The sequence below is a fragment of the Hoplias malabaricus genome, chromosome 2, assembly GCF_029633855.1.
Source record: "Hoplias malabaricus isolate fHopMal1 chromosome 2, fHopMal1.hap1, whole genome shotgun sequence".
Taxonomy (NCBI): domain Eukaryota; kingdom Metazoa; phylum Chordata; class Actinopteri; order Characiformes; family Erythrinidae; genus Hoplias; species Hoplias malabaricus.
Window position 1 is genome coordinate 35747437 of NC_089801.1, and position 60948 is coordinate 35808384.

Below are 60948 nucleotides of genomic sequence, written 5' to 3' on the forward strand. Positions count from 1 at the left end.
GTGACTCATTACATGACTTAATCGTGCCAGATGAACACAAACTAACTACTGAAGATGAACGATTTGCTGAAATATTATTCCCAATGTATGGAGTGGGAGCCTTACGCAGGGATCTTAACAGGGTCCACTATAAGCTGGCTACATTCGTGAACCAAACCATTAAAGGACTAGAAGGAGTAAGATCTGAACTAACAGCATTAAGATTAATGACCAAACAGGACCGTATGGCACTTGATTTACTCTTGGAAAAGGAAGGAGGAGTCTGTAGCATGATTGGTGAACATTGTTGTACTTATATTCCTCCTAACGATGCCCTGGAAGGTAACATCAGCACGGTTCTGCGCCAAATGCGTACTGTGGCTGCTCAACTCAGGGTTGAAGAGCGGGGGGTTAGTTCATGGCCTGGGGTTTTGGGGCTCCATGTTCGCTAGTTTACGCAGCATATTCTTCATGATCTTGCCTATTCTCATACTGCTGGTGCTTTTGCTTTGCTGCGGACCATTGCTGTGTAACTGTATTGTCAAAACATTGTCTCATCATGTTCAAGCGAGATACCAGCTCCTGCAGATCACAAAGGACTCTAAACCTGATGAAGTAGATAAAGACCTGGGGCTGGAACATTTGTTTGATGAAGATAATCTGTAAAAATGATTGATTAAGAATCAAAGGAGGGAAATGTGATGGAAATTTGTTTATAGAAATGATTCATAATCAATAGAGATATTTTTAATCAGCAATGACCACGCATGCTTGTGTAACTGAAATTGTTTAATTCCTAATTCTCTGTGTGTAACAGTAGACTTATGTGTGTGTGTTTCAAATAACAGCATATCGACACCTTCCGTTCAATCAACTCCTTTTGTCTCCAGACCACAGAGGGGAGATAACTGAGACCAAAGGGGTAGAGGGGGATGCACAGAGCACGTCTGGAAAGGTGTTAGAAATACAAAAGAGAGTAAAAAACAAATGGTAAAAGACTTGGAGTCATGGGAGCAGGATACATTGAAAGGTGATTGAAATGTAAATGAGCAAACAGATAGTAAACTTCAAAAGGAGTTCCAGGTATAAGAGACGCTAGTTGAGAAATGGTCAGGCGAGAGGAACAGTGTTGCACACAGCGTCCTCTCTGTTAATAAATTGTTCTTTTATTTGAAGCCGACTCAGAGACTCTGCTTTCTTATTTCTGTCATATTTTTCCACCACACCACATTTAATCTATATAGGGGCTCCTGTTTTTTTTTTTTTTTTTTCAGAAATTACTTGCTCACCTGTTCAGGAGAAAATTCACCAACTCTGAATCTGTCGTGTAATGTTGCTGATTCTAAGCTGCCTCCAAACACATGGCCAGTATTTTCTCTTGTTTTACTCCTTCTCCGGTCTAAATTTCTAAAAGGGCACAGAGGCTTTATAGATCCTGAAAGTTTCTGAAAATAATGCTCTCTCTCCTTTCTCAGTGAAGTTTCGTAAACACCATTAAAAACCTTTCAAAGAAACAAAAAGTACTGATTGTAAATATTTCATTAATTAACAGAGAGTGTAATTACAACGTTTAGTACTATAATGTTGCTGCACTTTAAACAGTGTTTAATCTGCTCTAAAGTGTCATCACTGTTTCAGCTCTGCAGAAGTCCTCCTATTCATGAAACAGTAATATTTGTCTTATTATTGAAACAGATCTTTAAATTATTTACAGAGTGCTTTAGACCTTCAGGAGTTCTTTATATTTCCTCACAGTGGCACAGTGTCTCAAACTAACGGCCTGCTAATACTGCTGCTAAAGTCAACTGATGGAGCTCGTCAGTGTTTAGCTGGGCCTGCTACCCAGCAAGCACTTGCAGGTCTATTGGGTTAAGAAGGTTTTTACTCAGCTGACTACAGGCCTCTGCTGGACCACTCTGATTACTGTCCTCTGGAGAACATCTAACTAGTTCATTATGTCCTCTAAATTATTTTACATTTTAAACAAGTTTATTCAGGAAAATAAACTAATTCAAATATTACCATCAACTGTGAGAGATACAATAATTAGTAAGCCTCATGTCACGCCCTCGTCTCGTCGTGTCTGTTTTCCCCAGTCATGTGCTCTTTCTCAGCACATGGCTATGTTTGTTTACGTTCTAGTCCCGCCTTTGTCCCGCCTCCTCGTCTGTCATTTGTTAACCCGTCCTCCTCGTTATCTGTCCAGGTGTGTCTCATTTGTGTCAGCATTTAAGCCCTCTTGTCTCACGTCCTGTTTGTCGAACATTTCTCATTTCTCCGTTGTCTTCAGTCCTGTCGGTCATGTTATCTGTCTATCTCCGTAGTTTTCCCCGTCGTCGTTTCGCTTTGTTTTCCGTCTGTCCCGTTTACCCTGTTTATTTCGTAGTGTCTAGTTTAACCTGTTTTCCTTATGTCAAAAGTCTCTGTTTTGTTATTGTTCCGTGAATAAACGTTTACTGTGTTTTAGCGAATGCGTCCGCCCTCAGTCAGTCCGCTCCGTGTTCCTGACAGAATGTTCGACCCTTACATGGACGCAGCTAGCACGGACTATTATCTCAAAGGGTGTGCCATTCGCCGGACTCCATTCCGCACAGGCCCCAAAGATCCTGTGGGGGAGGTTTTGAAAGCGGCCTCGGAATGGAGTCGCCGGCTCCAGCTCCTGCCTGGCGCTGTTCCGAATCCAATACCGGAGGAGTCGACTCGTGAATCGAGGAGTTGCGCCAGCGGGAGTCGAAAGAGTCGGCGGAAGAAGCGTGCTGGAGTCCCCCCCTCGACGGTGGATTACCCCCTTAGGTCCGGGGAAATTTTTTGGGGGGGGTTAAGGGTAGGGGCTGTTAGCCTCCAACCTCAGGACGACGGAGGTGGGGCTAACAGGGGCGCACCTCTGAGGGATCTAATGGGTGCACCTGTGAAACCCCCTAAACCCTCTACAGCTCCAGCGCGAGCCCGGCGAGCAGCACAAACCCCTGTCCTCGTAAAAGCGGCATCTCCAGCCGCTCCTGTCTTCATGAACGCGGCGCCAACGGCAGCTCCTGTCCTCGTAAAAGCGGTGCCTCTAGCCGCTCCTGTCTTCATGAACGCGGCGCCAACGGCCGCTCCTGTCTTCGTGAACGCGGCGTCTCCAGCCGCGCCTGTCCTCGAGAGCGCGGCGCCTCCAGCCGCACCTATCTTCGTGAACGCGGCGCCAACGGCCGCCCTTGTCCTTGTGAACGCGGCGCCTCCTGCCGCGCCTATCTTCGTGAATGCGGCGCCTCCTGCCGCGCCTGTCTTTGTGAGCACGGCGCGCGCCTCTCCTGTCTTTGTGAGCACGACGCCCGCCTCTCATGTCTCCGTGGACGACGTCGCAGATTCCTCTGCCTCCGTGGACGTCGTCGCAGTTTCTCCTGTCTCCATGGACGACGCCGCAGATTCCTCTGCCTCCGTGGACGTCGTCGCAGTTTCTCCTGTCTCCATGGACATCGTCGCAGGTCCCCCTGCCTCCTTGGACGTCGTCGCAGGTCCCCCTGCCTCCTTGGACGACGGCGCAGGTCCCCCTGCCTCCGTGGACGTCGTCGCAGGTCCCCCTGCCTCCGTGGACGTCGTCGCAGGTCGCCCTGCCTCCGTGGACGACGTCGCAGGTCCCCCTGCCTCCGTGGATGTCGTCGCAGGGCACCCTGCCTCCGTGGACGTCGTCGCAGGACCCCCTGCCTCCGTGGACGTCGTCGCAGGACCCCCTGCCTCCGTGGACGTCGTCGCAGGACCCCCTGCCTCCGTGGACGTCGTCGCAGGACCCCCTGCCTCCGTGGACGTCGTCGCAGGTTCCCCTGCCTCCGTGGGCGACGTCGCAGGTTCACCTGCTTCCGTGGGCGACGTCGCAGGTTCCCCTGCCTCCGTGGACGACGTCGCAGGGCTCCCTGTCTCCGTGGACGTCGCTGCAGGGCCTCCTGTCCCCGTGATGGCGGCACCCGCCGCTCCTGTCCCTGTGATGGCGGCACCTGCCGCTCCTGTCCCCGTGATGGCGGCTCCCTCAGCCGCTCCTGTCCCCGTGATGGCGGCTCCCTCAGCCGCTCCTGTCCCCGTGATGGCGGCTCCCTCAGCCGCTCCTGTCCCCGTGATGGCAGCTCCCTCAGCCGCTCCTGTCCCCGTGACTGTGGCTACGGCCTCTCCTGTCCCCGTGACTGTGGCTACGGCCGCTCCTGTCCCCGTCACTGTGGCTACGGCCGCTTCTGTCCCCGTAGCTATGGCCGTTTCTGCCCCAGTGACTATGGCTTCGGCCGTTTCGCCACCTGTGACTGTGGCTCCGGCCGCTCCTGGTCGTGTCCGAGGGACGGTCCCTAGGACTACGGGGCCAATCCCCAGAACTGTGCCCAGGCTGGTTCCTTAGACTGCCCCACAGACATTTGCCAGTCCTGGGCACCCCCCTGTTATATTGGTTCCCTTGTCTGTCCCTGTCCTGGTTCCTGTCTCTGTCCTTGTCCCTGTACCTATGTCTGCCTTCGTCTCTGTCCCAGTCCCGGTCACTGTGTTTGTGTCGGTCCCTGTAAATGTTCTTGTCCCTGTTCCCCTGCCTAGTCCAGTCCAGTCCCTTGTTAGTCCAGTCCAGTACCCTGTTAGTCCAGTCCAGTCCCTGTTTCAACCTTCTGTCCCCTCTCCAGTCCAGTCCCCGTTGCAGTCTAGTGTCTTGTCACCTGTCCTGTCTTCTGTCCAGTCCCAGCATCCAGCCCCTGTCCAGTCACATATCCCTGTCCAGTCTAACGTTTCTGTCCGGTCCAGTGCCTTGTCCCCTGTCTCGTCACCAGTCTCTGCTCCCGTCCATTCCCAGCAACCAGTCCTGTCATCTGTCCTGCCTCATGTCCAGTCCCTGTTTCAACCCTCTGTCCTGTCTCAAGTCCCGTCTCCTGTCCAGTCCCCGTTTCAACCCTCTGTCCTGACTCATGTTCAGTCCCGTTAGTCATGTCCAGTCTCCGTATCCGTCCAGTGTTCAGTCACCTGTCTTGTCTCCATTCCAGTCCCCTGTCCTGTCACCTGCCCGTGTCCAGTCTCCGTATCCGTCCAGCGTTCAGTCACCTGTCTTGTCTCCAGTCCAGTCTCCCTTTCCAACCTCTGTCTTGTCTCAAGTCCTGTCACCTGTCCCGTCTTCTGTCCAGTCCCTGTTCCCATCCAGTGTCAAGTCCAATGTCAAAAACCCTGTCCAGTCTCCCGTCAAGTCTCATGTGTCCACTCCCATCCTGTCCAGTCCGTTCTCGTCTCTTTTTCAGTCTCTTGTTGCCCCGCTTTGTCAGTCTCCTGTCATGTCCCATGTCCCGTCTCAGATATTCGGTCCTGTCGTGTCCCCAGCTCCTGTGTCTGTTCCCGTCCTGTCCTGAGTCCTGTCTCCCTTAGTTCCTTGTCTTGTATTAGTCTGTCTTGTTTTCCGTGCCCTCTCCTGTGCCAACTCCTGGGGGGTTTAGGTGTACGCGCCCCGGGAGTTGCGCATTCATAGGGGGGGGCATCTGTCACGCCCTCGTCTCGTCGTGTCTGTTTTCCCCGGTCATGTGCTCTTTCTCAGCACATGGCTGTTTGTTTACGTTCTAGTCCCGCCTCCTCGTCTGTCATTTGTTAACCCGTCCTCCTCGTTATCTGTCCAGGTGTGTCTCATTTGTGTCAGCATTTAAGCCCTCTTGTCTCACGTCCTGTTTGTCGAACATTTCTCATTTCTCCGTTGTCTTCAGTCCTGTCGGTCATGTTATCTGTCTATCTCCGTAGTTTTCCCCGTCGTGGTTTCCCTTTTTTGTCCGTCTGTCCCGTTTACCCTGTTTATTTCGTAGTGTCTAGTTTAACCTGTTTTCCTTATGTCAAAAGTCTCTGTTTTGTTATTGTTGCGTGAATAAACGTTTATTGTGTTTTAGCGAATGCGTCTGCCCTCAGTCAGTCCGCTCCGTGTCCCTGACACCTCATATGAAATAATTATGCTGAAAATGTTCACATTGCGCTGGATTAAAATTATTTATTATCTTATTTACAAAGAATAACAAAAGAATATAATAAGGAAAGATCTGTAAAGCTGTATTTAACAACCGGTGGTCTGGCCAGAAAATGCTTTCTTAAACACCAGTGGACCTCCAACTTGGACCCAGAGGACCAACTGTTGTTCACTGTTTTTGCAATAATGTTAGGCTCACATTGTCAGAATTTCTAGACACAGTCTGATACTTTTCACCAATTAACTGCCTACCACTGCAGGAAAGGAAATTTGACTGATTTCACACTAATGGACCAATCAAAAGTCAGATATTTTGTCATATTGTGTGGGAGGAGGCAGATGAGAAAGTGACAATATAATTTAAAAGATGACAATAATAATAATGACAGGAAAAACATGGTTTTCACCATCTCAAAGAGGTGAGCTAAGGTTTGGCAGCCCATCTTGGTTGCAAGCCACCACAGTGCAACTGCTATGCACTTCCCAGTAGGAACAGATTATTTTAAATGTGTGTCACAAAAACCTCAAGAGTGAAGAAAAAATTATGTAAAGTAGCATGACACCGGGACCAAATGTTTCCACCAATCACTAATTATGTGACAGGTCCAGATCCATTGGCTAACTGTATGACATGCAGTGACTGCAACAGAAATCACTACCTTCCTATTCTGTGGTTGTTGGTTTTTTCCCAGTAGAAAAGAATGGTGACTGTGAATAAAAAAATCCACAGACAGTTGTCTATGTTGGTAGTGTGCTCAGTTCTCCCCACACCAACAACACACCTGCCTCATTGCCATAGCATCTAATATAGCTACGCTAGCACATGTGATTATGTTTGAACATTGGTTCTGTTCACTTTTCACACTCAGTTTCAAGAAAGAATCCGATTTCCCCTGCAGTGTGAACAAAGCCTGTAACAAAAATGTGACCCCCACAACTTTCTTTATAAAATGTCAATAAGTAATAAAAGTTATAATCAGCTTTTGTACGGTCTGCAGTTATACTGAAGTGGATATGTCAGTAAACAAGTCAGTAACTTACAATATTACATTAATTTTATTGATTGGTCAGTGGGTCTGTACTTGTCATGTGCATTGTGGCAAGAAACAACACATCCATCCACCCCTGCTCCGGGAGGGCTGTGCATTAGCTTCTGTAGCTGGAGTCTTTCTAAGCTCTGAGTAATGCTCTCTCAGTTTCTCCAGCTCCATGTTCTTCTCCTCCATCTGTCTGCTGAACTCCTCCTGCATCTTTGTCTTTGAAGCCAAAATGTTCCTCTGGAGTTCTGGCAGCAGGATCTTCATTAAGTTTCTCTCTGCCTCAGCTCTGGCTTCTCCTTCATACGTCTCCATGATCTCCTCCATCTCCCATCTGTGTCTCTCTTCTATCTCACACCTGTCCCTCTCTCTCTTCTCTTTCAGTCTCTTCACCTTTTCCTCCATTTCTGTGCTTCGCTCTAACTCTCTCTCCAGCTCTCGTTCCAGTCCTCTCCTTTTCTCTTCATCCCTCTCTTCTTTCATTCTTCTCTCTAGGTCAGTTGTTCGGTCGTTAAGTTGTTTTATCTCTCCTTCGTGCTCTTGTACTGCTCCCTCTATCTTTCTCAGAAAGTTCTGAAGTTCTTGTTCATGTTTTTCCTTAAGTTCTCTCTTATTTTTTTCTCTTAATTTCCCTTCCTTCACCCTCATTTTTTCAATTTCTTTGATGATCTTTGTCTCCATTGCTCTGATCTGAGCTTCTGTCTCCAGGTAGGTCTCACTGCTGTAGAACTTCTCTCTGTTTCCTTCCACCATCTTCTCGATCTCCTCCAGCAGCTCTGAGACCTGAGACCCCTCTCCCCTCTCCTTAATGTTGAGACAGTGAAACCTGTTCCCACATTTCTCCACAAGGCTCTGGACCTCCTGGTTTCCTGACTGGACAAACTCTTCAAGCTTCTTCTCTTGGTCTTCATCAGTGATGGTGAAGAGAATCATTGTGTTCCTCCAGCATCTCTCTCCAAACATCTCCTCCATTTTCTGCAGCATGTCTCTCTCCTCTCCTGAGGTCTGCTTCACTGGTATGACTAGGAGGAAGGCGTGGGGTCCTGGGGCCGACAGACGGACACAGAGTCCCACGTCCTGTCTCAGCTCGTCCAGAGAGAGTCCAGGACTGAAATAGTCAGGAGTGTCCACCACAGTCACCTGCCTCCCAGCCACCTGGCCCTGTCTGCTCTCACTCTGCTGCCTCACTGTAGACGCTCCAGCCCTGCTCCTCTCCTCTCGGCCCAGGAGCCTGTTTCCTGCTGCACTCTTCCCACTTCCAGTCCTCCCCAGCAGAACCAGCCTCAGCTCTGATACACCACCAGACTCTGGAGGAGACCCTCCACTCACTGCAGATCAACAAGAATGAAGGGGTTCATTTATTACTGAGTGTGAGAGAATGGTCTGTCTAGAGAAATATTTCAGAAACTATATGAATGTGTGATTATTTACTGTCTGGAGGAAGGTCTTTTTTACTGTTTCTCCTCCTGAGTGGAGCTGGGTCTGGAGTCTCTTCACTGACTGAGAAACCACAGAACCAGAATAAACACATGTTCTTAAGGACAGTTTGGGCAAAGTTAATCAGAATCAGAATCACTTAATTCGCAGCTAATAATATAAAAAAAAATTCAATATTCTGAAAATATGTTTACTGCAGAAAGTATTTGAAGCGACCTGTTCAGTTTCTTACAGTGTGGAGGAATCCACTCCTTGCTGTGTCTCCTCCTGACTGGAACTGATGATGGAGGATGTGTTCTTTCCTGCAGCCGCTTGTTTCTCTCCTCTAGAAGTCTCTCTTTCTCTTTAACCTGCTCCTCTCTCTCCATTAGCTGTGTGTGTATCTCACTTACAATCCTCTCCTTCTCTTCAAGCTGTTTGTCTTTTTCACTCACTTCAGTTTTCTGTTCTTCCAGTTGGATCTTAAACCTAGGAAATACTTAAAAACCAAGCATGATATATATTGTAAAATATTAACTACAGTATTATTTTAATCATAAATCAAATCCTTCATTACATTAAATACAAACAGTGTGTGATAAAACATTCACAGTAATAAAAATATTCTGAAAACTTATTTGAGTTGGTGTGTTCTCCCCGTGTCCACGTGGGTTTCCTCCGGGTGCTCCGGTTTCCTCCCACAGTCCAACACACGTTGCAGGTGGATTGGCGACTCAAAAAAGTGTCCGTAGGTGTGAGTGTGTGAGTGAATGTGTGTGTCTGTGTTGCCCTGTGAAGGACTGGCGCCCCCTCCAGGGTGTATTCCCGCCTTGCGCCCAATGATTCCAGGTAGGATCTGGACCCACCGCGACCCTGGATTGGATAAGCGGTTACAGATAATGAATGAATGAATGAATGAATGAATGAATGAAAACGTATTTATTGCAGAAGTATTTGAAGTGACCTGATCAGTTACTTACAGTCTGTAAGAATCCACTCCTTGCTGTATGTACTCCAGACTGGAGCTGATGATGGACGATGTGTTGTTTTCTGCAGCTGCTTGTTTCTCTCCTTTAAATGTCTGTCTTTCTCTTTAACCTGCTCCTCTCTCTCCATTGTGTTTATCTCAATTAAAATCCTCTCCTTCTCTTCAAGCTGTTTGTCTTTTTCACTCACTTCAGTTTTCTGTTCTTCCAGTTGGATCTTCATCTTCTGGAGTGTGCTGCTCTTTTCCTGAATCTCCTTTCTCTGTGTCTCCAGTTGATTTTTACAGCTGTCCACCTCTTTCACTGTGTCCTCCAGTAGAGACTCTTTCTCTCTCAGCAGTTTCCTCACATTCTCCAGCTCTGTGTCTTTCTCCTGAAGCTGTAGCTGAGTCTCTTTGGTCATTTTTTCTAATTGTTCTTTAGTTTCTTTAAGAAGTTTGTCTGTCATTTGCAATTTTCTGTCTTTTTCCAGCCTTTCTTCATTTATCTGCTTTAAAATACTCTCTTTATCTTTAAAAAGTTTGGCTTCTGTGAAAAATATGTCAACAAACACATGAAAAAGCACAAAACTTTCACCCTATTACCTTACTTTCAACATACACAGAAATTTAAATATATTATTATGATTAAAGTGTTAAAGTGTTTATTGAATTTACAGTACATTATTCAGTTATTCTTTAAATAAAATTAGCATCATACACTAATTATTAATCAAATTATACAGTGCTAAAAACAACAACGACAACAAAAAACATAATTAGGATTAAATGTCTTGTGCATGAGTTTAGCCACATTGTATATGTTTTGTTTTGTTTATTATGTTCCATTTTAATCAATGGTTCTCAGTCCTGCTCGTGGTGGGCCAACATCTTGCATTTTGTAGTTTTTTTATCTCTCAAACACACCCACTTTTAAAGTTTATTAATGAGCTCTGGAGTTGCATCAGGTTTGTTGGGAGTAGAGGAATCTCTACAATATGTAGACAGTAGCAAGGACAAGGACCAGGACTGAGAAGTACTGAATTAAGAAAAAACATCAAAATTGTGAATCAAAATCTTTATAAAAGTTATTTAACACACTGAACACCTGTGTTAATATTAAATAAAATAGAAAAACAGATCTATATTTATAACTCACCCCTCCTCAAAACAGATCCCTCCATTTTCTTTCTCTCTTCTTCTGTCCATTCTTGGTCTATCTGCAGAAGTGAATGAAAGTTGATCTGTTTAAATCACTGTTGATGTGTGGGTCTGAATCACTGAGAGCTGAGATCACTAACAGTTCAGACTCTGAGGACTTGCACTGATTTAAACTGAGACTGTGTTTGAAAAACTACAGCATTTAAACCAACAGGAAAGAGGTGGAACAGACAAGCTGTGGAACTACTGCAGCGGCTGAGGATCAGCATCAATTAGAGAACTCTGATCAGCGTTTACACTAATGACACCCACATCAAACACCATGAAAGAGAAATTAACATCCAACAAACAAAGCACATTCATCTAAAGACTCTGAACAACACACCCTGCTTTACTTTATACGCTCTAATATTTATGTCCACAGATAATATCAACTCAGTTTATTATAATATAATGTACTCACCTGAGAAATGACAACTGTATCAGCTAGAGAATCAGATAAAAGACAAAATAAGGATGTTTAATACACAGAATGTACACAAAGAACAAAGAGTTTTTGTGACCACATTTCGTGTCAGTCACCTTTCATGAAAAAATGCAAATTTAAGAAAGCAAATTGATACAAATCTTTTTACACTCACCTCTGCCCAGCTGTGGAAGAACATAAAATAATGTGAAGATTTTATGAATTGAGGCATATGTTAATTTATATAATTAAATCAATGGAACATCCAACTTTTCAAAATTAATAAATTAATGAATAAAAATAAAAATACAAAACTGCAGAATTATCTGATTGTTAAATATTGTCTATGTTCTTTCTCTCTAGTAATTTATTGTTCATGTTTATGCAGAATATTAATGTGTCAAAATGTCACGTGTGATGCTTTCAGAGAGAACTCTCCTCTTTAAAACTCTCCTCTGACTTTATAAACTACACACACTACATCCAGTACTTTCAGTAAAAATATACAACATTCACTTACCGCTGTACATCCCTAAAACATAAAACAGAGTTAAAAAAAACAAAGGTTATTAAGAAACATTCACAGCTCACACTAAAATAATTGATAATTCATGAAACTGTGAGAAAGCCCTGTCTCTCTTATTTACTGCAGCTTCGTCCGTTAGACTTTCAGTTCAGACCTGGGGTCATCAGTAACATCTGTGCTCTCAGACCAAAATGTTCAGGAGAATAAAGGAAAGTTTAGAAGAACACAGAGAGGTCGATCTGAACCATTTTCACTAAAATAATAAACTGGATTTACAGGAGGTTCAGTGCAGACGTGTTTGAGAACTGAGAAAATGTGGACGCTGGTGAATTTAAAGTGAAGGAAAATGGATTATTGAGAGTGTGTTTACATTAATCAAAGCAGTGAAACGGTTTCGTTAAATTAAAGAGGGAAGTTTTCACGTCTAAGAACAAAGTTTAAACAATGGAAGCTATATCTGAGATGAGCTAATGCTAAAGCTAACACTGGCTGCTCAGAGCAATGTTAGATGCTGAGGAGGTGCAGGTGCATTGTGGGAAAGAATGTGAACAGTCTTCATTCTGTGATGGGAAACTTTATCAGGTGAATATTCCCTGAAAGAACTGAGGTCACTGTTTGATTTCTGGATTAAACTGTAATAGATGTGATACGTTTATAAACACAGCAGACATTGTGATCAGTGTGAGGAGGGAGGAGTGATGTACTCACCAAGTATGAAGGATCTGTATAAAAGAAAATAACAGACTAACATCATTTATAAACACTACTTGTTCCTACAAACACTGACTCCTGTTCCTGAAGTGATTAATGAGCCCAATAGAATTTGTGGAGAAGAATTTGTGGCAGAGTTTCCCTGGTGTTTTTCCTGCATTTACACTGATGTGAGCTCCAGGACAAAAAGTTATTGAGCTGAATTAATGTGATTATATTTATGGCAGTTGAAATTTTGCCTCTCTGTCAGATAGTTATTTTGGGGCTGTGTAATTCTGTGGCTGATTTGGATGTTGAGCTTCTTGAGATTTTCTTACTGAGGCTCAGTAAACAGATCCTTCTTTGGAGAGATTTAGGAAAATGAACATTAAGTCTCATTCCTGTGATGAGCATGTGGCTGTTACTTGTTTGTGGGTTTGTTGTAAATATGGATCCCTTCATCTCTGACTAAGAGTGTAATGGAATCTGTCAAATTATTGGTTGTGAACGTGTGTCAACAGCAAGTTTTAAAAGTAGCTCTTGACCACTTGTTCAGCTGGATATCTAGGGGTTACAAAAACCTACAGTCATATAATATATATTTATAGTTTATTCATAGTTAGACATATAGGCTATAACACTGCACAGAACAGAACCTGGATTAAAAGCTGATGTATTTAAGTATACTTTAAATTGTTAACACTAATTTGTACACATGTACACATGCATATTATGCGAATAACATTTTAATTATCATTTTATCTATTATCAATGATCACATTATACATGTTAATCTGTGTTAATACTAACTTACCACCCACTGCTACTGTACACTCCTCTGTTATTGCTCCATCAGTGACCTGACACAGGTAATGTCCTAAATCTGATCGTGTGCAGTTTCTGATCTGTAAGGAGACGTTTCCTCTCTGCAGCTCCTGAGTGAACAGACTCACTCTGCCCTTGTAGCCCCGCCCCTCTGTCACCTGTCTGTTCTTATAGAGACAAGCACACTCAGTCTCCTTAAACCACCTGATCTCCAGGTCAACAGCACTGACTTCAGGAGACAGGTGACAGGAGAGAGTGGCAGCAGAGCCAGGCTGTTCATCTCTACCAACAGGTCCAATGAGTTTAAACTCTGTGAAGGAAAACACACACCACGATGTTCACAGTTAAATCTGTTACAGGAATCAATCACAAATATTGATATTATCAATTAAATATTGATATTACAAATATCAAACACTGATCAATATCTGGATTTGGCTCACTGTTGCTTGCATTCGCCATTTTAACTCTTTATCTCCTCTTCCAGCTTCAGACTCAAGACCTCCTACAGAAAGAGAGAGAGAAGGAGAGTATTAACTGGACCTTATTTATTGCCAGATCAACAGATAACATCACAAAAGCACTTAAAAATACTGATAAAATTATGCTGCCATTTCAAGCTTCCAAATAAATGTTAAGACATCAGTAGAAATGTTGCAAAACCCCCATAATCCCACACTCAAACTCATCCCGATACTTCACTGATTATAAACATATAATCCATCTTTATCCATGCCTACATCATGTAGTGGATATGATGAATGTGTATTAATTTCTAATAAGAAATTGTGACTTTCTGAAGATGTGATTTGATATACCCAAACTTTAGCTCACATCAAAGACACACCAAGCAAGATCGGTATTTGAGATTAGCATCCAGAGCAGGCTCATAAAATCTCACTCCAGGACGTTTACGACCCAAGGTCCCAGGGTCAAGAGGAGAATCTCTGCAAAATGCAGAGAGACACACAGACTCAAACTTGATTAAAACTGTTCTCTAACACATTTTGAAAGATTGTTAAACAAAACAATCACAAACCTTAATTCCCATTAGTTTAAAACAATTTGAAGTTACATATGTGCACAACTGTTTGAAATTAATCCCGTTTTGACAATCAAAATAGGTGGAACTAATTTACATGTGTTTAAAGCACATTTAAGGCACGTTTAAGGCACGGTGGCAGGTAGTGTCGCAGTCACACAGCTCCAGGGACCTGGAGGTTGTGGGTTCGATTCCCGCTCCGGGTGACTGTCTGTGAGAAGTTGGTGTGTTCTCCCTGTGTCCGCGTGGGTTTCCTCCGGGTGCTCCAGTTTCCTCCCACAGTCCAAAAAACACACGTTGGTAGGTGGATTGGCAACTCTAAAGTGTGTGTGTGTGTGTTGCCCTGTGAAGAACTGGCGCCCCCTCTAGGGTGTATTCCTGCCTTGCGCCCAATGATTCCAGGTAGACTCTGGACCCACCGCGACCCTGAATTGGATAAGCTGTTACAGATAATGAATGAATGAATGAATTTATGTACAACCAAGGTAGCCACATACTATGTGTCTAGTTGGTTAATAATGATATAGAACATGGTTGTCTTTTTCTTAATGATATTACTTTGTGTTAACATATAATCTTTTATATTGCAAAGTATTCACTCAGGGATAGTCAAGTCTTTGTGTTCTGTTATGAGGTTTCTAATGTTATGCTGTCAGAAGCTGATTTATCCATATAGGATTAAAGGCAGAAAGCCCGCCCTCAGGTGTTGTTTTCAAGTATTGCAATTATCAATTTTATTTCATTGAACCAAACTTTATTGAACAGCAGTAGCAGTCAAGCAAAACAGTAATGGCGTCGGCTCTCAGTTCATGAAGTCCGGTTGGAATAAAGTACTGCACACATCTTTGTTTAATGTTGCATTGCCGGTATGTACCAAAGAAATGATTTCTTTGTGTTAGATATAGCTTACTTATGTATTATTTGACTGTAAAATGAGTATTTTTGTTGTGCAAATTACCCGTGATTTGCTGTGTTGGCCAAGATGGTGTCGGTAGCGTTAATTTATACATATGGAAGTATCTAATGATGTAACTCAGTGGAAATTCGGTATAAAGTGCATTATGTGCTGCACATATTCATGTTTTATTGTATCGTTTCTCTCGTTTTCAGTTTCACCCTTTAGAATGTCATTAAACCTGCTGACAACGGTCTTCGGTCTCCAGAGTTGTGATATGATAAAGGTGTTAAATAACCTTTGCATCAGACATGCACAAGTAACGGCACAGTGAAACGGCAGCATCCACGCTGAAAAAGATAGCGCAGTCGTAGCATCTAGGGTGAAGCAGACCACTACTACGCCTCAACGCAGCACAGCATACAGCAGTGATCCTGCAGACGTCACCATGTCCAACCAGGCGCCATCTTTCAAGACCCTGTCTGAGGCTTCGTGTGTCTCCTCAACAGGTTCTGCAGCAGCCAAGGCAAGAGCAAAGGCTGAAGCAGCCAAAGCCCGTTTTAGCTTTGCAGCCAAAGAAATGAACTTAAAAGTAGAAAAGGCCCAAATAGAAGTAGAGAAAGCCAGAATTGAGGCATCTATTGAATTTCTACAACAAGAAAAGAATGTAGCCTCAGCCATTGCTGAAGTGGAGGCATTAGAAGCGGCTGTTGCCTCACAGATTGAAGTACGCAGCAACCCCTGTCCTTCTGTAACAGCTGAGCGTACTGAACAATATGTCATCAGCCAAATGAAATTTGTGAAAGAGGAAGAAGATGCTTCTCTTCAGCCATTGCAAGTTGAAAATGTACTCCAAAACAAAAAGGAGCCCACCAGTGATGAGTCATTACACTCTGAAAAAGGTGATGACCCACAGCAAACGCCACTCTGTCCTCCCAGTTATCTTAACAACCCCTCAAACCCCCCAGTCATTACGTCATCTCCACATACTAATGAAGATTTGGCAGCCAAGTGGTCAAACCAAGTAGCAGCGTCTAGCTTTTATGAAGCCAGACCCTCATGCCAGGAGTCTAGAGACTCTAATGTAAATGACTTCATTAGTTATTTTGCTCGCCGTGAAATAGTAGCAACAGGGCTGCTCCAGTTAAATGACAAGCCCCAAAATTTCAGAGCTTGGAAGCGCTCCTTTGAAAATGCAATAAGGGGTTTAGATCTAACGGCAAGTGAGGAGATGGACTTGATGTTGAAGTGGCTTGGCAAAGAATACGCTGAACATGTGGAGCGAATCTGGGCCATACACATTAATAACCCAGCCAATGGCCTCAACATGATGTGGGACAGACTTGAACAATGCTATGGCTCAGCGGAAGTGATTGAGGATGCACTTTTCAAGAGGATTGACGCATTTCCGAAAATCACACCCAAAGACTACGCAAAATTGAGGATGTTTAGTGACCTGCTCATGGAAATGCAGTGTGCTAAAAATGAAGGAGATCTCCCTGGCCTTGCATTCCTGGATACAGCAAGAGGAGTAAATCCTATAGTCCAAAAACTCCCCTTCCACTTGCAAGAAAAATGGATTACAGTAAGAGCTAACTACAAACGGGCTAAATGTGTGTCCTTCCCACCATTTAATGTTTTTGTAGACTTCGTTACACAAGAGGCTGACTCTAAGAATGATCCCAGCTTTAACTTCACATCATTTCCTGATGTTTCCGAACCAGACAAGCCACCCTGGAGAACAAACAGACAGAGAGAGATTTCAGTGCACAAAACTGATGTTGTCTCTCATTCTATTTCAGACACACATAGGTCTGCAGACAAAGCTGTGGGTAGTGGCAAGATTTGCCCCATTCACAAAAAACCTCATCCTCTCTCAAAATGCAGGACATTTCGTATGAAAACACTCGATGATAGGAAAATGTTCTTAAAGGAAAACAACCTTTGCTTCAAATGCTGTGCCTCATCTTCTCATATTGCAAAGGACTGTAAAGTTAAGGTACAGTGTTCTGAGTGCAGCAATGAGAGACACTGTACTGCTCTCCACCCAGGGCCAGCCCCCTGGTTAAAAGAAACTGAACCTGCGGTAATGCATAGCAGGGAGCCTGACTTCACAGAACCAGAGGAGATCACTTCCAGCTGCACCCAGGTTTGTGGCATAAATCAAGCAGGTAGATCATGCTCCAAAATCTGCCTCGTTAAAGTGTACCCAGTAGGTAACCCAAAACAGGCAGCAAGGCTCTATGCTATCCATGATGAACAAAGCAACAGATCATTAGTACGTCCTGAGTTCTTTGGACTGTTTAATGATTGTGGACCCAGTTCTCCCTACTCACTTAGGACATGTTCTGGAACTAAAGATACAATGGGAAGAAGAGCCACTGGTTATGTAGTGGAAGCCTTAGATGGTTCAGTCCACATTCCTCTGCCTAGCCTCATCGAATGCAAAGGTATCCCAAATGACAGAGATGAGATACCCACACCCAGCGCAGCCATGCACCACAGCCATCTGAAGTCAGTAGCTCACCTCATCCCTGAACTAGACCCTAATGCCCCCATCTTAATGCTCCTTGGACGAGACGTTGTTAGAGTTCACAAAGTCCGTAAACAGATAAGTGGACCTAACAACGCTCCCTATGCTCAAAAATTGGACCTCGGGTGGGTCATAGTAGGGAACGTGTGTGTAGGTGATGTCCACAAAACCCTTGCGGTAAATACTCTGTTCACAAATGCCACTGAGAAAGGTCGTCCTACATTGTTTGAGCCATGCCCCAATGTTTTCAATATAAAAGAGAGACATTGTGAAATACAAGTCCCATCCAACTTTAGCACCCAACCTGCGGACAGTACTTGTGAACTAGACCACTTAGGATGTAATGTGTTCAAACAAACCAGGCATGACAATTACATCTCACCTTCCATTCAAGACAATGCTTTCTTAAAAATAATGGAAGAAGGACTGACAAAGGACAAAGATAACAGCTGGACAGCTCCATTGCCATTCAAGCTGCCTCGCCAAAGACTTCCTAACAACAGACCACAAGCCCTGAGGCGCCTGATGTCACTTGTTCGCAACTTTGAAAAGAATGAGGAAATGAAGGAACACTTTGTGGCTTTCATGGACAAAATATTAAAAAACAAACATGCAGAAATGGCCCCCACACTAAAATATGGAGAGGAATGTTGGTATTTGCCACTTTTTTCGGTGTCTACCACCCCCGTAAACCCAAACAGATCAGAGTCGTCTTTGACAGCAGCGCTAATTACGAGGGTGTATCACTGAACGATGTGTTGTTAACAGGACCAGATTTTAACAACTCACTGCTGGGCGTCTTAATGCGCTTCAGAAAGGAAGCTGTTGCCTTTACAGCAGACATTGAACAGATGTTTTATTGTTTCAATGTTCATGAGCAAGACAGGAACTACCTGCGCTTTTTGTGGTTCCGTGACAATGACATTTCCAAAGACATCATTGAGTACAGGATGAGAGTCCATGTCTTTGGGAATAGTCCGTCACCAGCAGTGGCCATGTATGGCTTGCAGCAGTCTGTTCTACGCAGCGAGCTAAACAGCGATCCAGATGTGAGACAGTTTGTCACACGGGACTTCTACGTGGACGACGGACTTAAATCTCTTCCCACCATTGAAATGGCTGTGTACCTTCTCCAAAGAACTCGTGCCACACTGGCAAGATCAAATCTCAGACTGCATAAAATAGCAGCCAACAGAAAGGAAATATTAGAGGTGTTTCCTACCCAAGATCATGCAAAAGACTTAAAAAGCTTAGACTTTGGAGCTGATTCAGTCCTCATGCAACGCAGCCTAGGTCTCCTTTGGGACCTAGGCAGAGACTGCTTCACCTTTCATATCCCAGATGAGACAAAGCCCTTTACAAGGAGAGGTGTTCTATCAACAATTAACAGCCTCTATGATCCATTAGGGTTTGTAGCACCTGTCACTATACAGGGAAAGTCTATTATGCGTGAACTCACATTCGAAAATGGAGACTGGGATGCTCCATTACCCCCAGCAATGGAAGAGCCCTGGACTCTCTGGAGGGACTCACTTAAAGAACTATCCAACCTTACCATTGCCAGAGCATACACAGACATTTCTCCCTCAACAGCCGCAGAAAGGGAGTTGTGCGTGTTTTCGGATGCATCTACTAAAGCAATAGCTGCAGTGGCTTATCTAAGAGTGACAGATGCAGAAGGAAACTGTCAGGTAGGGTTCATTATAGGCAAGGCGAAGCTTGCACCATGCCCGGATCAGACCATACCCAGGTTGGAGCTTAGTGCTGCTGTGTTGGCAGTGGAGCTTGCAGACTTAATTGCAGATGAACTTGACCTTGAACTAGATTGCACTACATTCTATACAGACAGTAAAGTAGTCCTAGGTTATATCCACAATGAGACTAGGAGATTTTATGTCTATGTCAGTAACCGTGTAACCAGGATCCGCAAATCTTCTCAGCCAAGCCAATGGCATTATGTGACTAGCGGGCAGAACCCTGCGGATCATGCCACTCGTTCTGTCCCTGCATACCAGTTGCCCCTTAGCAACTGGTTTGCTGGCCCTGACTTTTTGCTTAAAGCCCAAAGGCTCCCAAATGACTCTTATGATCTTGTGGACCCTAGCATGAACTCAGATGTTAGACCTCATGTAACTGCTCTCAAAACTACGTCCTCATCCAGGCAACTTGGGTCTGACAGATTCAGTAGGTTTTCCAACTGGAGGTCACTAATACGTGCTCTTTCAAGACTATTGCATGTCATCCACAACTTCAAATCACCGATAAGCAAGAACAATTGCTGCTGTGGTTGGCATTACTGTGACACAGGAATCACTGTGGATGAGTCTAAACAAGCGCAAAACATTGTGATTCAAGCAGTACAACAGGATGTGTATTCTGAAGAGATCAGGTGCATACAAAATAATGAGAAACTGCCCAAAACCAGTCCTCTTAAGAACTTAGACCCTTATCTAGATGAAAATGGTCTCCTTAGAGTAGGTGGGCGCATTGCCGACTCAAACTTGACTCAAGAGGAAAAGAACCCACTTCTAGTCCCAGGCCACCACCATGTAGCAGTTCTTCTCATAAAACACTATCACGATCAGGTTCACCATCAAGGTCGCCTGTTTACTGAAGGAGCTATACGCTCTGCAGGGTGGTGGATAGTGGGTGGCCAGAGAAAGGTGAGCACAATCATTTATCAGTGTGTAACCTGCAAAAGATTTCGTGCCCCTCTGAGCACACAAAAAGATGTCAAACCTCCCTCCAGATCGCCTTGCAATAGACCCGCCATTCACAAATGTGGGTTTAGATGTGTTTGGCCCATGGCTTGTGTCTTCCCGACGTACAAGAGGAAGTGTGAACCAAAACAAAAGGTGGGTTGTCATATTCACATGCCTGAGTATTAGGGCAGTTCACATTGAGGTGATAGAGTCACTCAATACGTCTAGCTTTATTAATGCGCTTAGACGGTTTCTAGCAATAAGAGGACCTGTAAAAACTATTCATTCTGATCGAGGTACCAATTTTGTCGGTGCATGTAAGGAGCTGAAAATCCCTTCAAACTTGGACAATATAGCTGTACAGACCTACTTAAAAGAATGTGGATGTACTTGGACCTTTAACCCACCACACGCTTCTCATTTTGGCGGGTCGTGGGAGAGAATGATTGGCTTGGCCCAGAGAATATTGGACTCTATGTTTTTTAAACTCAAGACCACAAAGCTCATGAATACCAGGCCTCTTGTTCCAGTTTCTTCAGACCCAAGTGGCCCTTCCGTCTTAACCCCAGCTGCTCTTCTAACTCAGAAGATCATCCCTCTTCAGGCTCCAGCTGGTAACTTCACGACATCAGATATTTACAGATACCAGTGGCGTCAGGTCCACCACCTGTCAAACATCTTCTGGGACAGGTGGAAAAAAGAGTTCCTTCCTACTCTCCTGTCACGTCGCAAGTGGCAATCCAGCAAGCCCAATGTGAGTATAGGAAGTGTCGTCGTACTCAGAGACAGTCAAGTACCAAGGAACGAATGGCCGCTTGGACTCATAACTCAAGTGTTTCCAAGTAAAGATGGCATAGTACGCAAAGTAGAAATTAAGGTAGCCAAATCAAATGGTTCAAAACTGTTCATAAGACCTATTTCAGAGATTGTAGTTTTGGTTACTTCATAAGACTCCATTCTTTTCCCCTGAAGACTTAATTTGTGGCGTTTATTCACGCCAGACGGGGAGTGTTCTGTTATGAGGTTTCTAATATTATGCTGTCAGAAGCTGATTTATCCATATAGGATTAAAGGCAGAAAGCCCGCCCTCAGGTGTTGTTTTCAAGTATTGCAATTATCAATTTTATTTCATTGAACCAAACTTTATTGAACAGCAGTAGCAGTCAAGCAAAACAGTAATGGCGTCGGCTCTCAGTTCATGAAGTCCGGTAGGAATAAAGTACTGCACACATCTTTGTTTAATGTTGCATTGCCGGTATGTACCAAAGAAATGATTTCTTTGTGTTAGATATAGCTTACTTATGTATTATTTGACTGTAAAATGAGTATTTTTGTTGTACAAATTACCCGCGATTTGCGGTGTTGGCCAAGATGGTGTCGGTAGCGTTAATTTATACATATGGAAGTATCTAATGATGTAACTCAGTGGAAATTCGGTATAAAGTGCATTATGTGCTGCACATATTCATGTTTTATTGTATCGTTTCTCTCGTTTTCAGTTTCACCCTTTAGAATGTCATTAAACCTGCTGACAACGGTCTTCGGTCTCCAGAGTTGTGATATGATAAAGGTGTTAAATAACCTTTGCATCAGACATGCACAAGTAACGGCACACTTTGTCTTGTCAAGTGTCATAAATTCTATGTGATGCCACTCCCTAGGTACAGGAAACAGCCAATCAGGAGCAAGAAAAGCTCCAATTCTCCCTCATTGAGGACGAATCGGGTATTCGGGGCGGGTTTTCTAAACTCTGGTTAAAAACCTGTGGCGCCAAATGACACGAGCTTTCTGAGCTTTTTGGGCTTCTGCCCCCTTTTCTCCACTGTTTGACTCTTCACTTCAAGGCTCCAGACACTTGGGGAGTTATCTCTTTTAGCCTAGGCTAAAGAGTAAAATGACCCGGGGTTTTTGAAATGACTCTGCAGGCGTCAGACTCATGGCTTTCTTAAACAGTCTTTGGCCTTTAAAGCGTGGTCCAGATAGAAACTACAGATTAAGAAAAGCTATAGTTTAACCGTAGCGAAATTTCAACGCCACACCCAGAGCCTGAAAGGAACCTTAGACCTCTGACCCTCAAAAGGACGACAACGCCACGAAGAGGACGGCCGCACGCACCCTCAGAATGACCTTCTGAGATGAGGAGAAACCTGCCCAGGAGAGACCTGCATGGATGTGTCTCTCTCTCACAAGGCAGCAGATCAGCGACGACGAAGAATCCCCACAGAGACCTTCAGAACACCACCAGCTCCAACGGCTGCATCTGAAAGCCTCGATAGAAAATGAACGCCTGCGATGGCAACCTACAAGGCCCGCGTCTGTAATTCTCCAGGAAGTCGTGCCGGAAGGCACCGTCAGTGACATGCTCCCTGACCATCTCCGGATACGTAAGGTCACATGGTTTCATGTCTCTCATGGCTCATGGGTTGGTACTGAAAGCTTGCTGGGATAAACAATAGCCTTTCTTAGAACTTAGGGTAATAATTATCATAGAGAAATTCCCTCATATATTAATCTCCCTGTTCCCTCATATTTCACTCTAATACACTTTATTATATGAATGTCTAATTAATATTCATTATTTGATATTACAATTAATAAACCAGTTGTGTGATAAAAAACAATCCTTGGTTATTTGTTTGTGTGTGCACCTTTCTTGTATGGAATTATAACTTCTAGTTCAGATTTCATTTCAGAGTCAAGAACCACGGTGGCGCAGCAGGTAGTGTCGCAGTCACACAGCTCCAGGGGCCTGGAGGTTGTGGGTTCGATTCCCGCTCCGGGTGACTGTCTGTGAAGAGTTTGGCGTGTTCTCCTTGTGTCCGCGTGGGTTTTCTCCAGGTACTCCGGTTTCCTCCCACAGTCCAAAAACACACGTTGGTAGGTGGATTGGCGACTTAAAAGTGTCCGTAGGTGTGAGTGAATGTGTCTGTGAAGGACTGGCGGCCCCTCCAGGGTGTATTCCCGCCTTGCACCCAATGATTCCAGGTAGGCTCTGGACCCACTGCGACCCTAAATTGGATAAGCGGTTACAGATAATGGATGGATGGATGGAAGAAGGCCATCTTCACATATTATACAGCAAAAGTCATTCATTCATTCATTATCTGTAACCGCTTATCCAATTTAGGGTCGCGGGGGGTCCAGAGCCTACCTGGAATCATTGGGCACAAGGCGGGAATACACCCTGGAGGGGACGCCAGTCCTTCACAGGGCAACACAGACACACACACATTCACTCACACACTCACACCTACGGACACTTTCCAGTCGCCAATCCACCTACCAATGTGTGTTTTTGGACTGTGGGAGGAAACCGGAGCACCCGGAGGAAACCCACGCGGACACGGGGAGAACACACCAACTCCTCACAGACAGTCACCCGGAGCGGGAATCGAACCCACAACCTCCAGGCCCCTGGAGCTGTGTGACTGCGACACTACCTGCTGCGCCACCGTGCCGCCCAAGATGGCCTTCTTGTCTAAGCTAAAATTAAGACAGGTAAGGACACTACATATTAGTTAATGGCTCACAAACATGGAGCTTAGCAAAATGAATTAAATAATTAATTATTAATAAAATAATAATTAATTATCATTGTCTCCGCTATGTAGTGCTAATGCCACAGCAACGTGTGCATACTATTTCCACTACAATCAACATTTTAAAAACCCAAACTACATCATAGTCCTGACCAGAGTCCCATTTTCTCTTTCTATTAAAATAAATAGCAGTTTTAGCTGGAACCAACATAAAATATGACCCACAAACAAGAAAAAAATGTTCCTCTCTCTGTAAAGGGAGAAGGGAATGGAAAAGGGAAGGACTGAGAAAGGGGAAGAGAGAGAGACTGAAAGAATCAGGAAGACAGAGACAGAAAGAGTCAGTTTAAATGCTTAGTTTAATGATTGTTTTCTCTTATTCAGAGGAAATGGACCCAGATCTACACATAAATGTAACACTTTTCCTCTTCTCAAATTAAACTAAACACTATTTTAGGAAATGTTTACTGACCACCTTCCAGAATCTGCTCTGCTGCTGCTCTTCCCTTCGTCCTTCTTCAGAGTCATATCACTGCTTCAGGAGAAACCTGCTCCATTTTAAAGCAGAAAGCAGCTCAGAACCGCTCTTTGTCTCAAACACAGTGATCCACAAAAACAAGCCAGAGTTAATCCTTCATCCACGAACCTTACACACACCTCTCTCTCCACTTCAGCGTCCAGAGCGAAGCACACTGCACTCTTTCACTTTCACCTACTGTTCAAGATACACTCTGGGTTACCACATTGGTGGAAGAGTCTCCACAATAACTAACAATTTTACCAAATTCTCCCATAAAAATGAAGATCAGTGCAGTAGTTAGACCTGTGCCCTTTAGTTTCATGGAGTAAAGCAGCTGACGGGTAAATCAGTGTACATTAGAAAACAATGTACCACTTCATCACTGATCATAATGCTCTCTCTCTCACAGAATTTTACAAAATACCTTTAAATAAACATTAAAGAGACACAGCAAAGTAAATGGTATTATCACATATCACCCGTGTGCTTATTTTTATATCTGTGTATAATAATTAATGAAGTATAGTAATGCATCCCAATACCAATACCAGAATTTGTTGTTTCAGACATAAAGAGGACAGGCTGATAATATTGATCTGATGTTGTAAGGAACATAATGGCATTTAAAAATCTAAAAGAAGAAGATAGAATTAACTAATTCATGAAGACAGAGAGCGATTCTGCAACCTCAAATTTTCAGAATAAATTAATACATTTTAATTAATAATTAATTATTAATTAAACCCTAAATAAACTCTGTCATTAAAGTAAGAAAAATTCAGAGGTAAAAAAAGGAGATTAATGTAAAATAATAAGAAAAAAGTCTGAAAAATTCCAAGAATAAAGTCAGAATATTTAGAGAAACACTGTTTGGATTATTATCTATTGTAATATTAAGACATGTGTTCCAACCTCGTGCCCAGTGATTCAGGGTAGGCTCCGGACCAACCACGACCCTGAACTGGTGTCACATCCTGGCCCAGTCCTGTCTGTTTTCCCCACCATGTGCTCAAGTAGCACATGGCTCTGTTTTTTGTTGTTCCTGTCTCCGCCCTAGCCCTGACTCTGTCTCATTTTCTCCAGGTGTTCCTCGTTTTTCATATATATGGTTCTTATGGTGATATGAACTGAGTTGTTGGGCCACAGCTTTTGATCTAAGATCAAACGGTAGATTCAAAATAGGCTTGTAATTAGACAATTTGTGGGTAAAAAGGTTTCCAGTCTTTCTTCGGCAACTACGTTATAATTTATATCATGTACCTGTGTCTGATGTACCCGTGGTATGAGTGCTCCTTTGTACATTTTACACTTTACATTATATCACAAACAGTTTTACGTGTGTGTTCTGTTTCACATGACGACATCATGTAGAAGCCCTAACACCTGTAGCTGTGCATCAGTTAAACACTTGAGCATTTAATAATTATAGTAGTAGTAGTAGTAATAATAATAATACTGCTCTGTTTCTGCAGTGTTTCTAGTTTGAGAGATAAAAGTAAAGAGCACTAAAACCTCAGCTCCAGATTAAAGAGCTCACAGTGTGAAATCTTGTGTGTAGTTTGAGACGTGCTGCTCTGGAGCTTTAGAGAACTTCTCCTGATGGGTTCCTCAGTAAGTCTGACTTTCTGATCGTCTGAATCCTGTTTCATTTCTTCACTTCACTCTGTAATAAACACATTCTTTAGCAGATCAATCGCTTCTATTCAAATTAAATCAAATTTATTTGTGTAGAGCTTTTTACAACTGATTTTATCACAAAGCAGCCTCACAGAATTCCAGTAAATGACCAGTTCATTATCAAACAGTGTTTCCTTCATTGAACAATATTAAATATAAACACGTATCTGCTGTTAAACACGTTAGGACGGTATTCTATTAAATGTCACCAGTCCAAAATATTCAGAACCTCTCTCTCTTAGAATCAGTGTTTAGATCTGTGTGTGTGTGTGTGTGTGTGTGTCTGCTCTGAACACAAAGCACAGCTCAATACATTCACATCCCATCAGTATCAAAGCAGCTCCACACTCATTTAAACTCACCTCTGTTCTCTCCATGAGTCAACGCCACCCGTGGAAGTAAACAATATGAATGTGAAGATTTAATGGATGGTTTCATAAGTTACTCATTTCATTAAATTAGTGGAGAGTAACCAAGACGATTTTCAAGAACAGTGACATCACTCCCATCAGAGTCCACACTGCTTTTATGTGTGGGTTTTTTTTTTCAGTAAACTTCACTGTTCCTGCAGTGCAGTGGGATTATGCAGCAGTGCATTGTGGGAAGGAAGGTGGGAGATGGAAGTTAAAAGCTCTCATTTCAAGATTTGTTTAACCCTCCTGTTGTGTTCCAGTCAAATCAGACCGATTTACAAATTTACATTGAAAAAGTGTAGTAAATGACATGTGTTTATCATGAGGTTCCTACTGTGTTCAGACATGGTATTTGAACATCTAAAATATATCTGAAATGATCTCATAAAAATGGTGTTTTATGAAACATTATTATATATTAAGGGTAGTTCTTTATATTATCATTATTCAAAATATTAAAAATATCTATCAGTGCATAATATGCAGTTTGACAATTACTAGAATCCATGAAGACAGAGTTATTCCTGTCTTTGTCATGACTATGATATATTCATATTCTGATGAAAACTGCCACATTTGCACTTTTCACTCCTTGCAGTTTAAGAGACAACAGAATGCTACCGGTGATTGGCTGTTTGTGTGCCACTCCCAACACAGTCCATTATAAAGGGATATGAAAGGCTGTTTTAGACCCAGGGCGAGAGCTCTTTTTTTTTTAAAACATTATGCTTTCCTGACTATTCACAGGGCAGCAGGTAGTGTCGCAGTCACACAGCTCCAGGAACCCGGGGGTTGTGGGTTCGAGTCCTGCTCCGGGTGACTGTTTATGAGGTGTGTTCTCCCTGTGTCTGTGTAGGTTTCCTCCCACAGTCCAAAAACACACATTGGTAGGTGGTTCACAGTTGAACCTGTTGTTAGAAACAATAATTTATATAATAATTATATCAAAAACTGATCAATACCTGGATTTTTATCTCACTGTTGCTTGCAGTCTCCGCTTTATCTCTTTATCTCCTCCTAGAGAGAGAGAGAGAGAGAGAGAGAGAGAGAGAGAGAGAGAGAGATGATAGTACTCAATGCGGTGAAGACCTGAAAGCAAGCCCTTCACTTTAAAGGTAAAGTAATAAACTGTGATATAACTATATTGTTTTTGAGTAAATGGTATCTATTGCTCTTAAAGATGAGTCAAGTTTACTGCTTTAAATCATTATATTTAATAAGTAGCCCATACAACTATCTGATATCAGTTCAGTTTTTACCACTCTACATACATGAGATATTGAATGAAATTACTGTACTTATTTAATATATATATATTTTTTTATGGAGAATACAATTACAATTGTTTGTGATTGGACGCCATTTACTCAAAATCGATACAGTAATATATATTTCATAGGTACAGAAAAGAGTAGTAACTTGTTTTACTCCGGTAAAGTTGGTTTCATATTCGCATATTCAGATTTCTTTCTTCAATAGGTCTCAAACGGTGCATGCAAATGACTTAATACTTGTATTGTTTTTGGGATCCAAGACAAGCAACTACAACTCAATTTATGTCAGAAATGTTTGCCATTTAAAAAACATGAAATATATTGTTTACTATGGGCTGCCGCCATCTCCGCAAGAGCTAAGGGACCGTTTACAAACTACACAACACAGTAAAAACGGTCGGTGACGAAAAAAGGTGACGAACCTCACACATGATGTATACTACATCTCTTACCTTGATAAATTTAACCATTACTGGCCCGTAGTGATGTGTTTTTGAGAATAAATTTCAATAGTATTTGATACTTTGATGATATTGTTCCTAAACAAGTTGTATTTAATCAAGTAGAACCCACATGACATACTACACCTCATACAATAACCATTACTGGCCCATGGTGATGCATTTTTCATTACAAATTTCAAAAATGGTAAAATTGACCAAAATAACAGTGTAGTATGTCATGTGGGTGGCACTTGATCAAATACAATTTCTTTAGAAACCATATCATCAAAGGTTCAAAAGCTATTGAAATTTATTTTCAAAATCCCATCACCACAGGCCAGCAATGGTTAAATTTGCCAAAATAAGAGCTGTAGAATGTCATGTAGGTGGCACTTGATCAAATACAAGTTGTTTAGAAACAATATCATCAAAGGTTCAAAAGTTATTGAAATTTATAATGAAAAATGTATCACCATGGGCCAGTAATGGTTAAATTGACCAAAATAAGAGGTTTAGTATGTCATGTGGGTTGCACTTGATCAAATACAACTTGTTTAGAAACAATATCATCAAAGGTTCAAAAGTTATTGAAATTTATAATGAAAAATGTATCACCGTGAGCCAGCAATGGTTAAATTGACCAAAATAAGAGGTTTAGTATGTCATGTGGGTTGCACTTGATCAAACACAACTTGTTTAGAAACAAAATTATGAAAGGTTCAAATACTATTGAAATTTGTTCTCAAAAACACATCACTACGGGCCAGTAATGGTTAAATTTACCAACGTAAGAGATGTAGTGTATGTCATGTGCGCGGTTTGTCAGCTTCGTTTTTACTGTGTAGTGTAGTTTGTAAACGGTCCCTTAGCTCTCGCGGAGATGGCGGCAGCCCATAGAAAACAATATATTTCGTGTTTTTTAAATGGCAAACATTTCTGACATAAACTGAGTTGTAGCTGCTTGTCTTGGATCCCAAAAACAATACTTTGCAAGTATTAAGTCATTTGCATGCACCGTTTGAGACCTATTGAAGAAAGAAATCTGAATATGCGAATATGAAACCAACTTTACCGGAGTCATGTTCCTGCAGTACCGGAGGTTACAGTTTTAGGACCACAGTTTCAGTTTCAGGAGTTTGTGTAGGACCTTGTGTTTTCGTGACACTGCCCTCTACTGGTATAAGCAGGCGAGAAGACTACAGTTTTAGGACCACAATTCTAGGACCCCATTAGCGATGTACCTAAAGACTTATTAAACAGAAAATACTTATTAAAATATTTTAAAAGCTTATTCCGCCCAAAAAAATGGTGTCTAAAGTCTTATTTATTCCGCCTATATAACTGCTTATAATTTAGTTTTAAAGGTTTATTAGACCCAAAAATAAACTTTATCTGCTTACAGTTTAAAGGCTTGTTCCGCCGAATGCTCCTTTATCCAACTTCTTATAATTAATTTTTAAAGGATTTTTCCATCTAGTACTCTATATAACTACTTGTAAATTCGTTTTAAGGACATTTTCAACCCAATTACTCCACATTGATATAAATTATAACGTAGTTGCCGAAGAAAGACTGGAAACCTTTTTACCCACAAATTGTCTAATTACAAGCCTATTTTGAATCTACCGTTTGATCTTAGATCAAAAGCTGTGGCCCAACAACTCAGTTCATATCAACATAAGAACCATATATATGAAAAATTCCAAGATGGATTCAGGGCACATCATAGCACTGAGGCAGCTCTAGCCAAGATAACAAATCATTTTCTTCTTGCCTCTGGTTTTGTCACGGCTGAGGGGAGGACGAGGAGGCGGACGTACACGCAAGGACTAACGTTTTTGACACAAACAAAAGTGCCAGGACGTGAGCTGAAAGGAGTCTGGTAAATAGCAAACCTGGCCCATAGAAGACCCACCTTGTCTGACTCACTGCCAAAACATGATCATTTTCAAAATAAAAGTTTGTGGAAAAAAAAAAAAACTAAACATATTTTTGGTTCCAGGTAAGTTACTTTTTATGGTCTCCTCTCTAGTGTTTTTTTAGTATGTTTAAGGGCTATTAATGAATGCATTGTCAGTGGTTGGTTTTTATTGAGTAAGTTTTATTGGTAAAACAGAAAGGCATAAAAGAGACATAAAAAGCTCATTTCTTCTGATTCCTTGCACCCCACCTGCAATACCTAGCCCCACACTTTGATAAACGCTGCTTTAAAGTAACACATAACAGTGTTTACAATCACAGTCTTTAATCACAGTTTATTTCATTGCTTGTTCATTCTGTACTTTTTGTTTGTTCAGAAACATCTCTTAACTAGTTTAATTATAAAATTATATCCAGATAATTCCCAAATACAAACATTTCTTGTTGCTGTTTTTTGCTCTAACCAAAAAAAGGTTGGCACATGGCTCTGTTTGTTATTGTCCATGTCCCGCCTTCTCATCAATGTCCTCGTCAGTGTCGTTTGTAATCCGTCCCCCTCGTTATCTGTCTCAGGTGTCTCTTGTTTGTGTAATGTATTTAAGTTCCCTTGTCTTGCTTCCTCTTTGTTGGTCATTCATTTCCTTTCTCATGTCATGTTGTTTAGCCTGCTAGTCTGTCTGTTCTGTTTGCTTGAGCTCTCTGTGTTTAGGATTAATCTGTCTGTCTCTGCTGTTTCTCGTTTCCAATGTCATTGTCGTTTTGTTATCTTCAGTCTGTCTGTATCTCTAGTTTGTCTGTATCCCTCTTTAGTCTGTTTAGCTCTCTGTCCTGTGTTAGTCTGTTTAGCTCTGTAGTCTCTGTCCCATTAGCCCTGTTTAGCACTCCTTGTTTAGGTTTCGTCTGTTTAGCTCTGTGTCCTCGTTTAGTTCGCTTAGCTCCCTTTGTCCATGTTTCTGTTAGCTCCCTGTTTGTTGTTTTTCTGTCAAAGTCTCTGTTTTGTTATATCTTATTTAAATAAAAAGCATACTGTGTTTTAGCAAGTGTGTCAGTCTGCTCCGTGATCCTGACAGTTAGATAATTAAATGTTCGAGACTTTTTTTTTTTTTTTTTTCTTTAGAAACTTATTATACAGAACTTTGAACCGGACCATTTAGTGATGACATTTAGTGAGGTCTCTAGTACAGGGGTGTTTCTGCAGAAAAAAAAAACATGAAACATAATGTGTAAAATGGCCACGTAAAAGATAAATGCATTTATATCAAATAGACTCATAAAGCATAAACATCACTGTAATAACTGTGTTTAGTTTACCTAACTGTTGACACCCTGGACTTTATCATTATTGCTATCATTATTTTTAGAATAATAAACATGAACATTATCAAAGATCACATTACAAACATTTGATCTCGTTTGTTGATTTGTTCTCATGTAATACCTATAAATACATTTGCAAAAATGTTGGAAATTAACATGGCCCCTGATGCTTTTGAGAAGAATCTTTTCTCAAAAAGAGAAGTGTCCTCAACAATCAATATTCATCTGAACCAATATATAATTATTACACAGTGAACACACAGTGATGTTAGAACAGAGAACACTCCTCTCTTTCTGTAATAAAATGTAAACAGATTTACCAGTTCATTAAACACATCTATTGTGTAGTTTGTGAATTCACCTGGTGCCAGTGTGTAGTGGATAAACTACAGCCGTGAAAGAAGGGTCAAAAATAATGTTCAGAAACGCTGCCCTGAGGAAAAAATGAAAACATCTGATATCCTGGAAATATATCTATTATTTATCATTATTAGAAACTGTTAAATATTAAAAAAATTGTTCAACCTCTAGATGTTATTTTTATTGCTTAAGTTATTTTGTGAAAGCCACCGTTTCACTTGTAGATGGTCCACCTTGTAGCTGCAAGGTCAGAGACAGTAGCACATCTGTTACTGAACAATTTGTGTTGTCATCCTCTAGTCACAGGACACAGGACGCTGACCACAGAGCACTGCTGAATATTATTTCTGTGGCCCTGCATAGTGTTAGTCCCCCTTCTACTCTGTTCTTCACTGGTCAGGACCTCCACAGAGCAGGTATGATTTCTGTGGTGGATCATTCTCTGTGCTGCAGTGACACTGATGTGGTGGTGGTGTGTTAGTGTGTGTGGTGCTGTTATAAGTGCTGTGGTTGTAGAACTATAAAGTGCTACTGTACGGTCAGTGGAGCTCAGAGAATGGACAGTGAATATAGAAACAATGAGGTGATCTTAATGGTGTAATCTCACATTCTCTTAACATCAGACAACAACTGATTCAATTAAGAATTTTTATTTAAAGTATTTTAAAAGAATTTGTATTAAAATATTTTATTCTGTTTGATTTTCAGAAAAAATTACAGATGTTTGTAACAAATTGAATAATCATTTACAGATTACAGTTCTGCTCAAATGTGTTTCTCAATCTTCATTTTCTGATAGAACAGGAACAAATGTTGTGAGACGTCACATTAATCACAACTCCTAAGTGTCCTTAGTCATAAAGTCATCAATTATGAACTCATCATAAAGTTTCTGGTTAAAGATTTTCATCTGCCTCTTCCACATTCACAAACTGAAACACATTTACAGACTGACTTCACAAGAAAGGAACAGATTTAACCGACTTGACTCAAGCTGGACTCTATGTAGACAGAGCCTCTATCATTGCTACTCTGGGCTCAGCTCTGCAGAAACTGCACTATGTAATTCTTAGTGGAGGGTAGGGAACCACCACCCCCTCTCCACTGATTTCAGTACAGTGCTATACATATAAATTATTCTTGGAGGAGCCCCTGGAGAAAAAAAAACATCTTATTTAGTATTCACTTAAATTATCTTTTCATTTGCATATTTTTCTAAGCAGCATTTGTGTAGATGTGATCTGGACCTAAGCAGTCCCTCTTCTGCATCCTGCCACCACACAATATCTACACGCAGCAGCACTGAAGCTCTAAATCCAGGCTGGAAAGCAGTGACACTCTTTGATTGAGTGGGAGAGAGCATTTGTCTTAATAAAACTGTCTCTCTTTCCACAAGCTTGCACTTTGAAATCATATCTCTATGACAACAAGTGTGGTGGAACTCTCCCCTGCTCCTCCGGTCTCCTCGTCCTGTGCAAGACCAGGAACACCCCCCTGTTGATGATTGGCTGGAGTAATGTTTTAATGTTCAGTCCAAACCACTTTGTGTTTCCCATCTTTAGGCTTAGGCTTTTTAGAAGGTCACTTCATTACTCCTCTACACTGAGTTCACACGCTCCTCCTGATGCCCCTCTCTCCATAATCATCACAATAAATAGAATAAATGCCTTTGTGCACAACTGAATATAATTGTTTCATCAGTGAAATTAATCTTTACACCTCCGAGATTCCTTTAGACCCTGAGGAATCCTTAATCTTTTCTCACAGTGGCTTGGTTCAAACGGCAGGGCAGGTTTGGTTTCTACTCATTTCTGATTTGAGGAAGAGGGATTTTTCTGTAGTCTGAAAAGCAAAACTAAACCTGAGCCACATTTATAGGTGGTTTAATATCCGATTCAAATCTGTTTTCTGGACAGGTGACTGAGTTTCACTGTGGAAAGTGGATTTTGTGTGTGTTTTACCATCATGTGACATCCCTACACACTGAGGAAACCCCACCTTTATCTAAAATTCTGAATAATCTTGGAGAGGTTGTTGACCCATGGAAACTTCATAAACACTTTTAGTAACACAGCCTAATATGTACCTTTTCTATAAAAAAAAACACTGTTATTGTCACATCTTGACACTTTCTGGTTTGTTTTCCCCTTTCTATTTGGCTCTCTCTTCGCTGTTTTCCTGTCTCTGCACATGGCTTTGTTTATGTTCATTCTCTGCCTTTGTCCCGCCTATGTTCCGCCTTCTTTTCCCTCGTTATCTGTGTCAGGTGTGTCTAGTTAAGTTCGTTTATTTAAGCCCTCTTCCCTCACTTCCTGTGGTCGGTCATTTTGATTTTGTTTCTCTGTTTGATTTTGTCTGTTTGTTTGTTTGCTTGTTTCACGCTCATGGTTCTTCGTATTGTTTTCTCGTTTCTCGTTTCTCTAGCTTGCCCTGTTTCCTGCTCTTCCCCATGTTTATAAGTAATGTTATTTCGTATCCCTCGTCTAGTTCGTTTGTTCTGTTTGTTCTTCATTAAATGTTCTGTGTTGTAGCGAGTGTGTCCGCTTCCTTAAAATCTACTCCTCACGTCCCCGCTCCTGACAGAATGACCGATCAAAAGATGGACACAGCTAGCACGGACTACCCATTTAGGAGAGGTGTAAGTCGCCGGACTCCGTTCCGCACAGGCCACAAAGATCCCGTGGAGGAGGCGTTAAGAGCGGCTTCGGAGTGGAGTCAACGGCTGCAGCGCATGCCCGGTGCGGTTCCTTTTCCCCGAACAGAAGACTCGATTCATTAATCGAGTAATTGCTCCAGCGGGAATCGACGGAGCCGAAGGAGAAAGCAGGCTGGAGTCTCCCCTTTGCTGGAGGATTATCCCCTCAGGTCCGGGGAAATTCTTGGGGGGGGGCCGCGCCTGTCTCCTTGAGCGCAACGCCTACGGCCGCGCCTGTCTCCTTGAGCGCAACGCCTACGGCCGCGCCTGTCTCCTTGAGCGCAACGTCTACGGCCGCGACCCCAGTTCCTAAGCACCGCTCTGCGCTCACTCCTGACCTCCAGGAGAAGCTTACAGGCCTCATGGCACGCCTGGAGCTCTCCTTGAAGGCGGCGTCCGCCTCTCCTGTCTTCGAAAGAGCGACGCCCGCCTCTTCTGTTTCCGTGGACGATGTCGCAGCTTCTTCTGCCTCCGTGGATGACGTCGCAGATCCCTCTGCCTCCGTGAACGTCGTCGCAGATCCCTCTGCCTCCGTGGACGACGTCGCAGATTCCTCTGCCTCCGTGGACGTCGTGTCACTTTCTCCAGTCTCCGTGGACGACGTCGCAGATTCATCTGCCTCCGTGGACGTCGTCGCAGTTTCTCATGTCTCCGTGGACGACGTCGCAGATTCATCTGCCTCCGTGGACGTCGCCGCTGTTTCTCCTGTCTCCGTGAACGTCGTCGCAGCTTCTTCTGCCTCCGTGGACGACGTCGCAGTTCCGTCTGCCTCCGTGGACGACGTCGCAGTTCCGCCTGCCTCAGTGGACGTCGTCGCAGTTCCGCCTGCCTCAGTGGACGTCGTCGCAGTTCCGCCTGCCTCAGTGGACGTCACTGCAGGTTCCCCTGTCTCCGTGGACGACGTCGCAGTTCCGTCTGCCTGCGTGGACGACGTCGCAGTTCCGTCTGCCTCAGTGGACGACGTCGCAGTTTCGCCTGCCTCAGTGGATGTCGTCGCAGTTCCGCCTGCCTCCGTGGACGTCGTCGCAGTTCCGCCTGCCTCCGTGGACGTCGTCGCAGTTCCGCCTGCCTCCGTGGACGTCGTCGCAGTTCCGCCTGCCTCCGTGGACGTCGTCGCAGTTCCGCCTGCCTCAGTGGACGTCGTCGCAGTTCCGCCTGCCTCAGTGGACGTCACTGCAGGTTCCCCTGTCTCCGTGGACATCGTCGCAGGGTCTCCAGCCTCCATGGGTGCGGCTCCCTCAGCCGCTCCTCTGCTCGTGAAAGCGGCGCAGCCAGCCGTTCCCTTGCCCGAGACTGTGGCTACGGCCGCTCCTGGTCAAACCCGTAAGACGGCCCCAAGGACTTTGGGGTCGATTCCCAGAACTGTACCCAGGCTGGTTCATCAGACTTCTCAACAGACACATGCCAGTCCTGGGTACCACCCACCTGTTGTTTTTGTCCCTGTATCTATCCCTGTTCTGATTCCTGTTTCTCTTCTTGTCCCTGTGCCTGTGTCTGTTTTTGTTTCTGTTCCGGTCCCTGTCACCGTGTTCGTTTCTATCCCTGTTAATGTAATGGTCCCTGTTCCCTTGCCTCAAGTCCAGTTTCCTAACTCTTTCCAGTCACCAGTTAGATCCTCTGTCCAGTCTCATGTCCAGTTCCCTGTTAGTCCTCTTCAGTCCTCTGTCCAGTCTAAATGTCAGTACCCTGTTTCTACTCCTGTTCTATCTCAGTCCCCGTTCAATTTCCAATATAACTTCCAGCACCCTGTATTATCACGAGTCCCGTCCCCTCTTTCTACTTCTGTCCGATGTCCGTTTAAAGTCTAGTTCCTTGTTCCCTTTTCCATCCTGAGTCTTTTCTAGTTTCGTTTTTTTTTTTGTCTTGTTCTTCTGGCCCCCTCCTGCGCCAGCTCCTGGAGAGTCTCGTTTTTCGCGCTCCGGGAGTTGCGCGTCTTGGGGGGGGCGTCTGTCACATCTTGACACTTTCTGGTTTGTTTTCCCCTTTCTATTTGGCTCTCTCTTCGCTGTTTTCCTGTCTCTGCACATGGCTTTGTTTATGTTCATTCTCCGCCTTTGTCCTGCCTATGTTCCGCCTTCTTTTCCCTCGTTATCTGTGTCAGGTGTGTCTAGTTAAGTTCGTTTATTTAAGCCCTCTTCCCTCACTTCCTGTGATCGGTCATTTTTATTTTGTTTCTCTGTTTGATTTTGTCTGTTTGTTTGTTTGCTTGTTTCACGCTCATGGTTCTTCGTATTGTTTTCTCGTTTCTCGTTTCTCTAGCTTGCCCTGTTTCCTGCTCTTCCCCATGTTTATAAGTAATGTTATTTCGTATCCCTCGTCTAGTTCGTTTGTTCTGTTTGTTCTTCATTAAATGTTCTGTGTTGTAGCGAGTGTGTCCGCTTCCTTAAAATCTACTCCTCATGTCCCCGCTCCTGACAGTTATTTACCACCACAAATACCTGAGCTAAAGATAAGTAGCCCACCCTGGTCAGAAGACCCTCCACACCCTCACAAAAAAAAAAAAAAAAAAAAAATTAATCTTTTAAAGGCGATGATCACAATTTCCTTTTGTTTGTTTCCTCACTGGTCTGTTTGTGTGCTGTCTGGTGTTTGTACACATCCCTGGCTAGGTAACTGGAACAAAAAAAGTCTCTTATCTCGGTCTGAAATGGTTCAGGAGCCCACTGCCGTTCAGGCACAACAGAGAAACAGCATCTGGAGGCATTGGACAGTGGGGAGTATAAAAATATTTAAATGAAATTAAACATGAATAGGATGTTGCTTTATTCCTGCTCCATATGTGGGTAATATTGACTTATTTTTGGTTTCAGACGCATAACAAAGTCGAACCGACTCCAAATTCTGGAGAGTGCTTACTGCATGAAAGTAAACACAGACCGAAAGTGATACACATGTAACAACTTGAGTTACAAATGAGTTTCTGTGATAATTCAAACAGTGAATAAAGGTGTACAGACAAGTTAAACTTCGACTACAAACAAGCTACAGTCACTTCTGACTCAAACACACTGTTCCACCTTAAAAGACACAGAGCTTCTGAATGAACACAAACAGCAGGGGGAGTTTGTTTTGCTGTGAGAACTGTAGATCTCTAGAATTGTAAAAGTTGTCTTTAAGTTTCCTCACCCCAGGACCACACATTCTCACCAGTTGCTGCTCTTTGAGCAGGTCCAGATCTCTTGGTTAACTTTAGTGCACACAGTGATTTCAGCAACAAACACGACAAAGACCACCTCCCTTTTCTGTTGTTGTCTATTTCTAAAGAACTCAGAACCATGAACACAATTGGCACTTAAATAAAGAGTAAATAAACAATAATTCACTGTCTGTTATCAATGTGATGATTTGTTTCATTTTCCCAGGTACTGCTCCTCTTAACACCTCCACAGTTGCCTCGTTATAACAACAACTGATGTGGCTATGCACGCACATGCAACTGCGGTCCTAAAATACTGATCAGATTTGGGCCCTTGAGTCTTGCAGTTCGGACACTCCGCCTTTGACTTTGAAGCTAAAATATTTCTCCGGATTTCTGGCAGCAGGATCTTCATTAAGTTTCTCTCTGCTTCAGCTCTGGCTTCTCCTTCATACGTCTCCATGATCTCCTCCATCTCCTGTCTGTGTCTCTCCTCCATCTCACACCTGTCTCTCTCTCTCTTCTCTTTCAGTCTCTTCACCTTTTCTGCCATTTCTGTCCTTCGCTCTAACTCTCTCTCCAGCTCTCGTTCCAGTCCTCTCCTTTTCTCTTCATCCCTCTCTTCTTTCATTCTTCTCTCTAGGTCAGTTGTTCGGTCGTTAAGTTGTTTTATCTCTCTTTCGTGCTCTTGTACTGCTCCCTCTATCCTTCTCAGAGAGTTCTGCAGCTCCTTTTCATGTTTTTCCTTCATTTTTCTCTCTTCTTTCACCCTCTTTTCCTCCATTTCTTTCATGATCTTTGTCTCCATTGCTCTGATCTGAGCTTCTGTCTCCAGGTAGATCTCAGTGCTGTAGAACTCCTCTCTGTTTCCTTCCACCATCTTCTCGATCTTCTCCAGCAGCTCTGAGACCTGAGACCCCTCTCCACTCTCCTTAATGTTGAGACAGTGAAACCTGTTCCCACATTTCTCCACAAGGCTCTGGACCTCCTGGTTTCCTGACTGGACAAACTCTTCAGTCTTCTTCTCTTGGTCTTCATCAGTGACGGTGAAGAGGATCATGGTGTTCCTCCAGCATCTCTCTCCAAACATCTCCTCCATTTTCTGCAGCATGTCTCTCTCCTCTCCTGAGGTCTGCTTCACTGGTATGACTAGGAGGAAGGCGTGGGGTCCTGGGGCCGACAGACGGACACAGATCCCCACGTCCTGTCTCAGCTCGTCCAGAGAGAGTCCAGGACTGAAATAGTCAGGAGTGTCCACCACAGTCCCCTGCCTCCCAGCCACCTGGCCCTGTCTGCTCTCACTCTGCTGCCTCACTGTAGAAGCTCCAGCCCTGCTCCTCTCCTCTCGGCCCAGGAGCCTGTTTCCTGCTGCACTCTTCCCACTTCCAGTCCTCCCCAGCAGAACCAGCCTCAGCTCTGATACACCACCAGACTCTGGAGGAGACTCTCCACTCACTGCAGATCAACAAGAATGAAGGGGTTCATTTATTACTGAGTGTGAGAGAATGGTCTGTCTAGAGAAATATTTCAGAAACTATATGAATGTGTGATTATTTACTGTGTGGAGGAAGTCCTTCTTTACTGTTTCTCCTCCTGAGTGGAGCTGGGTCTGGAGTCTCTTCACTGACTGAGAAACCACAGAACCACAATAAACACACGTTCTTAAAGAGAGTTTGTGGAGAGTTACATTAAACACAGACAGTGTGTGATAATAAAAAAAAATACTCTGAAAATAAAATGCAAAAATTATTGTAAGGGACCTGGTCAGTTACTTACAGTGTGGAGGAATCCCCTCCTTGCTGTTTCTCCTCCTGACTGGAACTGATGATGGAGAGTGTGTTTTTTCCTGCAGCTGCTTGTTTCTCTCCTCTAGAAGTCTCTCTTTCTCTTTAACCTGCTCCTCTCTCTCCATTAGCTGTGTGTGTATCTCACTTACAATCCTCCACTTCTCTTCGAGCTGTTTGTCTTTTTCACTCACTTCAGTTTTCTGTTCTTCCAGTTGGATCTTCATCTTCTGGAGTGTGCTGCTCTTTTCCTGCAGCTCCTTTCTCTGTGTCTCTATGTGATTTTTACAGCTGTCCACCTCTTTCACTGTGTCCTCCAGTAGAGACTCTTTCTCTCTCAGCAGTTTCCTCACATTCTCCAGCTCTGTGTCTTTCTCCTCCAGCATCTTGTTCTTCATCTGAAGTGTCTCTGCGTTATTTGTCAGACGTATTTCCTTCTCTTGGAGCTGTTTGTCTTTTTCTGTCATTTCTCTCCTTTAGAAGATTCTTTTTATCTTTTAGAACGATGTTCAGTCCTTGTATCTCTGTGAGAAACACATTTAATAGGCATGAATCAATACCTTTTGTTATAACCAAATATTAGTGTTTTTCTTTGCTGATACCGATTCCTACTCAGAATGTAGCAACCATGAGCATCATGGAATTGAGCAGATGTTAGTACAAAGAACTGAAAGAGTTAGAGTTCATTTGTTTCATGCAGCATGCTTGTAAAATGTTTTTGCACAACATTGGGCTTCTTTGGTAAAGCAGTTGTATGATAATGGCTGGGAATTTCATACTTTACATTTACATTTATGCATTTGGCAGACGCTTTTATCCAAAGCGACTTACAAAAGAGGATCTAACATTCGAACTACAACACAATTTATACAAAATACCTTACATTAAGTGCACTATGCCAGGAAGTAATAAGTGCATTAAAGAAAGACATTTAGTGCAAAAGATACTCTCAGAAGAGCTTGGTTTTCAATGATTTCTTGAATGCAGAGAGGGTTTCTGTTGCTCTGATAGTGCTTGGAAGCTCGTTCCACCAGCGTGGTACCAGAGATAAGAATAGCCTCAACTGACCTGTACAGGGGGTTGGTCATGTTAGTTGGCGCTCCTTTGAGGAACGGTGAGGGCGGGCGCTAACGTATGGTTTTAAGAGTCTATTGAGGTAGATGGGAGCAGAACCAGTGAACACTCCGAAGGCCATCATTAAATTTGATGCGAGCAGCTAAGGGTAGCCAATGCAGCTCAACTAATAGGGGCGTGACATGTGCTCTTTTTGGTTGGTTGAGGACCAGGCCTGCTGCAGCATTCTGGATCATCTGTAGCAGTCTCACAGCACAGGCCAGAAGACCTGTCAGGAGGGCGTTGCAATAGTCTAGACGGGAGATTACTAACGTCTGAACGAGGAGCTGTGTTGTATGTTGAGTTAGGTATGACCTAATCTTCCTTATGTTGAATAGCGAGAAGCGGCACGATCGAGCTACAGCGGTAACGTGATCTGCGAAGGTCAGCTGGTCATCAACCATGACACCTAGGTTTCTTACAACCTTGGTGGGAGCCACTGGTAGGGACTCTAGCTTGATGCTGATGTTGTGGAGAATAGCTTGCTTGGCTGGGAGGACCAGTAGTTCAGTTTTGGATAAATTCAATTGGAGGTGATGTTCCTTCATCCATGTAGATATGTCAGAGAGACAGTCAGAGATTCGAGTTGCCACTGAAGTGTCTCCTGGAGGAAAGGATAAATAGAGCTGTGTGTCATCTGCATAGCAGTGATAGGAGAAGCCGTGCGAATGTATGATTGGGCCTAGAGAGGTGGTGTACAAGGCAAAGAGGAGGGGTCCCAGCACTGAGCCTTGGGGGTGAGGTGGTGTCGCGCTGATGTTTGTCCAAGCCATGACACACTGAAGGATCGTCCAGTGAGATAAGACTCAAACCAGGAGAGTGCATTGTTCTTGAAGCCCATGTCAGTAAGTTTGTTTAGTAAGATGTGGTGGTTGACCGTATCAAATGCTGCTGATAGGTCGAGCAGAATGAGAACTGAGGACTGACCTTTTGCTTTGGCCTCTCTTTAAGAGCTTCCATTATTGACAGAAGTGCAGTTTCCGTCGAGTGGCCGCTCTTGAAGCCGGATTGGTTAGAGTCAAGAAGGTTATGTTGGGAGAGGAATTTTGTTGCCTGCTTAAAGACAGCTCTTTCAATGATTTTAGACAGGAAGGGGAGGAGAGAGACTGGTCGGTAGTTCTCTACTATAGAAGGAGCAAGAGAAGGTTTTTTGAGTAGAGGTCTTACTTGAGCTTGCTTGAAGGTGTTTGGAAATGTTCCAGAGGTTAATGAAGAATTGATTACATGAGTGGCTGCGGACACAATGGACGGGGCTATGGTTTGCAGTAGGGTGGTAGGAATGGGATCCAGTGGACAGGATGTGGGACGGTCACCTCTAAGAAGATTTGATACCTCGTCTTCTGTGAGAGGAGTGAAAGAAGGGAAGGAAGCAGTAGGTTTAGGAGGATTCGAAGGGGGAGCCGGAGGCTGTGTAGAAGGGTCAGAGGGGGGTCAGGGTCAGGCCCATACTTGGGCTCTAACACATTAAAGGAGCAATCTGTAATACTGACACCAAGCTTTTAAAATCTGAACTATAATACAGTTTCAAAACAGTGGAGAGAGCTGTCTACCTGCTCCCCCTCCTCCTCAAATGTGAAGCTCGAGCAGGTTGCCGGTTTGAGGAAAACTGAATGAAAAAGCAAAAGACGGGTTTAAGAAATTGGGCCGTAATAAGAAGAATGTGCCACAATCAACACATTTACACAGAAAAGTGTTCATCATTTCACTAAAACATCTATCTAAAAGTGAACAGGCGGCCGCCATTTCCCTGCATTTACAAGCTTTAACTGTCCAAGTCTGTAATCCACCTGAAATATTTAGACTAGACAAGGCTAGTGTTTGCATATCGATTTTCCTTTCCACCATAAATGTCGTTTAGGAGCCAGATCTTATCCACAATTTTTGTAGTCAAACAATTTGTTCCACGTTACATGTGACGGTTTACTAATGGTCCTAATGGCGTTCGCCAGGTTCTTGATCTGTTCCACCTTAAGAGTCGAAGATAGCGCTAAGTTTATAAACAAAACTCGCATTCCCATTTTATCCATTTAAATCACATGACCAAGTGCACATCTACCTACTAGAGAAACGCTTATATTTGCTACCAAGCTTGATTTCTCCATTCCACCTTAAAAAGGTGAATACACGAGGCTTTTCAAACACCATTTTACTCCTTAATTTGTTTAAACACACCACGGAGAAACACACATGAAGCTGCATCAATTTCTTTAAAAAAACAAACAAACAATTGTATTTACGCTTTTCAATAATGTTATTCACCTTCTTCTTTGTATAAAACACACAAAACACAGTCCTAACACCTTTCAAACGTCACTACGCCTCACTTTTTTGTGTAAAACACATATGGCCTTTACTCCTTTTAAGTGTGTACTGCTATATTTTTTTCAGAAATGATTTGCTGTTACCTGTTCAGGAGAAACGTAGCCAGCTCTGGCTCTGTTCTGTAGTGTTGCTGCTTGTAAACTGCCCCCACTTTTCAAACACAAAGCCAATATTTCCCCTCATTTCACTCCATCTCTGGTCATGGAGATTTTTAGAAGGGCACTGGGACTTTTTGGTTCCAGTAAAATATAACATTAAATATGTTCATTTGGTCATTTTAATGGGTGCGAGACACTGGTCACACTGTGGAGTCTAAAATTATTGGACAGAGGGCGAGATGACAGGCAAGACCTTTGAGTGCGGGATCATATGAGTTCCGCTCTGGACTGGCCACTTCTCAAAGAGAATATACTGCTTTAGCATTGCTGTAAGAGGCAGCAGTGTTTTAGCTTTGACAGTTTCCTTAATCTATGATCACACACCCTGGATATTTTATGACTAAGTAAGAGCTTCTGTTATTTGTCCAGACCTTGGGTTGTGAGCAGATAAATTTTTCTCTCCTAGAGAGAGTTGCTGCTGTATTGGTTGGTGGCATGTGCTTGATATTGTCGTATGGCACAGTTTGCAGTCTGCTTTGATTGGGTGACCATCATTACCTTTGCGTAGCAATACACATTTGTATTTGTATTGTTTTATTCAAAATGTTCAATTTAGCAAATAAACAAAAAATAAATATGTGCCTGAATATCTGAATATTCTAACTATGCTTTATGTAAAGGACATATTTAATTATTTACATTTAGAAAATAAAACATGATTTGAGCAGGGTGTGCAAACCTACATAGAAAATTAAAAGCAGAGCTCTGAGTGGTTTAATTTTGTACCTCTTTAATAATTCACCTGTCCTCAGCACAGATTCCTCCCTTTTCTCTCCATTTTCTGTGTCTCTGTAGAAAAAAAACTGAGTCAAATCAGTCTGTAGAGTCAAAATCAGAATCAAAAAGCAGACTGCCCAATATAGAGGTTATGCTGTGGTCAATGCCACATTCAATATTTTAAGGGAAAAAGGGTCATTTTTCTTCTTCTACTTTGAGTCTTCAGAATAAATAATCAGTCGTATGCTCTTGGGAAGAGAGCAACAGACCCACAAGTCTGAACCTGAAAAGAGGAAAGAAGACTAGCGCCACTTCTGCAGTGGCTAAGGATCATTCATTCATTCATTCATTATCTGTAACCGCTTATCCAGTTCAGGGTCGCGGTGGGCCCAGAGCCTACCTGGAATCATTGGGCGCAAGGCGGGAATACACCCTGGAGGGGGCGCCAGTCCTTCACAGGGTAACACACACACTCCCACACTCACACCTACGGACACTTGAGTCGCCAAACCACCTACCAATGTGTGTTTTTGGACAGTGGGAGGAAACCGGAGCACCCGGAGGAAACCCACGCGGAGACATGGGGAGAACACACCAACTCCTCACAGGTTCCTGGAGCTGTGTGACTGCGACACTACCTGCTGCGCCACCGTGCCGCCCTGGCTGGGCATTATCACTTTAACTCCTTTCACTTGTGAACTTCAGATACATTCCAGAGAAATGCTGTTGTATCAGGTCTGGAAATGTCCCAGAGATGTTCTTTGAAATATGTAGTGCACAACGGGAGATTTTCTGTATCAGACGCGTTTTAGCAGTGCAAATTTATTCGTGTGCTTTAGGCATGGGTCAGTGCCTGTGAAGGAAGTACTCAGTGAACATTAGAGGCTCTGTAGAGACTTTACATAAAGCTTGTAATAGGGCGCTAGCTGGACTAAGTCTGCATTAAATCTGGGACAAATGTTACAGGTGTTGGTGTTTACACATATAGCTCCTCCGGCTCAACTCTGGAACATTACTGGGTGGCTGTGCATGTGCGAAAGAGGCTTTAGAGAGCTCTGATCTGTGTTTATACTGTAATCACACTAACATCAAACACTGTGAAAGAGAAATGAACATAGTATGAACAAAGTATATTCTCTTCTGAACAACATGCCTTGCACATATTTATACGCTGTGTTTATATCCACAGATGATATTAACACAGATTATTATAAGATATTGTGCTCACCTGAGAAATGATGACTTTGGAACAGGTGGAGGCAGTGATTAGAGACAAAATAAGAACATCTAAAATCTACATAATAACACAAAGAGATTCACCTCTATGTTCTGTATCACATGAAGACGTTTAGAAGCTCCAGAGAACTGAAACTGACACCATCGGTTATAAACTTAAACATATAATAATAATACAGAGACATTTCTGCACTGTTTTGTAGTTAGAGAGATAAAAGTAAAGAGCACTAAAACCTCAGCTCCAGACTAAAGAGCTCAGAGTGTGAAATCTTGTGTGTAGTTTGAGACGTGCTGCTCTGGAGCTTTAGAGAACTTCTCCTGATGGGTTCCTCAGTAAGTCTGACTTTCTGATCGTCTGAATCCTGTTTGATTTCTTCACTTCACTCTTTAATAAACACATTCCCTCCATGTTTCAGCCGATCAGTCGCTTCTATTTCATTATTAAACAGTGTTTCCTTCATGGAACAGTATTAAATAGAAACACTGACATAAACACGTCTCTGCTGTTAAACACGTTGGGACATTATTCTGATTCTGTTAAAGGTGATCCGTCTAAAATATTCCGAACCACTCTCAGTATCAGTGTGTAGATCAGATATTTGTGTGTATGTGTGTGTTTTTTTAGATTAGATTCAACTTTATTGTCATTGTGCAGAGTACAAGTACAGGGCCAATGAAATGTAGTTAGCATCTAACCAGAAGTGCAATATATAACATTATTTACATAATTTACATAAAGTGCAGTTGTGATTATTTACATAAAGTGCAGTTGTGAAATGACATTATGATTATGGATTGTGATTAAAGTGCAGTTGTGATATGACATTGTGATTATGGAAGTTCAAAGAGCCGGCTCTTGTAAGTGAACGATGAGAGCCAGTTCCCGTCTAAGACCGAGCCAATTTTTTCTAAGGCTTGTCATTCAACCAATCAGAGAACAACAAGCAAGCTCCAACCCTCCAAGCTGAGACACTTGGTTTTCCTGAATGCCAATCTGCCTTCCAAAAAATATTGGCAGTTGTGGTTGTTTTAATCACTACCGTTGAATGCTGCTGTTTTGCACTTTGCAGAGTAATTGTTTATTTTATTACCCAGAAATGGATGATTATTTAATTTAATAATCTATTTTGTAATACCTACCTTTTGGGTTCCATTGCCTATATTTCAGAGTTTACAAGTGATTTTTTATTAAGGTGTTTAAATAAAAATTCAGTTATTTATACAATTGAATGTGAGTGCAATCAGTGAGTTATTACAAGACAGCCATAAAACAATTGGCCATTGCAACTCTATTTATTATTTTTAATGTTGAACAATAATATTTTGTCCATATAGTCATGTAAAATCTAGGTAATATTGTTCTGTACCAGTGGAAATAAGTGGTAAAACAAAGAGCCATTTAGGAGCCGAAAGAGCCGGCTCTTTATGAAGAGCCGAGCCAAAAGAGCCGGCTCCCCAAAAAGAGCCGAAATTCCCATCGCTAGTGTGTACACATTCGAAACCCTCAACACCTACTGAACAAGTCCGATTATGATATTTCCGCACCATAGGGCACATAACCATTTCTGCTGTTCTCCAAAACCATCAAGTTGTTAAAAGGTTTTAATCAAACTTTATTTAAATATTGGAATACCAGTAGTGATGTAAGGGAAGAATATTCTTTTGAACAGCTTTTCTGTTATTTACCTACAGGGGTTGGACAGTGAAACTGAAACACCTGGTTTTAGACCACAATAATTTATTAGTATGGTGTAGGGCCTCCTTTTGCGGCCAATACAGCGTCAGTTCGTCCTGGGAATGACATATACAAGTCCTGCACAGTGGTCAGAGGGATTTTAAGCCATTCTTCTTGCAGGAAAGTGGCCAGGTCACTACGTGATGCTGGTGGAGGAAAACGTTTCCTGACTCGCTCATCCAAAACACCCCAAAGTGGCTCAATAATATTTAGATCTGGAGACTGCAGGCCATGTGAGATGTTCAACTTCAATTTCATGTTCATCAAACCAATCTTTCACCAGTCTTGCTGTGTGTATTGGTGCATTGTCATTGATACACGGCACCACCTTCAGGATACAATGTTTGAACCATTGGATGCACATGGTCTTACTGGTGCAATGTGCAATTAATGAAGATTGGCCACCAGGCTGATCCAATTTAGCCATGAAACATCCCACACTAAAATGACAGGTGTTTCAGTTTCATTGTCTAACCCCTGTATATCTGATTTGATTTTTATGTGTATTTCTTAATCTTTTAACCAAAATGTCACAACAAATAATAAACTCTATTTTTTTTTCAGTGCATATGTTTTTTAATTTATTCTAGTTTTTCTTTCACCTGATATCCATTTCAGGGTTGTTTCTGGTTATGACTCCAGAAGTAGAGAATGAAGTGTAAGAGGCTGGAGCAAGAGGCTCATCAGTAAACTTCACTGTCTGTGAGTGCAGTGGGATTATGCAGCAGTGCATTGTGGGAAGGAAGATGGGAGATGGAAGTTTAAAGCACAAATTTCAAGCTTAGTTTAAAACATGAGCAACTGATGAAACTGGATTTTATGTGAGAGCTTGACTTGGATTAAAACTCTCCTCTGACTTTATAAACTACACAAACTACATCCAGTACTTTCAGTAGAAATACACAACATTCACTTACCATTTTCTTTGCCTAAATCATCAAGGAGTAAGAAAGATAAAAAGATGAAATGTGGACTGTACACAATATATAAACACTATAGACAATGTATTATTTGTAAAGTGTGAGAAAGTCCTGTCTCCCTTATTTACTGCAGCTCCGTCCGTTAGACTTTCAGTTCAGACCTGGGGTCATCAGTAACATCTGTGCTCTCAGACCAAAATGTTCAGGAGAACAAAGGAAAGTTTAGAAGAACACAGAGATCGATCTGAACCATTTTCACTAAAATAATAAACTGGATTTATAGGAAGTGCCAAAGATGGGGACTTGAGTTGCTCAAAAAATTACTTCAGACTTGACTTGAGACTTGCCTTCAAATGCCACAGACTTGACCTCAAGATTTGGGACTTGAACAAACTTTGTGTAATGTAATAATAAATTAATGTTGAGTCACAGTGGTGTAACACAAACTGGTCCAAGGCCCCCTCAGCCAAGTACTAATTCCCCGCATGAGAGTTCACACACAAAGATGCTTTGTCTAATAATAAGACACTAGTCGATCACCACTTTCTTTTAGTTTCCACCAGACGCAGTAAATGTGCTACTCAAGGCACAGTGCCATATGCAGTAATCTCCTTTATTAATCAAAATATCCAGTCGTGTAAAGTGGAATTAAAAGTCAGTCATCCCAGAACTTAGTTTTTTTGTTCTTCAAACAAAGGAAAAAAAAATTATGCCTGGGCGACACAGCCAGGATGTCAGGACCAGGTGGACTGAGGGAGGCAGAAGCAAACACTAACACAGCAGCTTTATTCAGAATAAAGATAAAGAACATAGACATAAGAGATTCTTTAACTGAGATTCTAAAACAAAGACAGAGACCTAGACATGGATATTTACACAGAGGCCCAGACTAGAGAGACAGATACAAAGAGGCCTACACTGGAGAGACAGATACAAAGAAAACATAGACTAGAGATAGGGAAACATGGATATATACAGATGATAGTTATGCAGGCTGAGACAGAGACACTTATCATACTAAAGAGAGGGAAGTACTAACAGACTAGAAAAAGAGGAAAATACCCACAGACTGGAAAGATAGAGAAATACTAACATTAGAACGCAACAAACCAAACAACCACACAAAGCATAAGGAGTGTCCACCAAAGAGAGTCTGACACAAAGGAACTTAAACACATACTACTAACTAGGAACACCTGTGACAGATAACGAGGGGGCAGGATTACAAAGGAGGCACCATGAGAGGGTAGAGCTAAGGCAGACAAAAGGAACAAAACAAAACAAGGAGCCATGTGCTTCTACACACATGACAACCAAAGGAAACAATGACAGAGTAATTCATGACACAGGAAATGTTAAATCATAAGTGATGCTAAACACTAACAACTCCATGGATCCTAGCTCAAATATTGAAAAATACAGTTGTAAACTTAAATTGAAATATACTTTTAAAAGTGATCATACAACTAATCAGTTTTGAAACTGTAGATTGTGCTAAACATTTACAGTACAGTACATGATTTAAACTCATAATAAATAGCAATACAGTGCAGAGGTGTTTGAGACACATTGGGACACTGCAACCTGTAAATAAAAACAAAATGCAATTAGGTGCAAATCAAAAATTCTAATCAAATTTATTTGTATAGCGCTTTTTACAACTGATGTTGTCACAAAACAGCTGCAAAGAATTCCAGTAAGACAGAGTTTTGACATTAAATGTAAAAATGTAAAGAATGTAAAAATTTAAAAATCCCCAGGTGTTCAAGCCAGGGGCGACAGTGGCAAGGAAAAACTCCCTCAGCTGAGGAAGAAACCTTGGGAGGAACCAAGGCTCACAAGGGGTGACCTATCCTCCTCTGGTCAATCTACTGGTAATAATAGTTAGGAGTTAGGAGGAAAACTCCAGTGTAGGGGCAGCTCCAAGGCACTTGGTGGTGGCTGGGGCGTGGGCAGCTGGTCTGAAGCATGGAGCAGGAGCTCAACAGTCATCAATCAGTGTCCAGACGGACAGGTGGGCGGTTGTTTACTCAGAAAAATGTAAAGGGATGGAATTAGTGTTAATCTGTTTGGTGTTTGTAAAGCAGAAAATGTGAACATTTCCAGAGTGTGGCTAATGACTCCGGCAGATCTGACTATCATTTTAACTATATTTTGGCACCTCATTGCATTTTCTTTTTATTTACATGTTGCACAGTGTCCCAACTTTGTTGGAAATATGGTCTGTAAACCTCTGGGGTTTAGGGGAAGCGTTTCCAGATGGATGTGGAGATCAGAAATAGAGTTACTGTTAATTTTAATGAAATACTCCATCTGTCCTTCACTCCACATTAACATCATTTATTCTCTGTGTGATTTACCTCCTGTTTCTGAACACAACTCACTTCTGAACATCTGTGTTTCTCACTTCTGTCTTTTCATGTTTTATTCTGAGATGAGACACTGATGATGAGGCTGAGTTTATACAGAGGGGAGTTCTGAGATACTTACCCCACACTCCTACTGTACACTCCTCTGATGTGTCTCCATCAGTGACCTGACACAGGTAATGTCCTCTATCTGACAGTGTGCAGTGTCTGATCTGTAAGGAGACGTTTCCTTTCTGCAGCTCCTGAGTGAACAGACTCACTCTGCCCTCATAGCCCCGCCTCTGTCACCTGTCTGTTCTTATAGAGACAAACACACTCCGTGTCCTTAAACCACCTGATCTCCAGGTCAACAGCACTGACTTCAGGAGACAGGTGACAGGAGAGAGTGACAGCAGAGCCAGAGTCATATTTATCACCACGGGGTCCAATGAGTTTAAAATCTGTGAAGGAAAACGCACACCACGATGTTCACAGTTAAACCTGTTACAGATAATCAATAACTAATCAATATTAAACACTTATCAATATCTGGATTTGGCTCATTGTTGCTTGCAGTCGCCATTTTTATCTCTATATCTCCTCTTACAGCTTCAGGCTCAGCTTCAGGCCGCCCACACACCACGATGTTCACAGTTAATCCTGTTACAGGACGATTTGGACATTTGATTCATTGGTGCTTGCAGTCACCATCTTCTATAGCTTCAGACTAGTGACCTCCTACAGAGAGAGAGAGAGAAAGAGAGATAGAGAGAGGCTCTTGTCTCTAGCCCATCAAACATATGCTCAGCAAAAACAATTTAAATCTAAATGTTATGGAATTTTTGTGCCAATCCATATAATTTAAATGCCCCCAAAGCCATGTAATCCATGGTTACATAGTGTTTAACAGTGTTTTTTTTTACTAAACCCACCATTGTGCCGCTATGACTGGCAATCTTGGGGTGCACATGTACCCCACAAAGTTCTGTGTATGCTCCACTAGAAATATTAACTTAACGAATCCCAACCCACAGAGTTTTGACTGTCTTTGGCTCCTGATTCATACAATGAACTTGATTTAATGTGAAATTAATTTTCATGTTCTAAATTTTAATGGTTAATAGTTAAAAATCGATTGAATATAATATATATTTTCTGTATAAAATATAATTTCCGTAGTAAAAAAAATATATTTAGCATCTGCCCCAAAACCACATTAAAACCTGCAGAGTTCTGATGACAACCATGTGACCTGCGTATGGCACATGTCACTTCCTCTGGTGGAAAACTGTTTCTTCTTCATATTATGTACAAAATGTGGAGGATGAACCAATGGTAGATTAATTATCTGTGAACTCTGTTATTGTAATATTGCAGTAAATCTCAAATTCAATAATAAAAAAAAACAATATATTATGAAAATCCACTACATGTTTTTGTGATATTTGGTTTGTGTTGAACACGGAGTCAAAGCACAAAATGGGAAATGTCAGCTCTTTGACCGTCAACTTGTTTAAACACTAACAATAAAAACATTGTAATTCTGAACATTTTTGTAAATATTACAAGTGTAAGCTCAGCAAAAGAAGAAGATGTTAAAGTGTGCTGTATGAAAATAAAAATGTTTAATTTTTAATTACACACTCACTGGAGCACCCGGAGGCAGCCCTCAGGGACACGGGAAGAACTCCTCACTGGCAGTCACCAGGAGCAGGGCTTGAGCTCAACCCCAGGACCCTGAAACTGTGTGATTTCATATAATTTCTTGACTTTCCTCTGTTGGCCTTTCAGGTGGTGTACTATCCTCGTTAATTACTTACTTAACCGTTCTGTTTGTGAATACTGGGATACACAAATCAGTTACTGCTCCAATAACTCAGAACGTTCCCCAGGGCTCTGTTTTTGGGCCCCCGTTATTTATCAGACACGTTTTATTGTATTGTTGTCTTCTGTATTATCTGAACAAACCTGAGCAGAAGATGTTACATTAAGCTTCTGCTGCTTTAATTTAATAAAATACTGTCTGTTATTGTTTCTTCAGGTTTAGGCACGAACATTTCCATTTGAAGATTTTAGATTTTAAATTTAAATGATAATAATAAGCCTTGAGCCCAGTGATTCTGGGTAGGCTCCACACCCACCGTGAACCTGAGCTGGATAAGCGGTTACAGACAATAAATGAATGATAATAATTCTTTAATAACATTAAAATGTAATAATAAAGTTGTTCTCCTTTAGAATGATTGGGTGATATTAGGGCAATGTTAAGATGCATGTTTTGATGAAACATCTGTTTTTAAAATTCATATCCTACTTTTATGTACTGTTTCTTATCCTCCTCAAAAAGTTACCTAGTGCACTTTCTGCAGTGCTAGACAATATTCTCCCTATTACAGGTAAGTTCAAGCATTTTCTGGGAAGGCTGTAACAATAAGAGCCAACAGAAAGTTCTGTGTGGGGTCATGGTCAGTGTGTTGGATTTCTAAACATAGGTTTGACAATTAAAGAAGTTTTAGGTTCAAATTCCTTTACAGTCTGGGTTTTACATTCCTTCTTAGATCAAATACTGATCTTCAGTTATTACTGACATTTGTCATTTTAAGTTTACTAACGTAAGGTTCACACTCCAGCAGTGCCTATATTAGTTTGTTCAGATCATTTCAGGATCATTTCATTTATTCACTTTTTGAATTACCACAGAAACTCATTTGTAACTCGAGTTGTTTAGTTTTGTAGAGAGACTTCCAAACGTTGAAAAGCATGAAAAGAGAGGAGGGTATTGCTCTGTTCCTGCTCCATAAGTGAGGAACATTAACAAATTTGTTGCTGTTTTGAATTACTTATGGTGGAACTGAAATCAAATTTGTGAAACCGCTAACTGCATGAAGGTAAATTGGATTTGTCTGTAGTCTTGCTGCTTCTAGGCTGCCTCCATCTTTCAAACACATGGCCAGTGTTTCCTCTCATTTTACTCCGTCTCTAGTCATGGAGAATTATGGTAGGTCACTGAGACTTTTTAGGTCTGCTAAAATCTAACATTATCTCTGTTCACTTGGTCACTTCTTGGCTGAAGGATGCTTTGTTTATGTCAGCTATTGTGTGTACTGACAAGCCAGTGGTTTTAGACTGTAGTGTGACAGAGGGTGGATCTGAGGCCGAAACTCCAACAGAGCTCCTCTCTGGACTGGGCACTTCTCAAAGAGAATATACTGCTATCAGAGACACCATTGGTGACACCCCCTGGACATTTTATTATTTAGTACGGTAAATATATTACAGTTTGCTCCTGTAATAATGTTGTGATGTCTGCAGATTTGGAGAGCAGCTGCAGTTCTAGAGCAGAAGTTTCAGAACAGCAGCTCCAGGGTGTGCAGTAGTTTTAGAGCTGTGCACCCTACAGCATCATGAAGCTTGAGGCAGGTGGTGACTCTAGAGCGCTGTTTATTTAAAGCCATTCATTAAAATGATGATCTCTCTCTCTTTCCTTTCCCTCTCAGGGAAGTTTCCCAAAAAGAAAACTTTCAAAGAAACACAAAGTACTGATTGTAAATATTTAATTAATTAACAGAGAGTGTAATTACAGTGTACAGTACTATATTGTCGCTGCAGTTTAGACAGTGTATAATCTGATCTAATGCATCATTACTGTTTCAGCTCTGCAGTAATCCTTCAATTTCACACAACCCAGTTTTCAATGTACTTTTTGAGATAGATATAAAATATTTCAAACTAACTACCACTTCTCTCAAACAGACAGTACTGCTTCACTGCGAGTAAAGCTCTTTAAGGTTTCAGGAGGTTTTGTATTAAACTTCATCTGGAGATATTTGAACATTTTAAAATATTCAGTCTGGTCTCTAACCACAAGAGGGCAGAAGCATCTCAATGAAATGAAGCTTCATTCTAAAGGCTTATTATATCAGAGCTACTGAGGCTTTAATGGCTTTCTTTTTTCTGTGATTATATAGAAATAGTGGTGTTTGTTCATCACTATTTCTTCCTTCAGAAGGTTAGGAATGAAATTACAAATTTTAGTTTTAACAATATTAAAATCATTTCATATTCACACTAAAAGTCATATGGGTTTTATAATCATTAATTAAAAAAAAAAAAGAAAAAACAAAGTTCAGTAATAAAAGATTAGGCAGGAAATGCAAACAATTACAATAATATAACAGTAACTAATGTTTTACTGCGAGAGGGTCAATGAGTCATGACCCTGAAGTGTCCTTAGTCACCAGCTTCATGAAAGAACTCATCATAAAGTTTGAGGGTAAAGTTCAAATCTACATCTTTACTTCCACATATACAAGCATGCTAATACTGCTGCTAATGTTGACTGACGGAACCCATCAGTGTTAACGTCCTGCTAGTCTTACATCGGTAGATTTTCTAGAGTGAGTCTGGTACCTTTCACCACTTAAAGGAATACAATGTAAGAATAGGCTTTTTTGTCTCCTGAGCTCCCCCTACCTGCTGCAGAGTGCAATTCACAGTATTAGTACTGTCGTGAAATCAAGTCTCACACCTATCTCTCTCTCTCTCTCTCTCTCTCTCTCTCTCTCTCTCTCTCTCTCTCTCTCTCTCTTTATTTAGAACATTGTGTCTTACTGAACTGTGAAAGACACAGGATTCTAAAATATAGACTATAATCTTAAAGTAATCAACAAGGCAAAATCATAAAAAATACAAACAAAATATTCATTCATTCATTGTCTGTAACCATTTATCCAGTTCAGGGTCGCGGTGGGTCTGGAAAATAACCTGAATCACTGGGCGCAAGTACACCTTGGAGGGGGCACCTGTCCTTCACAGGGCAACACACACACACACATTCACTCACGCCTATGGACAATTCTGAGTACCAAGGTGTTTTTGGACCGTGGGAGGAAACTGGAGCACCCACGCAGACACAGGGGGAGAACACACCAAACTCCTCACAGACAGTCACCTGTAGAGGGACTTGAACTGTGTGACTGCGACACTACCTGCGGAGCCATTGTGCCACACCAAAGAAAAAAAAATACTGCTAAAAAAGGAGAATTTTTAATTTGTTGGTTTCTTTCAGTTTCAAAATTTGAAACAATGTTTTTGATTGTTTTGATAACATTTTTCCCGAACTGAGTTACATTTTTGACAGTTGAGGAGAAAGTGCATCCCTGTCTCCACCTCACCGCACTCACAGTTACCACACACTCTCTGGCCTCTGGGCAGCTAGGACTGTTTATATCTGCCCTTCTCCACAGACAGGCTGTGGCCACTGAGCTGGTACTTGGTCAGGCTCCGTCTCTGCTGTAGGTCTCTGACGGTGAAGAGATACTCTGCCAATTCATACGGTCATTTAGGGTCCAATAACACTCTAATCTAGACTGGGTTCTGGTGTTATTGACCTAGTGTTCTAGTAAGGCTGATTTGCTGTGTTTAATCATTTGGTTCAGTCTGACTGGACTTTGGTCTGAGTGCTGGACTGAGACTGTGGTGTGTTAGGGTTTAGTGGGTTAGTCAGAACCAGCTGACAGAGGGGACTGGGTTTAGGGCCGAGCTCTTGGGTTTTCAGTGCTTTGTGCTGCAGTGTGACTGAATCACTAGATTTTAGATGGAGCCAGAATTTAAAGCTCTCTTTTGGATTGGAATAATCAGTGGAAATCGGCCTAATTCTGCCCTGCACTCACATAAACATGACCGGCTCTCGGGGATTCTACTAACACTCTCTCTCTCTCTCTCTCTCTCACTCATACACCTAGTTATAATATTTTTTACATCTGTTGCGAAGGTCTCTCAGGGCTTCAGCTGATATTCAACGGTGTGTACTTGAATAAAATGAAGTTGACTACATGATAAAACCCATATATCCCTCATAGTATACACTGGATTGTTATTTCAACCATATAATGTAACTTTAGTATTGCTCTAGCCAGTATAACCACAGCAGCCGACAGAAAAGCACTTATTACCTGAATCGATGTTCAATGCTAAAGTGAGTTAATCTGGCTAAAGGTAGCAGGCGCTACTCGCTCTCATTCATCAGTAATACTCACAAACCTTATTGTAATACTGTCCTCAACAAAGCTTGGGTTCCACCGACACAAAGTGTAACTCTAGACATTTCATGTACACAGCTAGCCACAGAAAACACTTGTCTAATGTGAAAAAGTGAGCTAATCCAGCTAAAGTTAGCAGTCACACAACCTGACTCACTGTTCAGTAACTCTCAGAAACCCAGTTATAACACTTATGTAAACAAAACGTATCACTAACTAACACAGCAACACATGAAGGACGTTACATTGCAATAACTTACTACTCCAACTTGTGTTCAGAGAGTCCTCCACCTCGTGATTCAGAAGTTGCTTAGTCCAGTAAACCAGCAGTGGAGCCAGCGTAGCAGCCACAGAGCCTCTATTCTGCACAGTGGAACATCACAATAATTTAGATGCTGTAATTTTGAGGTAAATACTACATAGTGTTCTTTTAACACGGCCAAGAACCTTGTACTACTGCAGGAAAAGAAATTTCCCTGACAGGCTGCTATTTTAGCATGATATTTAGAAGGAGGCAGGTAGCCAAACAGAACGTAACTGGCAGAATCCTGAGACCAACTTAATACACTGAAAATATCAGACACTCTGTCAACTTGTGGGCGGAGTGTCTGTGGCTGAGACTAACGGCCTCTTATTACTGCTGGTGACAGCTGGGATCCCATCTCCATCTTATAGTAACTCTGATTTACCCTGCATTGTGAACAAAGCCTGGTAAAAAGACAAACAAAAGCACAGCAATACAAAGAGTATAACAGCACTAATAGCAGTGGTGAGATAAGACAGTCAAGACAGAATTAACTCTGTGGTTTATTGCTGCTCACTGGTTTGGCTGCCTAATCTCACCACCACTATTGGTACACTTTATACTCGCTGTATTGCTGTGGTTTTGTTTGTCTTATGGGGTACTTTGTACTATGCTTATTGTAAAGTGACCTTGGGTATGAGAATGCTGCTCTACAAAAAATGTATTATTACTACTACTACTACTACAACTACTACTAATAATAATACTAATAATAATAATATTAATGATAACAAGAAAGACATGGTTTTCACCACCTCAAATAGGTGAACTAAGGTTCGGCAGTCTACATTTTTAGCAAGGCACCACAGTACAACTGCTATGTGCTTCCCAACAGGAACACATTATTTTAAATGTGTGTCGCAACAAGCAAATCTCAAAAACCTCAAAAGTTTCCCCAAATCATTTAAGATAGCCTGACCCCAGGATCAAATATTCCCACCAATCACTAATTATGTGACAGGTCCAGATCCCTCGGCTAACTGTGTTGCATGCAGTGACTGCAACAACAAACATGGCAGATATCACTGCCTTCCTTTCTGTGGTTGTTGTCTTTTTTCCAGTATTAAGGAATGGTTACTGTAAGCTGCCCTTAGAGAGATAATCCACAAAGAAAAAGATAAAAAAAATCCACAGACAGTTATCCATATTGGTCAAGTGCTCAGTTTTTCATGTATTCCTCATGTCAACATATTTATCTCACTAGGAATGTTTTATCACACACTGACAAAGTTTACCAGATCAGAAAATATGTGTAGTTCAGGAAATTAGGGAGCATTTAATATTACCATATTGTTGCCATAGCTTCTAATGTAGTTATGCTAGCACATTTGACTAATGTGTGAACATAGACACTGGTACTGGTCACTTTTCACAGACTGAAGTAAAAATCAGATTTACCCTGCAGTGTGAACAAAGCCTGTAACAAAAACATTAGACAACTTTCTTTATAATATGGCTATGAGGGGGGAAAGTTATAATCTGCTATTGTAAGGTCTACAGTTGAAAACACTGAAGTATATATGTCAGTACACTGGTCACCAACGGAAAATATTACATTGATTGTATTGGAGCTGCACACTGGTCAGTGGGTCTGCACAAGAGAACTTATCATGTGCGTCGTGGCAAGAAACAACGCATCCATCCACCAGTGCTCCTGGAGGGCTGTGCATTAGTATCTGTAGCTTGAGTCTTTCTAAGCTCTGAGTAATGCTCTCTCAGTTTCTCCAGCTCCATGTCCTTCTCCTCCATCTGTCTGCTGAACTCCTCCAGCATCTGTGTCTTTGAAGCCAAAATGTTTCTCTGGAGTTCAGGCAGCAGGATCTTCATTAAGTTTCTCTCTGCTTCAGCTCTGGCTTCTCCTTCATATGTCTCCATGATCTCCTCCATCTCCCGTCTGTGTCTCTCCTCCATCTCACACCTGTTCCTCTCTCTCTTCTCTTTCAGTCTCTTCACCTTTTCTTCCAGTTCTATCCTTCGTTCTAACTCTCTCTCCATCTCTCTTTCCAGTCCTCTCCTTTTCTCTTTATCCCTCTCTTCTTTCATTTTTCTCTCTAGGTCAGTTGTTCGGTCGTTAAGTTGTTTTATCTCTCCTTCGTGCTCTTGTACTGCACCCTCTATCCTTCTCAGAGAGTTCTGCAGCTCTTTTTCATGTTTTTCCTTCATTTTTCTCTCTTCTCTCACCCTCTTTTCCGCCATTTCTTTCCTGATCTTTGTCTCCATTGCTCTGATCTGAGCTTCGGTCTCCAGGTAGATCTCACTGCTGTAGAACTTCTCTCTGTTTTCTTCCACCACATTTCTCCACAAGGCTCTGGACCTCCTGGTTTCCTGACTGGACAAACTCTTCAATCCTCTTCTCTTGGTCTTCATCAGTGACGGTGAAGAGGATTATGGTGTTCCTCCAGCATCTCTCTCCAAACATCTCCTCCATTTTCTGCAGCATGTCTGTCTCCTCTCCTGAGGTCTGCTTCACTGGTATGACTAGGAGGAAGGCGTGGGGTCCTGGGGCCAACAGATGGACACAGAGTCCCACGTCCTGTCTCAGCTCGTCCAGAGAGAGTCCAGGACTGAAATAGTCAGGAGTGTCCACCACAGTCACCTGCCTCCCAGCCACCTGGCCCTGTCTGCTCTCACTCTGCTGCCTCACTGTAGAAGCTCCAGCCCTGCTCCTCTCCTCTCGGCCCAGGAGCCTGTTTCCTGCTGCACTCTTCCCACTTCCAGTCCTCCCCAGCAGAACCAGCCTCAGCTCTGATACACCACCAGACTCTGGAGGAGACGCTCCACTCACTGCAGATCAACAAGAATGAAGGGGTTCATTTATTACTGAGTGTTAGTGAATGCAGTATTCTGCATGGAGAAGTATATAAGAAACTTCATGAAACTGTATAATGTACTCTTTCTCCTCCTGAGTGGAGCGGCTGGGTCTGGAGTCTCTACCCTGACTGAGAAACCACAGAACCAGAATGAACACATGTTCTTAAAGACAGTTTGTGGATAGTTAATGTTGGTACTGAAAAAAAAGACCTAAAAATGTGTGGCTGAAATTTTATAAGGTCAAAACTTTTATTATAGCAATATATGCAAAAGAAACTGGGTGTAACAATAACAGAAATAACTGTACATATAGTGTAAGAATCAATATTGTATTTGTATGGTAATATTAAATGCTCCCTAATTTCCTGAACTACACACATCTTTTCTGATCTGGTAAACTTTGTCAGTGTGTGATAAAACGTTCATAGTGAAATAAATATGAAAAATGTACTTATTGCATTAAGTGTTTTAAGTGACCAGTTCAGTTACTTACACTCTGGATGAACCCCCTCCTTGCTGTTTCTCCTCCTGACTGGAACTGATGATGGAGGATGTGTTCTTTCCTGCAGCTGCTTGTTTCTCTCCTCTAGAAGTCTCTCTTTCTCTTTAACCTGCTCCTCTCTCTCCATTAGCTGTGTGTGTATCTCACTTACAATCCTCTCCTTCTCTTCAAGCTGTTTGTCTTTTTCACTCACTTCAGTTTTCTGTTCTTCCAGTTGGATCTTCATCTTCTGGAGTGTGCTGCTCTTTTCCTGCAGCTCCTTTCTCTGTGTCTCCAGTTGATTTTTACAGCTGTCCACCTCTTTCACTGTGTCCTCCAGTAGAGACTCTTTCTCTCTCAGCAGTTTCCTCACATTCTCCAGCTCTGAGTCTTTCTCCTGAAGCTGTAGCTGAGTCTCTTTGGTCATTTGTTCTAATTGTTCTTTAGTTTCTTTAAGACGTTTGTCTGTCATTTGCAATTGTCTGTTTTTTTCCAGTCGTTCTTCATTTCTCTGCTTTAAAACACTCTCTATATCTTTGAAAAGTTTGGCTTCTGTGAAAAACACATTAAAAACACATGTAAATTTCACCTATCTACACAGAAATGTAAATAAATTATCAGGATTAAGTATGTATAGAATTTACAGCAAATTATTCTGTTGTTCCTTAAATAAATGTAACTTATACTTTAAATAGGTATCAAATTATACAGTGTAATAAACAAACAAACAAAAAATCATTATGATAAAATGGCTTGTGCATGAGTTTCGCCACATTGTATATTTTTTGTTTTGTTTAGTATCTTCAGTTTAAGCCAGTGGTTCTCAGTCCTGGTCGTGGGTTTTTTCATCTCTCAAACAAACTCATTTCATCTTGGGAAAGGTTTATTAATGAGCTCATGAGTTGCATCAGGTTTGTTGGGAGTAGAGGAATCTATACAATGTGCAGGCAGTAGCCCACCAGGACCAGGACCAGTTAATTATGCAAATACAGGTGCATATCAGTAAATTAGAATATCATCAAAAAGTTAATTTATTTCAGTAATTCATTTCAAAAAGTGAAACATGTATTATACAGATTAACTTCAGCGTTTATTTCTATTAATGTTGATGATTAAGGCTTACAGCCAATAAAAACCCAAAAGTCATTATCTCAGAAAATTTGAATATTATATGTAGTGATGTTTAAATTGGAGTGTGGGGAGCACAGATGAAAAGGTGAAGATTCACTCAGCAAGGAGCAGACAGGACTCAAAAGTAACTCACTCAGTGATAATTTATTCAAAGTAACACACGTAATGACATCACAATCAGAGGGGTACCAGAAAAAGAAAAGAAACATCAGTTTAGGACTAAACAGACCTCATTTGTCCGTACCACAGCCCCCTTCCACCTTCACTGACTATGGCAGCCAATTACTTTGTCGGAGACTGTGACGTTTCAGACACCCTGACTACCCCCACTGTGGGTCTACCACCCGCCTTTTAGTAACTTAGCCCCGCCCCTCTT

The 60948-nt window shown here is 42.1% G+C and overlaps 2 protein-coding genes, 1 long non-coding RNA gene and 1 pseudogene across 3 annotated transcripts in view; all 4 read right to left on the reverse strand.

The window, feature by feature from the left end:
* The window catches only part of LOC136676395 (uncharacterized), a 10666-nt gene extending 1084 nt beyond the window's left edge, over positions 1 to 9582 (reverse strand). The window contains exons 1-4 of the mRNA XM_066653382.1: positions 9354 to 9582; positions 8627 to 8872; positions 8389 to 8457; positions 7132 to 8285 (exon numbers count right to left, since the gene is read on the reverse strand). Of these exons, the coding sequence (XP_066509479.1) occupies positions 7132 to 8285; positions 8389 to 8457; positions 8627 to 8872; positions 9354 to 9582 (1698 nt within the window). The remainder of the gene's footprint in view (positions 1 to 7131; positions 8286 to 8388; positions 8458 to 8626; positions 8873 to 9353) is intronic.
* A 3478-nt stretch (positions 9583 to 13060) lies between these two features.
* LOC136683302 (uncharacterized) lies at positions 13061 to 24408 on the reverse strand. The gene is made up of 3 exons (XR_010798887.1): positions 24189 to 24408; positions 13449 to 13510; positions 13061 to 13315 (listed from the first exon to the last, which is right to left on the reverse strand). It is a non-coding gene; the product is annotated as an uncharacterized lncRNA (long non-coding RNA).
* Positions 24409 to 37709: 13301 nt separating this feature from the next.
* On the reverse strand, positions 37710 to 39722 carry LOC136676402 (uncharacterized). The gene is made up of 3 exons (XM_066653395.1): positions 39248 to 39722; positions 39030 to 39098; positions 37710 to 38926 (listed from the first exon to the last, which is right to left on the reverse strand). The coding sequence occupies exons 1-3, from the start codon at positions 39720 to 39722 to the stop codon at positions 37710 to 37712; spliced, it is 1761 nt and encodes a 586-aa protein (XP_066509492.1).
* A 10370-nt stretch (positions 39723 to 50092) lies between these two features.
* Positions 50093 to 59868, reverse strand: LOC136676407 (uncharacterized; annotated as a pseudogene).
* Between the last annotated feature and the right edge of the window lie 1080 nt (positions 59869 to 60948).

What these genes read in the sequence shown, in the direction of transcription:
- LOC136676402 (XM_066653395.1), bottom strand. Translation starts at nt 39,722, where the DNA reads ATGACAGAAAAAGACAAACAGCTCCAAGAGAAGGAAATACGTCTGACA. An exon ending in GGAGGGGATTCCTCCACACT is followed by an intron (nt 39,099 to 39,247) that starts GTAAGTAACTGA and finishes GTGGTTTCTCAG; the next exon opens with TCAGTGAAGAGACTCCAGAC. An exon ending in AGAAGGACTTCCTCCACACA is followed by an intron (nt 38,927 to 39,029) that starts GTAAATAATCAC and finishes GTTGATCTGCAG; the next exon opens with TGAGTGGAGAGTCTCCTCCA.